This window comes from Rosa chinensis, chromosome 2 (assembly GCF_002994745.2).
Source record: "Rosa chinensis cultivar Old Blush chromosome 2, RchiOBHm-V2, whole genome shotgun sequence".
In the NCBI taxonomy this organism is placed as follows: domain Eukaryota; kingdom Viridiplantae; phylum Streptophyta; class Magnoliopsida; order Rosales; family Rosaceae; genus Rosa; species Rosa chinensis.
In genome coordinates this window covers 63145934-63215487 of record NC_037089.1, presented here as the reverse complement: position 1 = coordinate 63215487, position 69554 = coordinate 63145934, and the positions used below count along the sequence as shown (strand labels likewise).

The 69554-nt window shown below is 40.2% G+C and overlaps 2 protein-coding genes and 1 long non-coding RNA gene across 3 annotated transcripts; all 3 read right to left on the bottom strand.

Annotated features, from left to right (window-relative positions):
• Nucleotides 1–32877: 32877 nt before the first annotated feature.
• Nucleotides 32878–34765, bottom strand: LOC112188839 (UPF0481 protein At3g47200). The gene has a single exon (XM_024328062.2). It carries the CDS (start codon nt 34678–34680, stop codon nt 32995–32997), a length of 1686 nt encoding a protein of 561 aa, XP_024183830.1. The 5' UTR covers nt 34681–34765; the 3' UTR covers nt 32878–32994.
• Nucleotides 34766–35655: 890 nt separating this feature from the next.
• Nucleotides 35656–36853, bottom strand: LOC121051498. The gene is made up of 3 exons (XR_005805896.1): nt 36550–36853; nt 36179–36227; nt 35656–36066 (listed from the first exon to the last, which is right to left on the bottom strand). It is a non-coding gene; the product is annotated as an uncharacterized LOC121051498 (long non-coding RNA).
• A 25127-nt stretch (nt 36854–61980) lies between these two features.
• On the bottom strand, nt 61981–62679 carry LOC112184737. Its single transcript, XM_024322980.1, has one exon. It carries the CDS (start codon nt 62677–62679, stop codon nt 61981–61983), a length of 699 nt encoding a protein of 232 aa, XP_024178748.1.
• Between the last annotated feature and the right edge of the window lie 6875 nt (nt 62680–69554).

Sequence of the window (69554 nt, the reverse complement as noted above, 5' to 3'; positions counted from 1 at the left end):
ACCTCTTCCAATTCGTGGATTTGATTGCATGCCCCTTTTCACCTAAGGTAATCTTGAATCCTTGGGATTGTTGAATTGGGTAATTAAATTTTTTTTGTTGAATGGCTTATGCATGCAGATGGGTTATGGGTCATTGGGATGTCTTGTGGTGGCTTGAATCAATTTTTCGTTGCTATGATTGCTGCTTGTTTATTCCCAGTCTTCCTCTAACCTGACCTTGGATTGACCTCGCTTAAGTTCCTTTAATTTTTTCAATTTGATCATATCAACCTGATAAGCTGCGATTTTGTTTCATGTGTAGTGATGCAACGCTGCAGAAGACTTCATGATTGACTTAAAATAGCAATTTATCTTTCCCCCTTTTTTTTTGGTTACGCTTGGTTGCATAGTGTCCCTCTATCTTCATTACATGACCTTTACCCGAATCACCGCAGCTGAACATCTCGTAGGAAGATTTGTGGTCTGCCTACGTTACGAACTCTCTTATTTTCTTTCTTGGATTTAGTTTCCTCAGGATCACCGCAACTAACTTTCTCTGTAAATACACGTGTAAGTATATTGTGCCTGTGGAGCACGTATTATAAAGGGGTGTGAGGTTTTAGCTTGAGCGTTTATGTGTGTCAACTATTGCTTAAGATTGCTAGATAAGTGCATGTACGCTTGGAGTTTTCTTGAAACCACAGTTCCTCTGTCGTTCATCTCTCCCTGTTTTTGTCTAGTCACATCAGTCGACCAAACCCTCCTCTTTTTTGTGTTGCTTGCGTATATATGTATGTGCGCGTCATGCATGTGTCTGAGGTTGATACCATGGAGGGGAAAAGGTAGTTGCGGCTTTACCTTGGGATAGGCATGTGTGTGCTTGGGGCTGATCAAGAATAGCACCTCATTGTCTATTCATTTTGTATTTTCTTTCTTTTCGTGCATGGCCTGACTTATTAGGATACATCCATTTTGAGTAAGGCACGAATATGTCACATCTTGGCTTGGCTTGTGCATTGCTTGACTGCCATGGCCCCTTTTTTTTGTGTTGTATTTCAATTTGTTTTCTGCTTTGGATGTTCCTGTTCTGTTTTTCATTGGGGGGAACAGTTGCATGCAACGGCACGCGGGGCAGTGTTTGCTTGGTTGTTATAATTTCCTTGAAAGCGATGCACCGATGATGAATTTACCACCATATATTACAGTGATGTGACATATTTTGGCATGGTGTTTCATTGTTAATGTATGATTACGCTTGGCATTCTGCATGCTTGTTGGTGTCAGATAGGGGTTACCATGTATTAGAAAACCAATCGCCATTGCTCAGAGGTGTTACATTTTTGTTTTGCAGGAGGGCTTTGTTTTGTTTGCAATGGCTCAAGCGTCTGAGTCTTCTCAGCCTATTGAACTTCGTGACCACCACTTCTCTCTAGAGGATGGTTTCATTCCTACTTCCACCGCGGGGGGTTATGAAAGTAGCTCAGATGAGGCATCTCATGAATTTTCTGGGCACTTTGTTTCTCCCAAGTTCATATCCAGGTTACTTGTTGAGAGGGGAGAGTACCCTGCAATGCCTATATGTTTCTGATATCCTGCGAGGACCACTGCGGGTTAGCCGAACTGGGTCAGCTTAGAGGTACAACAGGAAGAGTTTGAAGAGGCCCTTGTTAGAGCTGGAGTGAAGATTTCACTGTTTATTTCTGGCTTTTGTGAGGTTTACAAAGATGACATTTGCCTTCGCCATGTGGTGAGAAGATAGAGGTTTATTCAGACTGGTGGGACTAGGTTGTGTCTGAAAGCCAATAGTGAGAACAAGAGACTACTCTGCAGTAACATTGTCTTGGGTGTCATGTCTAGACTTAACCTTCCCTATACTGAGGTATATTCGAATGGCATGAAGTGTGTGGTTGGTCATCTCAAGGGTGGCAAAGATGGAGGTGATTCCGAAGTAGAGTTGCCAGCTGCTAGAATGGAGAAGGGTGGCAAGAGCGTAACAAAGGGTAAAGTCAGGGCTTCCGAGGGTAGAGGAGAAAGTAAAAGGAAAGTTTGTCGCTTCAAACCTAAGGTGGCAAAGGATCACATCCCTCCGCCAGTAATCAAGAGTGCCTTTGGTGTCAAAGTGATACTGCCATCGAGTTTGGCTGGTGAAAAAGGGAAGAAGAGGAAAGCTGCTTCTACCTTGAGACCGCGTGGGGTTACTACGAGAAAGGTTACAGATGATGCATCACCTGCTGTCCTCAACCGAAGCTCTCACGTTGCTAACATGACTTTTTCTAAACCTAAACCGTCGTCTAAGGGCGCTACTCATGTTGATCTTAGTGACGTGCCAAGTGACGACATCGAAGGTAGCCCCCTTAGTGATAATGTCAGTATGCATGAGGAGAATGAATCTGATACTTATGAGGGAGACACATGCGATGACAGTAGTTAGGTATCCTTTTCTGGCACGATCTTCTTCTTCTTATTTTTTGGCTGCATGTCGTGCGATTTACTTGGTGTTTTCCTTTCCTAATAGGCGGAATCCCTTAGAGATGAGGATGATCAGGTGAGTTTATATGCTTGGGAATTATGTGTAATTTTGTGTGAGGATACTTGCTTCTTTGCATGTTACATGTTCGCTACATGACCTTGGTATTTGCTCTTGGTATGGTGTCTATGCTTGAATAATAACTTGTTGCTTTTCAGGGTAATCCAAACGTAGCTTTAATGGAAGAGGATAGCTGGGATGATAAATAAGTATGCAACCAAACTTAGGCCTCTGTACTCTTGCATGAGTTATTATTTTTTGTTTGTGTAGAGGTTGAGTTGTTGCCTCGCTGGGAGCTCATGCTGCTATCTCAATAGAGAATCACGAGCATAATGTTAGTGGGATACGTGACCAAGGCTTTCTGCATGTTTTCTCTTCTTCTTCTTCTCTTTTTTTTTTTTTGGTAAACATTTCCCTTGCATGTGACTTGTTAGGTGGCTGGTGCTGGTGCTCTAATGAAGGAATCTGTTGTAAATGTCGATCCTTGTGTAGATATTCGTAACAAGCAGGCGCACAAAGTCGTGAGTTGGTATAGCATTATTTGGTGTTGACTGCAGTGAGTTTAGTATTGCATTTTTTTTTTTTGACATTCTGCTTGTATGTGATTTGTTAGGACATCGGTATAAATGATTTGGTGAAAGAATCTGCTGTCGACGATAGTCTTTGCAAGGATGACCATAATGAGCGGATACGTAGTGTTCTAAATTGTTATTGCACTACTTGGCACTGACTGCGGTGCCTTTTGGATACAACTTTAGCCCCGATGATTATGTGGAGTATGGGAAGAGATAGACAGCGGAGTATGGGAAGAGATAAACAGAGTCCACATAATCAAGTTTTGCTGCGCGTTTCTTATGAATCTTTCACTCTTTTTTTTTGTAGGGTGGATCATTTTTGTTGACAGTTGGAGGGACATCATTTGAGCCCCATCTCCCTGAGACAGCACTGGGGGATGAAGGCGTTACTGCTGCAATCTTAGTCAGTATAGGGGTTCCGCTGTGCGTTGCCTCTGCTTGTTCTCTTGCTCCTAGCTCAGATAAATCAGAAAGGGTGTCAAAATCTGATTTGGAGATGCGGTTTAGGAAGTTTATTGCTTATTTTGACAATGAGGATCTCTTGAGTATCACTATTGATGATATTGCACGCCCATTGAGCGGTATCTGATCTTCATTTAAGGGTGGGAAAGTTCCTTCAGTTCGTGGTTCCACTCACTAAGTTTGCTTAAAGGTATGGTGAAGGCAGCTTCTCTAGCTTGTTTTGGAAGGAAAGAGCGCCCGTCAGAAACAAAAATTGATTGAGGAGTTTGGTTATGTATTGCATAGCATGGAGATTGAGGAGCAATTCGAACAGAAGATCAGACTATGCTTTGGTGTTTTCAAATCAATCCCTTGCTTGAGATTCATTGTTCGACTAAAACTTCTGGGTAGCCTCTGTAATTACACTTGCTTGTATCCATCGATTGCATTGAATAATTAGGATTCGTTTTGTTAATTGCATATGGCATGACTCATGAGGTGGTCTCAATATCTCTCCATGAGCTGGTTTGTGACTAGTTGCTTGACTTCGTTCTACTCATGACTTGATTGCAAGAACTATGCTATTTGCAATAACACTAGTTCCAGCTACAGTGACTTGTAGACTTGTGAATTCTATGGGTGCATAAATGAATTCTTTGAGTATGAAAAAGCTTTTTGCTTGATATCTAGCATATAGATCTTTGCCTGACTAATTTACTGCATAGACATTTTGTTTAAGAGCAATTTTGTAATTTTGTTGTGGGTGGCAGTTGAAGACAAAACACAGCAAGTGTAGGGTAATATTTGAGTAAGGTTCTGAGATTGAGCTCTTAAATTCTGGAGTTTGGACATGGATTTAGTAAAGTTTAAGCTGGGTTCTGATGATAAATATGTATGTGTTCACACCGCAGTAAACATAGTAAAAAGCCTTGGTTCAAGGAAAGGTTTAAATGTCAATTTTGGGTTTGAGTTGATATGGTATGCTGTTGAAAAATACTGTGTCTAAAGGATTGAATTTGTGGATCTCATATTTTGTTACTTGAAGTTGTGACTTCTCCATGGTAGAGGACATAATTAAGTCATTGAAAATGGCAAATGCCATGCATGAACTGGACTATTGGTAAGTGTACTAGCATGACTACAAGGATAAGACTCTAGTATAATATAGAATTTGTGTATGTTTGGTGCAGTAGTAAAATTTTGGGTATAATACTAATTATTATGGTTTGATAAGACTTGCAATAATGATCTTGGTTTGGCATCAGGCCTTGTTTGGTATAGAGTTGAGTGTTGTGATCAATGTTAAGGTTTAGGTTCTGGAGTAGAATGGTTACTGCAGTGGAAGTTTTGGCTATGGTAGAAAGCTTTCTATCGTGGTAATGAAAATCTTAGACATGACTGGGAGCTGCTAGGAGAAAGAATAATCAAGAATACAAATCATAGTATTAAGACTAGCATTGGTTCTTTGGCTTGAGGAAAGACTTGGAATACAAATATCATCTTGACATTAGGATCAGTTAGCCATGGTGGAAAATATTGACCATGGCATATCCATGAGTCTGGCTAATACAATAGCTTGAGAGTGATATCAGCTTGTTGATATTATGTCTACCACACAAAAGAGGGGCATTAATTCTGAGGTGTTGGTTTGAAAGAGATATGGAACTACAATATACGGTGATCTCATGAATATATTGGGGACTAAAACTTCACAGTAACCCTGAACAAGATCGCCATTAGTTAGCCCCCAAGTGTCATAGCATATTATTTTGAGATACTGATTATTTTCGACTGTGATGGTGATCAATACTGTCTTTTGCTTGGAGTTGGCTTGATCGAGTATTGATTCCTTGCTCTAATGGTCTTAGCTTGATTGAGTATTGCTTGCTGCTTGATTGAGTACTTTTCGACTGAGTATTCTCTGCATGCTTTAATCGTTTCCTTAGAAATGTTTTTAGTATGTGAAATCAGCATAGTCTGGCCGATAAGCTTTGGGAAGGAGCATGAATGGTTTGACTAGTTCTTTATCCTATGCATTTTTTTTTCTTTTTCCTATTCAGTATACTACGGCATCAGTACGAGAACCTTTCCCTTATGAACTCCTTTTCTTTTTGTTTCACATCTTGAAGAATAACAAAGTGAGGGGGGGTTTCATTTTGCTTGATTAGAAATACAAATTAATTTGGCATGAAGCATGTATTATATATGATTGGCTTTATTGGATCCATACTATGCATCTGCTTGGTACTAAAATATGTGGATAATGAAGCGCTTTCATCAAAGAGCTGGTATTTTGCTACAATACTAGTGGAATGAAAAATATGGTTTGAAAACGAATTGCAGTGTAGAGTGAATATTAGAAAACAAAAATATCTGTAGCAGTAAGACAAACTTGAAACATGGATTTATCCTGACATAAAGTGATGTGGCTATGGCAGGTGAGGCTTTGGCATATTGAAGCTTTTGGCTGGCAAAGAAGGAATGGATTTTAGCATGTGAAATTTGGTTGGAGATCTTCTGAAGCCAAGAACATCACTAAAGAGATGGAGGAGTAAAAATCAAGGATCTAAACCAGCCTTCAGTAGAGTTGCTTACACTCTAAGATCTAAAAACTCAAGGATGTAAATAATAAATTAGGAACTTAGGATAAAGAAAAAAAAAGGCATGTATCTATAGACCACAAGCATGTTTGCTTATCTATATATATTGAGTATAACATATTAACAAGAGGCCTTGTTAATTGCATAAACATGATCAAGCATGGCTTCAGATCGCCTTGATTTTGAAAATGAAAGACCACTTGCTGCAGTGCCTGGCCACCAATATAAATTCCTGTTTCCAGCTTTCATAGTTGAATTCTCAAGTCTTCAACTGAATATGTACTTGTACAGAGTATAACATATTAACAGGGGAGCCTCTCACTACTAGAAATCTGTTCATAGACATCGCATGTTTTAAATCGGTCAGACTTGCCCACGATGTAAAAAAGTAATCTAACATCGTTTTACGAAAATACCAATTTAAATGTATATCATTAACATCGGTTCTTAAAATGACCGGTGTTAAAAGTTTTGTTTGAAAATTTGCGGGAACCTATTTTTGCAAAAAGCGCTAAGTCTTTAAGTGAAATGAGGAAGCGGGGACTAAAACTCAAAATTTTCACACTTAGAAAAAAAATTGCGCCCAACCCCAAAACTGAAACACAAACCCTAAGCTCCATTCTCAACCCAGACTCGAGCTCCTCTTCCTCCTCCTCACCATCACAATCATCCCTCCTCCATTCTCAGGCGGAATCTGAAGCGCCGAGATCCCGACCTCGATCTAAAATTGAAGTAACAGCTCTGAATCCTAAGCTCGGCCTCGATCTGAGATTAGCAGAGTTGAAGAAATTAAAGAGGAATGGTTCTTTCCTCTCAAGCCCCACCGAAGTCAGGGTTGGAGCCCTAAACCCGAACACAGCAACCCAGCTGCACTCAACTGCGCCGTTTCTGACTCTCTCCATGACTCCGTGTCTCCGTCTCCGCCGTTTCTGACTCTCCGTCTCCCATCTCCGAGTCTCTGTCTCCGAGCTCCAGGTATCTCTCTCTCCCAGTCTCCCTCTCCGTCTTCTTCTGCTCCTCTTCCTCTTCTTCTTCTCTTCTTATCTTCTTCTTCTTAATCTGATTGAATCATGAATCACCCATTTGAAATTGAAATTGAATGGTTACCTTGAGTTTGAACGTACTGCTGATTTTGTTATGCTTTTGAGATTGGACAGTCTGGAGGTTGAAATGTTTTTCTTGGCGATTTGGTGATTGAGGATTTGGCAAGCATGGCAGAAGTACATTGATATTGTTAGTGAGCTATATCGATCCTACTTGGACTGATGGTTTGACTGTGGTGAGTGGTCTCGCTAGTCCTTGTTGTTTTCGATGTTTCTCTGTATTAGTACAGTGGTGTAGTTACTTACTTTCTGTTTGGTTTTCTTGTCGGATTGTTTGTTTTGTATTGCTAGAAGAGCAAAGGTGGAGATGGTAGCTCGATTGGTAATGATTCAAAAAGATCAATGGGACCGGTTTTCAGCACTTTTGTTTATGAGGAGGGATCTGAAAATGATTTGTAAGCTTCTTCACTACTGCTAACTATGGGAGGTTTGATATATTAGGAGTTCATTGTTATATCTACATGGTTTTTTATGCTTTAAGTTCTGCTGAATTGTCATAATCATGTTCAGCATTTTTTGTATGCTTGAGTTAGCTTTTTTGTTGTTTAATTTATCAGCTCAGTTTGCGAACTAGAAGTGGAGATTACTTGTATCTTGGAATAGTGATTGTGGTGGTCTTGTGTCTTGTCTGTGAAAACTATAAGTTGCACAATTGGAAGGCCGATAGAGTACTTGGTACTAATTATGTGAAGTTTTATACACAATCTGATCTTGCTCTTTGTGTATAATATCTTGTAGAACTAAGAGTTCTAGTTATCTGGTGTCTAAGTGTTTAGTTATATAAATTTTGTCTTTCATAGTGCTTCAAGTCATCTGAAGTCAATGAGCCAATCTTTGTCATATTTTATAATTCCTTGGCATGGGCTAATACTGTTTTGTCAAAAGAAAAAATAAAATAAAATCAAGGTCATGCTAAGGTGAAGTTGTTTACCTTGCAGCAAGATGGATGCTATACATGCCTTTGCCAGAGAAGGAGAAGTGGATAACTTGCTTAAATGCATTGATAGTGGTGTTTAAGTTGATGCAAAGGGTTTGTTTCTTCCTATCCATCTTGTTTTTAGCTTCATTCAAATTCTTCTCAACATTATCATCCTTCCTGATTCCACAAATATTGTTATACTACAAAGTCATATGTTCTCTGTTTCTGGGTTGTGAGAGAGTAAGGGAGCTTATGAACAAGGAGCTCGTTTCCTTGTTAAGCTAGAAATGAAGCTTAATGTCCATGTTTAGTTGCCTAAAACCTTTGAGTAGCACTAGATACGTACTGCAGAATTCTGAGCAATGTTAGCTTTGAGAAGTTAATTCCTTTATTTAACTAATCTTAATCATGGTTTTCGGACCTAAAGTTATGCCTTGTCAAAAGTTTAACTATGCCTACGAAAATCTGCTATTATTTTAATTTACAAGCTCATTTACATGTTTGCCAATTTGGGTTTTTCACATATGGATTTAATACATCTTATTTCTATTTGTGACACATTCAAGGATTTCATTCAAAGGGCTACTTGTTGGACTGAAATGGATTTCTATTATGGAAAAGCTGATTTGTAAAACATTCTTGCCCCAAGTGTTTTGAGTCAAAATTGTAAAACAAAGTTTCTTATCTTCTCTTAAAGGGTCATAGCAATTGGTTTACTGTTTTACTCTTTCTTTGAATATATAACTATAACCACTAGAAAAGTAGACTCTTCAATGATCATTTTGAGCTTGGTTTCTCGAAAAACGGAGTTCAAATGAGATACTTGTGCTATTTTGAAGTTACTGCACTGTTTCAGGATTTCTGCATAATCCAGCTTTTCTGTAATTTCAGATTCTTGTTTGACCCTCCATTTGAACTTCGATTAGCATGAAACTTTGCAAAATAATAGCTTTGCATGTCTACTTCAAATCTGGAAAGTTTTGCTTGAAATCAATGAAGGACAAATTGTTGGTGAAATTTTCTTGCTTGTTACCAGTTTTCTGAAATTTTCTCAAACTTGCAGCTTATTGTTGCAAACAATTGATTTGAGAACCTTTACACTTATTTTTCTGTCCTCGATCTTGAATCTAAAGACTCAAGAAATCCTATGCACTCAACAGCAATCTTGTCATTTTAGAATATATTACTAAATTGGAAAATTATCATGACAATGCTCTCATATGCATTATTGCAGTTCATGCCACACTGTTCAAAGATGCAGTTGTTTTCCGTGTAGTGAATTACGAGCTTGTCTTCCCAACAGAGGTATAAATTCCATTTCTCATTCATAATATCAGTAGTCTTGTTGATGTATGATATATGTGTTGCTGAGGCCTTTATATATGTTACATTGATGTGAAATAGCCTTGTTGAGGTGTGATTGATATGTTTATATTGATCCTGGGTTTTGATGCCTTGCTGGAACTTTTTAGTTGTTGATATTCATTCTTGTAGCATCATATGAAGCTAGCGAAGTATAAGCAGAATTATGTATGCACTGTCATCTTTTGTAGGCAACTCATGTGTCTTAATTTCTAGCATTAGTGGCAACTCCTTGTAGTGTTTGTTAATTTAGTTCAATTGGGACTATATTTCATGTGTTCCTCTTTTATTTCATTCATTTATTAACATATAGCTCTGAAATATATCTGAAAGAATCAGAGAGTACATAGCTGTCAAATGAGAAATTACGTTATTGTATTTTGGAGTTTTTTTAGTGGAAAATGTAGAACTATTTTCAACTTACTGTCATCTCTATATGTGCAGCTTTACATTGAAGGCCTTGGTTATGGAAATCTGTTAGAAGAAGAAGCAATTAGCCTTTTGAATATGGTGAAAATAATTTTTTCTGGACAACCACTTCCTACCAAACTGATGCTTAAGAACAATTGTATTTGTCTTACTCCTGATGCTAACCTCATTAGAGATGTCAGTGTGAAGTATAAGACTAAAACAAACTCTGTGATTCAGGTAATAAAAACGGATTTGTTTCTTTTTTGTGTATCCATATATAACTGTACATTCTTTGCCTTATATGTGGATTTCTTTTCTTTTTTATGTCACATTGTAGCTATATTTTCAAATTGAGCGGGCAGTGGGATTGAGTCCACCAGATTAAGAGCATTAATAGATCTTAATTTGATGAAATTATAGACGAACCATTTTACGATCAACTAAGGTAATTTTTTAGAGCTGAAAGTGTTACTTAAACATTGACATGCTAGAAACCTGAATTTGATAATGTAGTCTTTTAGGGGGTGGATGATGTATATTGAGATTTATACTCTTAAAATTGTTGATGTATTTCTGGATATAGGACGAAGGAGCAGCTGGGATATGTTGTTCAGTGTGATTGGGAGGTGATATTTGGTGTTTTTGGCTTTTATTTCATAGTTCAGTCGTCGGAGTACAACCCAATCTACTTGCAGCGGAGAGTTGACAACTTTATCAATGGTCTGGAAGACATTTTGGTAAGCATTCGAGGTTCCTTTCATATACTGCTAGTGAGTAGTGCCTTAATAGCTAGATAGCAACAATAATAAGATAATGATAGGCTTAATACTAGTTAAGCTTTTTTGATCAAAATTTTTGAATCAACATTTCATAAGCATTGTAATTCTTATGCTCTACTAATTCTTCTTCTTCTTTTTTTAACCAAGATGATAATCCTATGGTCTTGCAAATTGAGTATCCACAATGCAAGATATACAAGTCATTTCTAGTTTTAAAACGGATTCAATCAAGTGAACGAAAAAGTGAGTAGGCCTCATGGCTTTCCTTCTGCTGCCCGAAAGATGGATACTCGAAATGACCTACTTGCTGCAAGTGACCCAATTTCACTTCATTGTGCATTTTGTTTATGAATGGTGATTGAATGGAACTTGTGTATTTGTGTTGCTATATTGTGAATGTTTTGTCAATATGTTCGACTGGTTGTTATAATCAATAGTTAGGAGTTGCAGAAATTGGGTTCTGATGGATGAAAGTTTTTGTTTTGAATTATGTGATTGTGAGTTGAATATCTGGTTTGCTGTTTGAGTTTCTGTTTCTTGGGATTTCTTTTGGTACTTGGAAGGAATGAGAGAGTTAAGGAGCGAGGAATATGTGCAGGGTTTTAGTTTTAATTTTGTACTATTGTATCTTCATAGCAGCTGTGACTCTATTTTGCGGTAATTTCTATCTGTAAAGTAGAAGCCTTTATTATGGTCATGGATTCTTAATACCTGTTGTCAATGACCGTAGTGTATTGGCCAGTTTAGGGACCATTCTTGCTGCGAGATTGAGTTCCTGTATCATTTAAATTACTGGAGATGTACTTGAGTTATATTTTGGCAATAGCAATATCACTATGCAAGGTCTCGGGTTCAATCGTAGTACATTAATAGGTGACGAGATTTTTTAATGTCCCCTTTCTGTGACTTCTCATGTTAAGCAGATATTGTAAAAGAATGTGGAGCATCCAAAGCTTGCTGCATTCATCAAGGAACATACTTGGGTGATGGAGTCCGGAGAATATCTTACTTTTCCTCAAAACCAGTCTGAGGTAAAGGGTGGGGTTCTTCACTATCTTGAGTCCATTGAAGAGGCGAGTTTCCTCATCATGTCAATTGAAACTTGAGTTGTGCTTTGGTGATATTGAAGTATTGGTTCCTTGTTGTAGGATACCATTGGTTTGCAATCTTTTGCTGCTGGTGGAAAGTTATTGCAGTTAATATTTTGATTTCTACATGGTTCAACAGGACTTTTGGCTACTAACATGATTTTGAGTAAGGCTAGTTTTTGCTTTGAAGGAAAGTTTGGTGTATGTAGAACTGATGTAGTTGGTTGCTAATATGTTTATGGGCTAGCCTTTGTAGGTTTTGGGGTTTTATTTTGTGAATTATATAGAACCATGAATGAAGATGAGAAAATTAATGGAAAGCCCCAATTTTTGGATGATGAGAAATGTATTTCTAGATCTTTTCCCACCACCACCAGTCACATGATTATTTGCACATCATTTTTATATGTATGAACTTATGTATATAAATGGGAAACAAAACACTAATGTCAAAGAAAATGATGTCAATTCAGAGATTACAAATCAGTACCTAAAACTGGACTGATGTCTCATGATTATGAACATATCGAAATGTCACCCAAAAATTGATGTACACAAAACCAATGCACATCGATATCTAAACACTAAACCGTTATCTACTGTTAACGTATAAATCAGTTGTTATAAAGTAAACCGATTTACCATGAAATACAGGACATCGGTTTTGAAAAATAGAAATGATGTCTACAAAACTACTAGACATCGTTTCAACTAACGAAAAACGATGTTCCTAGTAACATAAAACATCATTCTTAATAGATTAACTGATGTTGCCTAAAGGTACATACATCGTTCTCAGGAGAATAAGGCGGTAAGATGCACGTAAAAATGGACACGAACAAACAAAATTTTTTGGAGACTGATGTCTACGAGAGTATTAAACATCATTTCTGAAATTGTAATCGATTTAAATGTTCACTTAGGTATTGTTTGAGATATACTTTATTAAGCATAAAATGTGAAAATATGAAGAATTAGACATACCTAACATACAAAAATATGATGATTATAACGATTATACATCAATTTGTTTTTTAGAATCGATGTTGGATATTGTCTGGGACATCGGTTAAAAACGCGCTTATACTGATGTCTATATCTTTCTCTACACCCACTAAGACATCGGTCAAAAATTAGTTTAACATCGGTTCTGGGCCGATGTCTATGAACAAAATTCTTGTAGTGTCTGCTAATTGCATCCAACAACAGCTGTGAATAACAAAAGCATACTTGAATTGAAGAACTGCTTGATGAATCATTTTTCTGAATCACAACCTAGTCCCCAGCAGAGTCGCCAAAATGTGAGGGTTCTTTTGAATTAAGCAAGACTAGGCCAAAATTAACTCAATAACTTGATGTTAATGAGAGAATCTTGTGCATGATTCAGATATTGAGTGAGGCTTGACAGCGTGAGGACGGTGTGGGAGCTAGAAACACACTGCGGTGAAAGAATTTGGGGATTTTTTAATTTAGGTTTCTGGAAGATGAGTTTGAAGGGAGGTTTTTGGGAGGATAATGGCTAAGAGCTGGGTTCTGTGCTTAAAGGTTTGGAAGCTTGAAGAGTTGGAGACTTTTGGTTGTTGCTAAGCTTTCTGGGCTATTGCTTGATGATCATTTCAGTTCCAAATCTCTCCTTTTATAGGCTCAATTGGAGGGGTGTTATGGTGGCTCAGGGCCTTTGGTTTTCTGGGTAAAATGCTTCTCTTTTAGCTCATACAGGATTTCTGCCTTAAAGTCTGGGAAATCAGAGCTTACTTGAGAAATAGAGTTTTGGGACAAGGAGAAGATCATTGTAGCCATGGGTGGAGGTTGCAGCAGAGACAGCTACAGTGGCACAAAACCTGGAACGAGGTTGACAGGGAGGCTTGGGAGGTGTGAGCTTATCGTTTAAGGGGGAAGGAGATGTCCATCCACCGGTCGGGAAATTTCCTTCTTGCCAACTAATAGGGAAGATCGATGTTTCTCCTGGATCTTTGGGTCGACTGGTATATTAGGAGCTGCGGGGAACAGGAAAAGAAGATAGAAGAAAGACGGTGAAAGCTGGGCTATCCTATTTCTTTTGGGTTTGGGCTTTTCTTCGGGCTTTGGGTTTTGAGGAAAAAAGGTTGACCTAAATTCTACATTCACCAATTCGCTATTGATTTAAATTACCGGGCTTGGATCTCGAGCCCAAGATCGAGACCACCGACAATGCTAAATCAATAGACGAGCGTAGTGTGTTTCCGTAACCTTCCACACCACACCCACTTCTGCAAGCCCCAAAAATGCATGGATGTGGCTTGGGTCCACATATAGGGTGCGTTTGCTTGGCGGGTTAAAATTGAGAGGCGGGTTAAAATTGAGAGACGGGTATAAAATTCTATAATCTTACATAATTTTATACAAATTGCGTGTTTATACTAAAATATGTCACGACGACATATTTATTTGACTTGTGATTTTTCGAGTACCAACAGTATGAATTGGGAAAATGTTTAAACTTACTTTAGATTTGCCAGTTCCATTTCCCTCTTGCTTCCACCCAGTTCAAATACCAAAACTTTCGAGCTAGTGTAACAAGTAGTTTGTAACTTTGTTCTGGTTTTTTCAGATGGTAGGTGTTTCTTAGTAGAATTTGGTTCTCTTTATTATGAACTCAACAAATTTACGGTTTTGGAATAATGAATTTCATTCTGATGTTTGGCATAAGCTAGCACTTGGGGAATGAGATGTGTATGAATTGGGAAAATGTGTAAACTTACTCTAGATTTGCCAGTTCGATTTCCCTCTTGCCTCCACCCAATTCAAATACCAAAATTCAAGCTTGTGTAACAACCCAAAGCCTCACCTGAAAGTGCTAGCTGAACTAGCTTTTGGATTTCTTGGCCATGCTCAACTACTCTAGATGTTCTCAGTACATCAACAATCCTGGATCAGGTATCAAGACTCTCCCTTTTTTAAAAGCATGCAATCAGAATATAATGTTGATGTACTGGGAAACCATTTACCTACAATCTCACCACATATTGCAAGTCACATTTGGGGAGTGGCGTTGTTATGCTCATCGGCAGTGCGCTGCCATTGAAACCATGCATAGGCCCTTTAGCCTCACATAACTATTGAGCTAGTTTGCAGTCTCTTACCATTATAAGTTTATAACAACCAATTCTTTGTCTGGTCGTCCCAACGAATTAGTTGAAGTTAACTTTTGGATTCCTAAGTTTTTCCGTAACACCCTAGATATCCCCATGTGTCACATAACCCATTTTACATCCCTACTGTGATTAGCAGCATGTTGTGTTCTACTCTAGCCTGAAAATTGCTAACAGTCAAAGCTAGATCTTACAATCAGATTGTATAGATTTCTCACCTAATGTCGTTTTTGAATGTAGGTCTTTCTTATTCAATTATATATGTACCTAACTATAAGTCAAAGTCTTCTTAGTTATAAATAGGGAAAAATTCACCAACAGTGTCTGGACACTTAGGGGACTTTCAGAATGACATCTGAACTTACAAAGTTATCAATATGATACCTGGACTCATTTTTTCTTATCAACGTCGTACCTACGACCAATTTCCATTATGGAACCGTTAAATTTTGCACGTGCATCGCACGTGACTGACTAAAAGACTGATTAACCCTCAATTTTTTTTTACCTTTTCTTTCTTTCTTTTTCTTTTCTTTTCTTTTCTTTCTTTCTTTCTTCTTCTTCTTCTTCTTCTTCTTCTTCTTCTTCTTCTTCTTCTTTTTCAATTTCTTCTTCTCCTGATTTGAATCATCAAGATTCAAAATCATTTTGCTCGTCCGATTCCCACCGCTGATCACCGATCAAACACCGTCGTTGCTTCTCAATCCACCTTCATGCACCGCAGATATTTCTGGTTTCCCCCACTTCAAATCCTACAACAAATTGAAATTGTGCACTGAGGCTTCGCCGCTCACTCCGAGTTCATCCCCGCCGCCGCCGCCGCCGACGACTTAGGCACCACCACTCTCGTTCTCTCCTCCGACCCAGGGGCGGATCCAGGAATTCAACCTTGGTGGGGCTTGAATTTCTTAACAAATGAAAAAAAAAAAAAAAAAAAAAAGGCTATGCACATCAGCAACATCCATGAACTCCATTCAAGTTTACACACAAATTCAACAAACCCAACCCAGAAATCAAATTCACGTTTACACACACACACAAATTCAACAAATTCACATATACATAATTTCAGATACCAAAAAAGAACCCAGTACCCTGAATCCCTGAAATCAAAAAGGGTTTAGCTAATTAGCTTCATCAATTTCAATTTGGGTTTTATGAATTGGTTATCAGAATACCTATTTACCATCGGTGATTAGGTATTTCGGTGGACTCACTGATCAAGCCATCAAGGGCCAGAGGATGAGGAGAATAAGAGAAAAAATTTGGAGTAGTAGTCGGTGGATTCACTGATCAAGCCATCAACGCATCGAGGGCCAAAGACGGAGAGGAGAAGAAGAAGAAAAGAAGAAACCGAGGATGTAGAGGGTTAGGTTGCCCATTGCTGAAGAGGGCCATGAGGAAGAAAGAGGGTTTCGCCGGAGATTGAGAAAGAAAATGGGCTCGATGGGCGCGACAGTGGTGCTGGTTGAACTGATCGACCGGTGTGGTCTGGTGTTGGTTGCGGTGGTGTTGGCAAGGAGAGAATGAGAGAATAAAGAAACCCAAAAAGAAGAAGAAGAAAGAAAGAAAAGAAAAGGAAAAAAAAATTAAGGGTAAATCAGTCTTTTTGTCTTCATTAAGTAACTCACGTGCAAAATTTAACAGCTCCGTGAAGGAAATTGGTCATAGGTACGACGTTGATACGAAAAAATGAGTCCAAGTATCACATTGATAACTTTGTAAGTTCAGGTATCATTTTGAAAGTCCCTTAAGTGTCCAGACACTATTAGTGAATTTTTCCCTTATAAATAAACCGAGATAACTACTGAAAAGAAATAAGTTCAGGTTAATCATCAATATAGGCTGCCCGTCTGATTAGGTAAACTGATCGAGAAGTCGTCGTAACATTGATTTTATAGTCTTTAGGACTTGATAAATTAATCCCACTAGCTTCTTTAATGAGTTATTATGCTATATCAAAGTCTATGTTCAGAGTCTGTATGCTTGCTTAATAAAATCAGAGTAATGATACTTGCATTTGATCACAGAGGATAAAAATAATAATACTTACACAGAGCCTAATACATAATTGATTTTTCAAAAGGCTAGACTCCCCAACATTATCCTTCTTTGTGTTAGAAAGTTCTAATTCTGAACTTGTGAGTTGCGACCAAAAATATGTTTTACATTTCAGAAACTCAATTGTCCGTCCGGCCAGTTTCTCAAGTCAATTGACATGTCTAAGAGTATCATTTTTTGAAATAGCTCTCTATATTTTTAGTATCCTCTTCAATTAATCAGACTAGCTCGGTAGGAGTGAGCTCTAAAGTCTGTCACTGGTGAGCCATTTCTTGAAATCTTGAAGTTGGGAGAGAATTACTAGCCATGTTAGTTACAAGTAAGTTGACCAATCATCTTTGCTTTCTTTTCAATTTTTGGCATTTTTTCCTACAGTTCATAAGCACAATGAAGGACCAAGCAAACTTAGTAATCTGAATAATACATTATTCTTTTGCTTGCCTTGTATTGTGAAGTTCTCTCTTTTTGTTTTGTTTTCCTTGATGAAACATGTAATAACATTTATACGTTTCAGTTCTTAGCAGTCTCGCTTTTGCTAAGCAGAGGAATCTAGTCGAGATTTTTCCAGAAAGTCTGAGAGTATTATGGAGCTTGTGGGAAATCCGCGTTACGGTGCTAGTGAGCCTCATCCTACAAGGCATTCTCTTACTGTTAGGCAACAGGAGAAAGCATTCAACCAGAAACTGGCTAAGGCTTATTCTCTAGTTTGCCTACTTGTCCGCAGACTGGGTTGCAACACTCTCACTCAGCCTACTTCCCAGCAATTCGATAGACCATGATGCGAATTCAAAAGACCTAGACTACATCATCATAGCATTTTGGGCTCCATTTCTTCTTCTTCACCTCGGTGGGCCAGACACCATTACCGCGTCATCTTTGGAAGACAATGAGTTGTGGTCGAGGTACTTCCTTGTGCTACTAGTCCAGGTTGCAGTCGCTTTCTACATCTACCTTAGAGCCTGGGGTGGTTACGCCAGATACCTTAGGCATTATCAAATTTGGAGAAAGTACATGGGTTCTGAGGTCTGCAAGTAGTGACAATTTTAGAGAGTCTAGCTATGCTCCCTCCTCCTGATCCAGGCCCCAACTACGCCAGATACATGAATGAGTTCCGCTCTAAGGAATCTGAAGGCTTCAAGGTTGAGTTAGGGAGAGTGATTGAAACTCCTAAAGTCGGTTATTATTCCCATACAGCTCCAAGAAACATTTTTCCGAATGCAGCCAATCTGCAAGATGCCCATCTTTTCTTCAATATCTTCCAAGCGCTGTTTGCTGATCTCATACTCGATCAACATCCATGATATCGTTAACAGCCGATCCTTGTTCCAGAACAGATCCTACGGTGAAGCTTTGAAAGTGATTGAAATTGAGCTCGGATTCTGGTATGATGTGTTTTATACAAAAGCTGTCCTGGTTTATTCTGTCAGGGGTGCCATTTTTCGTGCTGTCAGTTCTGTTTGCATCACTTTTGTTTCTGTCGAAGGCTCATTGATAAGAAAGCTTACTCTAAAGAAAATGTAATCCTCACTTATGTGTTGTTGGCTGGAGCTATCATCCTAAAGATCTATGCTGTATATTTGTTATTCCTCTCAAATTGGACTATGCTATGGCTAAGTAAGAAAAGGAGATTGAGCAGGGAAATTGTTTTATCCGGTAATTAAACCTGTTTCTTCAGCTGAAAACAAGATCGAGGTGGTCTAATTGTTAGGAATTTGACCTAAAATTCCTCTTGCGGAGGCAGACAAGTACAAAACAATATAGATAAACGATCGAGCTAGAAAACAAACACGAACTTATTAACAAGGTTCAGCAAAGAACTTTGTCTACGTTCCCGGGCTGCTTGAGTTTCACTATAGAAGAAGAAGAATACATGAACAAGAACACAAAAATCTCTCACAAGAAGTTATCACCAACTCTTAAGACCTCACTTGCTCTCCTTGTTTAATGCTTCAAAGACTTGATCTACAACTACAACCTATGCCCTTATTTATAGATATCTAACTAGACCCTATAAGACATTGGAAACATATTCCCAATAAACATAGAAACCATTACCAAGTAGGATTATGTAAGCAGGTAGGAAACAATCAAAACTCCTCTTTGATCAAGGATTAACAAATCCTTATCCTATGTGGAATCGAATCCACACACCCAACAATCTTCCACTTGGAGCCGATTACGCTAGTAGCTAACATTCTTCAATACTCTTCAATCATAGCCAACACAAAAGCCATCATCACAGCCAACATCTCCTTCTTCAAACTTGGAGACCAACTGAAGCCAAGCACAGCTTCAGTTTACTTATTGACACAGACTTAGTCAACATATCAACAGGATTCTCACTTCCTTGAATCTTCAACAATTGCAGCACTTTAGTCTCCACGAGTTCTTGTATCTAGTGATACTTCATAGGAATGTGTTTAGTCCTTGAATGAAAAGTAGGGTTCTTTGCCAAGTGAATTGCACTTTGACTATCACTGTGCAATGCACAATTCTCTTGCTTTTTACCCAATTCCTCCAACAGACCCTTTAGCCACACCATCTCCTTACCAGCCTCTGAGACTGCTACATACTCGGACTCCGTTGTAGACAGGGCCACTTGCCCTTGCAAATTTGAGACCCAAGATACGGCAGCACCACCCACAGTATACACATAACCAGTAGTACTCCAACAAGTATCATGATCTCCTGCCAAGTCTGCATCAACATATCCTTGGAGTTCAGCACTACCTCTCTTGAAACAAAGAGACATATCAGTAGTACCCCGAAGATACCTCATGATCCACTTCACAACCTCCCAATGTTGCTTTCCTGGATTACTCGTGCACCTACTCATAACTCCAACTGCATGAGCAATATCGGGTCTAGTACACACCATAGCATACATTAAGCATCCAACTGCTGATGCATAAGGTACATTCTTCATATATTCTTTCTCTTTTTCGCTCTTGGGTGATTGTTCCTTGGACAATTTAAAGTGAGCCGCCAACGGTGTTCCTACAGCCTTCGATTCATCCATATTGAATCGCTTAAGCACCTTCTCAACATACTCCGCTTGTGAAAGCTTCAGAGTACCAGCCACTTTATCACGGATAATCTTTATACCTAAGATTTTCTTCGCCTCACCCAAATCCTTCATTGCGAACTGGTTTGACATCTCTCTCTTCAACTTCTCAATCTCATTGAAGTCTTCCCCAGCTATCAACATATCATCCACATACAGTAAAAGAATGATGTAAGATTTGTCAAACCTCTTGAAGTAACAACAGTGATCGGATTGACATCTTGTGTAGCCACTCCCACACATGAAAGCATCAAACTTTTTATACCACTGTCTTGGGGCTTGTTTCAAGCCATAAAGGGTCTTTTGTAGTTTGCATACCGAGTCCTCCTTACCAGGTGCTATAAAACCTTGTGGTTGCTACATGTATATGACCTCCTTCAAATCACCATGAAGAAAAGCAATTTTGACGTCTAGCTGCTCCAAATACAGACCTTCAGCTTCCACTAAACCAAGCACCACCCGGATTGTGGTATGTTTGACAACCGGCGAAAAGATCTCATCAAAATCAATTCCCTCCCTTTGCTGAAAACCTTTCACAACCAACCTTGCCTTGTAACGTTTGCTCCTATCAACTTCTTGCTTAATTTTGTAAATCCACTTACTATGCAATGCTTTCTTACCTGTTGGTAACTTAGCTAACTCCCAAGTATTGTTGGACTTAAGAGAGTCCATCTCATCTTGCATGGCACCCTTCCACTTAGTAGAATCTTTATGTTGCATTAGCTCATCATAACTCACGGGTTCACCACAGTCAGTTAACAGCAAATAGTTAGCACAAGGTGAGTATCTATCAGCTGGTATTCCTTTAGTACTTCTTGACGATACTCTTGGCACAAAAAGAGGTGTCACTGACTCATCACTAGGAACTTGTTCTTCAGGTTATGCGACCTCATGAGCTTCTTGTTGTTGTCGTTCCTCCCCATGATTTCCCTTAGACACATCTTCATTGGACAATTCTTCCAACCTTGCAAACTGCCAATCTTTTCTTACAGGACTTTTAGGCTCTGCTGCTTGCCTATTCTTGTACATCACCTCTTAATTAAAGATGACATTCCTGCTCCTTACAACTTTCTTATTCTGCATATCCCAAAACCTATAGCCAAGCTCGTCACCGCCATAGCCTATGAATATGCACTTTTGAGACTTGGGATCCAACTTGCTTCTCGCACCGGACTCAATGTGAACATATGCCACGCAACCAAACACTCTTAAATGCGATAGGCCTATCTCTTTTCCCCTTCATTTTTCCTTAGGTAGGAGATGATTCAATGGTATTGATGGTCTACGGTTAATTAAATAAGCAGTAGTATTAACCGCATCAGCCCAAAACATGTCTGCCAATCCTGTGTGTATCCTCATACTCCTTGCGCACTCATTCAGAGTCCTATTCATGCATTTAGCCACTCCATTCTGCTATAGAGTTCCGGGAATTGTCTTTTCCATCCTAATCCCATTCTTTGCACAATACTCTTTGAAATCATTACCACAGTATTCACCTCCATTATCCAACCTCAAACATTTGATCTTCGACCCGGTCTCATTCTCTACGATTGCCTTCCACTTCTTGAAAGTATCAAATACTTCCCATTTATTTTTCAAGAAATAAACCCATACTTTCTTTGTGGAGTCATCAATATAAGTCACATAGTACTTTGAGCCACCTAACGAAAGCTCCGGTGCAGGTCCCCACACGTCAGTATGAACCAACTCTAGTTTTGTATCTTTTGGTGCCTTGCCACCCTTTGAGAAACTAACAACCTTTTGCTTCCCAAATATGCAGTCTTCACAAAGCCCAATCTTCACTAAGTCCACACCATGTAGTTTACCCTTCGACTGAAGTACACCCATACCTTTCTCACTGATGTGCCCAAGTCTACGATGCCATAAGTATACATCTTCATTTTTCTCAACGATCGTAGTACCTTCATTGTTCTCAACAATAGCAACAATATTCAAGATCATATAAAGTGTTCCTGTCTTGATTCCACGATCTAACACCATAGCTCCTTTACACACCTTCCACGTACCTTTCTCAAAGGTAGTGCGACATCCTTCATCATCCAACTGACCCACAGAGATCAAATTCCTCTTTAACCGCGGTATGTGTCTAACATTGGTCAAGGTCCATGTTCCACCATTTGTCAAAAAAATCTTCACATCACCCCTTCCCATAATCTCCAAGGCTCCACCATCAGCAAGAAACAATTTGCCAAAATTACAACGTCGGTAATTCACCATGAGCTCTTGTTGTGAAGTTGAGTGAAATGACGCTCCAGAGTCTACAATCCATGACTCCAATGGTGCTTCAGTAACGCTTAGTACAAGTGCATCCGAATCACACTCAGTTGTGTTTGCCATCTTCATTGTCTCCTTCCACTGGTTACAATCTCTCTTGACATGTCCAGATTTCCCACAATGCCAACACCCATCGGACCACTTTCCTGACTTGGACACGCTTCGGCCTTTTCCAGGAGCCCTAGACTTGGACCTTCCACAATTGTTGTTTGAGTTCTTGTTGAACGTTCTACCTCTATTTTCTATAGAGAGCGCAGAACTTGAAGAATCTTCAAGGTTATTTTGTCTTCGCTTCTCTTCATTCAGAAGAATGTCACGCACATCATTAAACTTCAGCTTCTTCGTAGTCCCAGCTCCACTACAAATTGAGTTCACAGTCACATCCCAATCCGAAGGCATGGAAGTCAACAACACCAAAGCTTTGATGTGTTCGTCGAATTTAACATCCACCGATGCTAGTTGCTCGATAATATCACTAAATATCCCAACTTGCTGGAGAACAGATATACCCTTACCCATTTTCAAAGTGAACAGCTGCCTCATCAAGTACAACTGTTGAACGGCATTTGGCTTCTCATACATGTTGGACAAACTATCCATCATCCCCTTCAACGTAGTCTCCTTGATAACAAATCGCAGTACATCATTCGAAAGCAATAGTCGAATGGCTCCAAGGGCCATCCTATCCATCTCGACAAATTCTTCCTCCTTCATATCTTTTGGGAGCTTGCCCTCTAAAGTCCTAGCAAGTTTCTTCATATTCAAGTAGTCCTCAATTTGTGACCTCCATAGGCTAAAGTCATTACCGTCGAACTTATTGACCCTCTTCTCAACGTCTTCTATGCTCATTGTTTCCACTCTAGAGCCTAAGCTCTTGTACATACCTCCAATAATATGAAGTATTTACTACATCACCAAGCATAAGTAACACCTACTTTGGGACATCCACAAGACATGGCAAGGCCCAACCGAGACATGCATCGTGTAGCCCTATGTTCAAGCTACGCCACGGTATCCGGAAGTCGCAAATCCGTCGCCGGGAAGCCACCTTTCCGGCCTTGCCAAGTTGCCCTCACAAATAGGCTTTCTACATGTTAAATAGACTAGAATAGTAACTTTGCTTGTCCCACATCGAAGAACAAGTAAATGAGAAGCATTCCTTCATCTATAAAAGGAATGCCTCCTCCCAGAATTCATGGACTCCATGACAACACACTTTGTAATCATGTTAGGCCGCAAGGCTCGACACACACTAGTATAAACATTCAAGTGGACGTAGTCTCCCGCTCATGCGGAGGCGAACCACTATACATCTCGTGTCAACTCTTTCTCTCTCTCTATCTCTCTCTCTTTGATGCTAACTAGAGATCCCGCTCAATCTCTAACGTTAACATTGGCGCCGTCTGTGGGAAGCCAACACAATGGCTTCGTCATGTACCATGAACTTCGGTAAACATCAAGTTAGAGCTTGGTCAACGCCCGGCGGAGTCGGTCAACGCCCGGCTGGGTCGGTCAACGCCCAACATGGCTGGTCAACGCCCGTAGGCAAAGTCAACGCCCATCAAGGCTTGGTCAACTTTTGGTCAACGCTGACCAAGGTTAGTCAACGCCAGCCACCAAAAAAAAAAAAAAAATCTTGGTGTGCCTATTTACTGTGGACACCCAGAAATTCACTACGGGCACCCAACTCTTCGTCACCATCAGCTCTCTGTCAGCAACCTTCATCACCGCCGAGCTCCACAATATCAGAAGGTCTTGCACCGCCAACCTTCATCATCGGCACTTCGTCAAGGACTCAAGAGACCATCTTCTGCTAGCAGAACAGCGGCTTCACCGGAGAAATTTCCGCTGGGCAAACTCCGCCGAGCTTATCCTCTGAGTTTCACCGCTTGGGGTAGACACCGCCAGGCCTGGAAACTCCGCCAAGTCCGGCAGCAGCTTCCGCCAGGAAATCCTCCGCTAAGCATAGCTAGCGGCATATTCTTCCGCTACTCTCCGACTGCAGCAGCTTTCTCCCGCTAAGCTCCATTAGCGGCAACAAATCGCTGGAACCAGCAGCAGCCTCCCTAGCACTCCCGCTAGCAACCTCCGCCGGAAAATCTTCCGCCACATTGCACAACCCAGCGGTAACCCACCGCCAGACTGCTCCGCCGGACTTCTTAGCTGGACGGGTTCTCCTCAGCTAGACGAGCTTCTTCCAGCGAACTTCGACCTCCGCTGAGCCCAGCGGCCAATCCCCGCCATCCCAGCGCAGGCCATGTCTTCTGCTAGCTTCCATCGGCGGAAACGCCAGCTGCCATCAGCGGCAAAATTCCTCCGCTAAACTCCTTCAGCGGCACCACACCGCCGACCATCCATCAGCGCCCCACCAGCCAAGAGCACCGCTCCACCGCACTTCTCCGCTGGCCAAGGCTCCGCCGAGCTTCACCACCGGCCATGCTCTGGTATCCATCGCTGAGATTCTCGCATGGACTTTCCCGTGGAAATTCAACAATGGGCTCCACCGCTAGGCGGTTTCCACCAAGATTTACTGCTGAGAATCATCGCCGGCCATCTCCCGCTAGCAAGTCCCAAAGGCAAAACTTTGGAGGCAAACTTCAGCATCAACAACTTTCTTCGCCAACCACCTCCGCTTGCCAAATACTCTGCTCCGCTCCGCCGGTAGGATGCTTCGCGCCGCTAACCGGCGAAGACCTCAGATGAGCTTTCACCGCTGAGTTTCTCCTCAGCTGGGCATCAGCACAGACCTCCGCTTCGCCGAACTTCTCTTCCGCTGAGATACTCCACCGCTGAGCTCTCCACCGCTGGCTGAGGCCCGCTCCGTCGAACTTCTCATCTCCTCTGGCCGAGCTCCACTCCACTGCGCGAACTTCTGCTACCCATGCCAAGTGCAAACAGATGTGGACAAAGGTCCCAGCAGCCAACCAAGATGATGCTTGACAAGTAAAACTCGAAACTTGACTCAACCTCCATCGACGCATCAGAGTTGGCCGCTTGACTCCTGTCAGCCCATTAGCTCTCAGCTGATTAAACTCTATGACAACACTCCAGCCACCCAGATGAGTTTCTTTAAATCATTCTCTGGTTGACTATAATATACACACACTGCACTATTCTCTCGCTTGTCCTTACATGCCTATAATTACACGGCAGTTACAAGCCCACGATAGCATGCAACTATAGAGACGTGTGCGTGTTTTCGTTGTGATCAATTAAGCATGGTCATGCGTGCAGATTGCCATACTTTCACCTTATGCTTGTGTCGGCCACATGCAAAGCTTGTTAATTGGATATTCATAATTATGCTACATGTGTCTATGTAGTATGATAGCATGCTGGTGCTTTGACTAAATTCCTTATCTCCAAGATTATATGCATGGTTGACTTCAACTATATGCCCCCGGATCCGGCTATACATCTTGGCACATGGCCTCTTCAATAGAAATATTAGTTTGGCTACCTTCATGTCCAATTAAAAATTATATTGAGTTTACATGCTCCATCTCTACTTGATCACAGACTGTGAGGCAAGATTTGAGTTTACCTGCTTAAATTGCCGCCATGTATCCAATCATCACTTATGCTATATGATTATTTCATTTTGCATATAAACGATGTGTTGTATAGAAATAATGAGAGCTCGCATGTTCCCCGCAAATTGGACATTCAAAATAAGCATATATACATATATATGCCTATTATAATTGACAAAGCATATATTATATATTCATTGCTTGCAAGGCTGGGGGCTTAATGCATTCCACACGTGATGAGCCTTGCATGAACACGCCATGCATGTGAGATCAGCAGCTTGTGATGCATCGCTGTACATGCATATTATCATAAACCCATCTGTTAGAACATGCTAGTTCCATGAGACCATGACAAACAAATATTCAATTATCTTCACACTGTTCAGCTTTGCTGGTAGGACTCATGCTTGCATTGGGTTTTGGGCAACCACATGGCTATTAAATAAACTTGTTATCTGCACATTTGATTTTGGATAATTAAAAAGCTGACAAGGGCTCATGCTTTGGACCAGATACTTTATGGCCACCGACTTATATACACATATATATAGGCTAATGCGTCCATGTATCAAAGTGGGTTTTATCACTAGTACATATACAGATTATTCGTGTTGATTTTTCAAATCCTTATACTAATCATCTATTTTGATTCAAGGAAATTTAACTATTCCTATCGAGCTCATCACCGCAACTACGAGTTGACGGACATTATCGGAGTACTTTATCCGCCACAGGCAATTGACCGTCATGCTCGGCCAACTTCGCTAGCCTCCAAATCGGCATAAGATAAGTCACTATATCTTATCTCTTACGCTCTTTCAATTTGAGCTACCGCCATGCCAATACCATACTTTTACTAATTCTAAGCATGCTTATAGAATATCACACTTGATATGCTTTTACATGCTTCCGTAAACTTTTGAGCATGCCAACAACATTTCGTAGATTTGGCAACACTTTCTAGACCTCACATGCTAGATATGCCATGCTTCACATACCGATCTCAATGATCCTTTAGCATATCTACAAAAAATGCAAAAATGATATTACCATCCACATTACAAGTAAATGCTATACACATATGCCATGCTTCTATTTTAATTGCAAAATTAAATAAGTATGGGAAACTCAAACAAAATTTTATTACTTGCTCTATGTGTTTATCATTTTTCAACCAACCGTCAAGCGGTAAGGCTGCGCCTCATAATGACAATGACCGCTACGCGGCATTGCAGTCAAGTTTCTCATTTGAGAAAACAGTAAGGGACTAGTTAACACAGCTTACGGCAGCCATTGATCCGGCAGTTAACCCCGACGCTTGGGTACCAAAGATTGGGCTCGCTACCCAACACCCTCTGCTCCGCGCAGCTCCCCTCATCAAACAAATTTCCGACCATCCGGAGGTCTATAGCCAGGAGTGGGGGACTCCTCGCAGGGCCTAGCAGGGGCCCACCCGAAAGGGCAAAAGCGTTCGCTCCAACCAATTCTAGATGGACGACGCACTCGCACTAATTATGCTTGATATACGGCACAAAGCTACGCTTTGGTATCAACCCGCAAGACCACCCTCCTTGACTGGGGACTTCGGGGACTTGCACATACAGCCCAGCATAATTAGCAACGGCCACGCTCATGCCCCAGGGCATCACCATCGAGCTACCCGTTAATGCCTCATGGCAACGACAGGCTTCCGCGCACGTGCCCCAGCGGCCCCGCCAGGCTTCCGCGTCCGCTCATGTGCCTCAGCAGCCCCCACCCACGAGCTTCCCGCTCATGCCTTCCCGGCAACCTACGAGCTTCCCGCTCATGCCTTCCCGGCACCCCGAGCTTCCCCTCATGCCTTCCCGGCAACCCTTGAGCTTCCCGCTCATGCCTTCTCGGCAACCCCCGAGCTTCCCGCTCATGCCTTCCCGGCACCCACGAGCTTCCCGCTCATGCCTTCCCGGCAACCCTTGAGCTTCCGCTCACGAGCTTCCCGCTCATGCCTTCCCGGCAACCCCCGAGCTTCCCGCTCATGCCTTCCCGGCACCCACGAGCTTCCCGCTCATGCCTTCCCGGCAACCCTTGAGCTTCCGCTCACGAGCTTCCCGCTCATGCCTTCCCGGCAACCTACGAGCTTCCCGCTCATGCCTTCCCGGCACCCCGAGCTTCCGCTCATGCCTTCCCGGCAACCCCTGAGCTTCCCGCTCATGCCTTCCCGGCAACCCCGAGCTTCCCGCTCATGCCTTCCCGGCACCCCGAGCTTCCCGCTCATGCCTTCCCGGCAACCTACGAGCTTCCCGCTCATGCCTTCCCGGCACCCCGAGCTTCCCGCTCATGCCTTCCCGGCACCCCAAGCTTCCCACTCATGCCTTCCCGGCAACCCTTGAGCTTCCGCTCACGAGCTTCCCGCTCATGCCTTCCCGGCACCCCGAGCTACCCGCTCATGCCTTCCCGGCAATCCCGAGTTTCCCGCTCACGAGCTTTTCGCTCATGCCTTCCCAGCAATCCTCGAGCTTTACGCTCATGTCTACTCGACAAACCACACGTTAATGGAACATTGAATTTTTTCTACCATTTGTCGTTTACCGACCACGACAAATCAAATTCTTTTCGCGTTCCATTAATACGAGAGACAACCAAACAAACACAACCGTACTCGCGATCATCGTTCATGAGTTACAAATGCATACCTCCGCGGCGCTCATGCAACTTGCATCTCGCGAGCATAACCCCGACAAAATCGACCTCGTTCGTCTCCTTGTGCGCGTCACGCATTTATCATATGCAATTCATTTTCTCACACGACCATACGCGCACTATTACGCTCATATATGCCAACGCATATCAATGCAACTCACATTTGTTGCCCAATGCAACGAGCATTCTACATATGCCGGTTTTTTGTCTTTGTTGTGCAGGTTTACGAGTCCCTTCTTGCTTGCGGAGTTCGGGGACTTGTAGGGGCTCCGTACCGCCCGGTTACTTATGCTTGATGACTTTATGATTTGAACTCCCCAACCAAGAAGCTACTCTTACTCGGGGACTTCGGGGACTTGTACATACCTCCAATAATATGGAGTATTTACTACATCACCAAGCATAAGTAACACCTACTTTGGGACATCCACAAGACATGGCAAGGCCCAACCGAGACATGCATCGTGTAGCCCTATGTTCAAGCTACGCCACGGTATCCGGAAGTCGCAAATCCGTCGCCGGGAAGCCACCTTTCCGGCCTTGCCAAGTTGCCCTCACAAATAGGCTTTCTACATGTTAAATAGACTAGAATAGTAACTTTGCTTGTCCCACATCGAAGAACAAGTAAATGAGAAGCATTCCTTCATCTATAAAAGGAATGCCTCCTCCCAGAATTCATGGACTCCATGACAACACACTTTGTAATCATGTTAGGCCGCAAGGCTCGACACACACTAGTATAAACATTCAAGTGGACGTAGTCTCCCGCTCATGCGGAGGCGAACCACTATACATCTCGTGTCAACTCTTTCTCTCTCTCTATCTCTCTCTCTTTGATGCTAACTAGAGATCCCGCTCAATCTCTAACGTTAACAGCTCTGATACCACTTTGTTAGGAATTTGACCTAAAATTCCTCTTACGGAAGCAGACAAGCAAAACAATATAGATAAACGATCGAGAAAACAAACACGAACTTATTAACGAGGTTCAGCAAAGAACTTTGCCTACGTCCCCGAGCTGCTTGGGTTTCACTATAGAAGAAGAAGAATACACGAACAAGAATACAAAAATCTCTTACAAGAAGTTATCACCAACTCTCAAGACCTCACTTGCTCTCTCTGTTTAATGCTTCAAAGACTTGATCTACAACTACAACATTTGCCCTTATTTATAGATATCTAACTAGACCCTATAAGACATTGGAAACCTATTCCCAATAGACAGAGAAACCATTACCAAGTAGGATTATGTAAGCAGGTAGGAAACAATCAAAACTCCTCTTTGATCAAGGATTAACAAATCCTTGTCCTATGTGGAATCGGATCTACACACCCAACACTAATGTGATATCGCAACAGAACTCAATACGTTTTTGCTTTGAAGATACACCTGTGAAGTGCACTATTCTGCAGAAGGTCCAGATATACAAGAAACTGAAGATATATAAGAACTTGAAAAAGCACCTTTACATCGATTCAAAGGATGTTTATCAGGAGTTGAAAGAATTGATATTTGATCAGCTTCTAAAGAAATCAAGGACTGCCCCAGAACTCGAGGATTGCAAGAAATTATGTACTCATAGGGGTGCCTGGATTCTTGATAGTGAGAAATGCCATGATAAATAACTTGGCTGGAGCATTGAAGAAGAATTTGATCAAAGCCTTCTTCTTTGGGATATTGCAACAGACCTCTGTTATTACTCTGATATGAAGAGAACCCCAAACTTTGTCGAGGATCACAGTTGTAAAGATAGCAAGTCTATATCGGAATATATGCTGTATCTTCTGGTTATGTGCCCCTCCATTCTCTACCCAATGGCATCGGACAAATCAGGTTCCAAGACACATGTGTCGAGGCCATTAAATTCTTTGAAGAAAGAAAATGCAAAGGAGAACAAAAATGTAACCAAAAAAAGAAAATGCAGAGACAAAAAGGCTAGCAAAGCATTACTTGAGATGAGCACTGAAATACCTCATGCTGAAATTAAAGGAGATAGAAGCAAGCCTGTGCTATTTGATGCCTGCAGGCTAGCGAAGACATTGCAATTGCTGGAAACTGAAGAAAAATGGGAGAATAAACAGAAGTGGAAGTTGATAAGTCATGTGTAGGTGGAAATGCTATCTTATGTTGTAAGTCATTGTCCATGGAATCAACATGCACGGCAACTCAGGCGGGGTGGAGAGTTGCTCACTCATGTGTGGCTTCTTATGGCACATCAATTGGTATAACTTAACAGTTTCAAATTTAAAAGGATCATACTAGAGCTAAATGGATTGTGCAGTGAAATTCATATGCATACAGGATTTTGTGAAAGAAGGCCAGACAGACATCTTGATACTCGTCTAGGTATATACTTCTGTTGTATGATGCTATGCTTTTTTAATTTTTGTACTTTGGAGTATCTCAAAGATGTCCTAGTCCAAAATAAAGTACTCAATTCACTCAAGAAATGGACAACTCTTGTGTTTGAATATGATCTTCTTCTTTTTTTGTTACAAAAAGTTCATGTAAGAGGGAGGTTTCCTGACACTATCAGGGCATGGCAAACTTACAACCTTAATCCAATAGGACTTACGAAACTGGTCAGTATCCCAGCCCAGCCCATTGGTATGGAATTATGCAGGACATTTTCTAGATTACCCACCAACAAATGATAGTCGGCAATGAGACTCGAACTTGGATGGAGGTTTCAACATAAGACCGTCCTTACCAACTGAACCAACATTTATTAGCGTTTGAATATGATCTTTTAAGTTCTTAATAACATCCTTTTTGCTTATTTCACATTAAAGTAAACTGGTTCTCTTCTATATCAAATGATTCGGTCTCCAAAAGTGCTTCCAGCAGAGAAGTTCAATTGTGCAACAGCGCTTTCTAGAGAAGCATCGTCATACGAACCCAATATACAGGTGCTTTGGATCGGAGATATTGAATTAGAAGCTTTATCCCCCACAAGACTGACATAACTTCTTTTGTCGTGATTTAGGAGACCAATCCAAAAAACTAAATAGTGAAAAGGCAGAAATATCACTTTGGTCATCGAACTATGGCTCGCTCGACACTTTGGTCATCCAACTTTTAAAAATTTCATTTTGGTCATCGAACTATATCATCACATATCACTTTGGTCATTCTATCTGTTTTCTCTGTTAACTCCAAGCGTATTTTGGAGATTTAAAGGTTTACTCGCCATTTTTATAACTTAATCCAACTTTTCCCGCCTAAACATAAAACTTTAACCAATTTTGCCAACTTTTCCCTCCTTTTATAATTCCTCAATTTATTAAATCAATATTTTTCTTCTTATTATATTCCCTCACTTTGAATCATTCTCTGACTCGATTATTTTTCTTTGTTGCATGCTTTGATTATTGATGATGAATGCATGAATAAAAGGAAGGAAAAGTTGGCAAAATTGGATGGAGTTTTATGCTTAGGCGGGGAAAATTAGATTAAGTTATAAAAATGGCGGGTAAAACATTTCATCTCCAAAATTCCCCTGGAGTTAACAGAGAAAACGGAGAAAACTGACGGAATGACCAAAATGATATACGGTGATATAGTTCGATGACCAAAATGAAGTTTTTAAAAGTTGGATGACCAAAGTGTCGAGCGAGCCATAGTTCGATGACTAAAGTGATATTTCTCCCTAGTGAAAATGATGGAGATAAGGTAGATTGCTACACTATGATCTGCAATTAAATTTAATATATTAAGTAAACGACTCCAAAGTCAAAATAATATTAAAGTTCACACGTTTGAAAGTATGTCACTCAGATCAATTAATTAAGTTGTCGGACATTTATACCATATTCAGTTCATACATTTAAAACTTAAAAGTATGTCACTTAAGTTGATTGTAGGACATTTACACCATATTATAGAATTCCCACTATAACCAGATCTGTCTTTTCAGTAAATACAACGTTGAAAAATTATAGGGTATGGAAGAATTTACAAGAATATTGTAATATAATATCTTCCGCACTAATGCATTAGAATTTTTGATTCCTTCCACACCTAACTTTGAGGTTACTCGCGCGTGAGTCATGCCATGGAACTTTAATCAAATGGAAGAACAAATACATTGGGTAGAGCCCCACATCATTTATTCTTGCGGTATACGCCGTATACTCAGATTTTTGAAAACGTTTCTATTACATCTTGCAAAGTTCTCAAACTGGACAATATTATATTATTAGAGCATTTCCATCCGCGGATTAAATGAGAATATTGAAGGTCAAGAATAAATCTCTTTAAAAGATCAATTCAATATGCATTTTGCAAATAAAGATCTCATAATAATAGAATTAATAACAACATAAAATTGGATGAGAAAGAAAGAAATTTGGGATTGAACACACACGAAACAAACTCGAGTTTGGATTCATTAGAGCTAGTAGCTAGCTACATTCCTCATAGTGATGAAATGATGAAGCTAAGTTATTAAAATTCGATTCCTATGTCAACTAGTATACACAGTACTTCATCATTAGGATCAAGGGCGTTATTCTCAGTACTGCCACTGACAGGGCATTTCCAAATGACCCACCTAGATATATGATGCCAAAGCAAAGACTCTTTCAGAAAGTCTCCAAATGTGGTGTGTTTGTGCAAGTCTTCTCTGGCAGTGGCGACTGTGCAGCCGGTCTGAATGAGTGCTAGGTAAAGAGCTAAGCATGCTGCAAGAGTAGAGATGCCCACCAACCAGCTACTAAAATGGTGGTGTACCAAGAAGCCTCTTATTTTTCCATACTTGGAACTATAGTACTCATTGACATCTCTAACCACCTTGTACAAGTAGGACTTGGAAACATCCGGACCAACCTCCTTGCAAAGGTTGTTGACGAGTTTTGCCACCCTCCTGTTGCTGCCTAGAGAGTGGTGCAGGACTCCGTGGTAGTGCAGGAGCCCTACATCCTTGGCCGAGTTGATGAGGCTGTCGAGGAAAAACAAATAGGTTGTAACATCTTGGTGGCAGTTGCGGTCACATTTTTCGAATGCAACCATGTTTCGAAACAATGTGCCTCTGTGATCATCAATGTGTATTCGAGGGATTGTGAGTACCTTCCCCCAACTCCAAGCGACGCGGCCGAAAGTGATGTCTAGTGGCCCTCGAGTGGGATCTGTTCTGAACTTGACTCCGGCCTCCTTGAGCTCTTGTACTGATAGAATCTGCTTGGTTTGCTTGCCTCGCCGCGGCGCTTGAAGTACTGTACAGGTGGAGCAGTCCGGACTGATTTTACTGTGGAAAAGATCAAGAAAGTGCTTGCTGCTGCTGCAAATTGCAATTGGTTTCTCATGACAAGTAGTGCTTGCTTCGGTCAGAACATCATGTCCTCGCAGTAGCGGCTCAAAGAAGCGAAGGGCTAGTGCTTCCAATTCCCAAATTGCAATTGGTTTCTCATGACAAGTAGTGCTTGCTTTGGTCAGCTGAAATAATTTGCGCAAGACAAAGAGGGGAAGCTGATTTTCGAGCTTGATCAAATCCCGGCGCAGAGTTGGAAGCATCCACCTTTGAATGATGGAGGGTGTGTGCTCAAAATCGGACTGCAATGAGTCCCTGAGCAACCCTATAATGAAGCAACCATCAATCAGCATCATCTTTACAAACGCCTTGCTGCTAAGCTTGGATTGTTCCGAGTAGCAGCTCCTAGCCGCCACCTCCAATTCCTCCATTGCCTTCTTCGCATCATCTACCGCCTTCTTCTTCAGCGACACTACTTCATCATCCAACCGATCATGGTAGTTTGGTTGAAAGAGGCGCCGAAAGTATGTGTGCTTAAGCTTCTCCATTTCTTGTAGGCTTTCAACTCCGTGATGGTAAGGACCGATGGACACAATGTTGGGCTCGTAAGCCTTCCTGTTCACCTGACTCATGGTGCTAGGAACCTTGTAAATGCAGGTCATAGAGTTAGTACTACTCTCCCTCCCTTGATCTACAGGATTAAGAATACCCTCCAGCTCTTCTGTCAATGATGAGCTGCCACCACGAACTTGATGGAAACCTCTTGCATCAAATGTAGGAAAAGTAGTACAAGCCAAACTTTCTTGAAATCTCCTTCTGCAATTGCTGGTTATCTTCTGCAAGATTAACCATCTGCTTGCAATTATAAGGTTTCCCTTCCCCATTTGAATGTGGGATTGAAGAAACTTATCTTCAATTTTCCCAGAATAGTACTGATGGTACTCTCATCGATCTAAGTTTACAAGTCTATAAAACTAGTCAAGTCCACGCTTAGTTTACCTGAAGTCTTTCTGTATAATATTCAAGTAGGTAGGTGAAGGACCAACTCGGAACCTTCATAATTATTACAATATGGACTCGTACAGCCTAAAAATAATTTTTCTGTTCTCTACCGTGCGTACCTACAAGTGTGCAGATTAATTGCGTGATCACGTGTATGACACGTGGTTACAATTTGTAAAAGATTAATCCGGTCTCTCCATACGTGCGGAACTGTAGGAAAAAAAAAAATAGCTGACGCTTTTTCCAACTTCACCGTTTGACCAAAAAAAACTCCACCGTTTTTACGTTTTATTGTCTCAATTTTTCTCCTAGTTCTTGTATTTTTTTTTTACATTAAAGCATCTTTCTTTATCTTTTTGGTTATTGAGATGGGTTTTGAAAAATTTGCCAAGGTTGAAGAGGATGAAGGGTTTCTAGGTTATATTCCAGTAATTATTTTGTTTCATGTAAATCATCACTACAATAATTGGGTAGTTAAATCAATTCTTCACACAATCCATGGATTTCATCTACCAATTCAGGTTAAACACTCAAATTCCTATTGTTTGGGTGAGATAGACTTATTGTCATATCTCAGTCACTTAGGTCTTCTCCAACCCATGGGGGAAAATGGCTAAGAGCGTCACCAATGAGATTGTTATTTGGCTTTGGTCAAATTTGAATTTGACATATGACATGGCAAATTTGATGTAGAAACATTTTGACTATTTTTAGCTCCAATGGAGATGTTAAATTTGAATATTACTTTAATATATAAAATTCTATTTATGTTGTTTTTCCTTTTTTTTTTTTTTGTCTTGTAATCAAAGATCATACAATGAATGGTTTCATTGTAAACTAGTGTAATCATAATAAACACCAAAACGTCATAAACAAATGTGAAATGTCAGAACACTTAATTGGTGGTTTCAAATAATGCTTTTGGTACAATGTCAGAACACTATGTCCTAAAAGCTTGAGCTGTGCGAATGGACAGCAAGCAAAAGCTAGAAATAGGCTCAGGTGCAGCCATTCACAAGTTTTAAATTTCACTTGAAATCATAGTCCATTGCTTTGAATAAGCATTAATTTCCCAAAACAACTCATGATAACCATCATCAACAAGAACACAACATTGAAGTGTTAGCTGGGAGTGCAAAAGAAAGCATACCAATTACATTAGTATCTATATTACGCACAACACTTACTTGAAAAACTTTGTACATACAAGCTTTAGTACTAGCTGAGAGACCCACAAAAACTACATAACACGGCTTCATCCTTAGCTCCTGGAAAATCCAAAACAAGAGGGATTATGAAGAAGATATCCGACAGATTAAACTTGTACCAAATTAAGACCACTGCCTAATTTATCCCAGATAAAAAAAAAAAAAAACATACCAAGGGTGTCATAATGTGGAACATATGTAATGGCATGGCTGTTACCGGCCTGTAAAAATAAAAACAAAAAAACACAAGGATAAGGCTATAAAGTTGCAATCTTTCTAATAAGATTCAGTCCCCAAAATCATATTCAATTGTTCAATACTTCAAACAGTCACAAAAACTGGCTTCCAACAGTCAACATAGCACATATATCAGTTCTGCAATATATGCACATATATGCAATATATTCTAGTGTCTTCACTACCATTATTATACATGAATGGGCTAGTCTTCCTAATCAAACATATATCAGTTCTGCAAATGCATTATTCATACTATCAACTAATCAACTATGGTCTAAATAGCCATTCACAATATCTACTTACTGATATTAGCCAAGTGACGTTGCCCAGCGTCTTCTTCTTCCCATCTCTTGTAGAGCAGTAATCTACAGATTCAACAATTCTTCGCATGATGATAAACTGGCAAGATCCCAAAATTCCTCATTTGCAGCATCTGAAGATGAATCTGAAACATTTTGATCCATGTGCCTAATATTCAAGAAGAAAAAAGAAACTTGAAGAGAGGAAGCTCGAAGTTTTGGGTGAGAGGAGAGGAAGCTTGAAGTTTTGGGTGAGAGCAGAGGAAGAAAGACGCGAAAGGGAAAGAGATTGAGAGAGAGAAAGAGCGAGAGCGAGAGTGAGAGCGAGAGAGAGAAACAATAAAAAATAAAAGACCGAAAGGGGAGAATCTGTCAAATTTGACAGAGGATGCTCTTATGTCAAATACATGTGTAATAGACAGATGGGTTGGAACATAATTTGGTTGGTCAAAAATAAACGTTAGCTGTCCATCTGGCAAAAGACCCATCTGTTGGAGATGGTTTAAAAGGCCAAAATATAACCCAAATGGTGTCCAACCCATGAGAGGGATGGTTAAATGGCCAAATTTGAGGGGCAAAGGGCAACCCAAAGAGGCAAAAATAGCCATTTGGTTAGCCTTTTAGCCCTATAAAGAAATGGATCAGAAAGCTACAATTGCTCACGTTTAAGATCAGCTTGACCAATGCATGACGTCAACAACGTCATCTAGCCGTTGGGTTTTTTTTTTTATTTTTTATTTTTATTTTTTTTTATTTTTACATATTGTTTTTTAAAAAAATTACACTATAAATACATATCACCTCAACCTTATTTTTCACATCATCCTTCTACTACCATGTGCCATATTTTCAATATTTATTGTATTCATGACCTATGCCACATATATGAAATCATAATAGAAACTACAAAATTGCTTGTGAAGCAACACATGGAATTTGAAAAGTACAATCGGAAAAATATTTTTTATCATAAAAATGATTTCAATTACTATAAGTACGAATCTGATAAAAAATAAGAACATATTATATATATATATATATATATATTTTATCCAGAGCAGAGCTCCGCTTGGAAATTTAGGTGTGAAGTTCGAGTTTTGGATAACTTTTTTGTTGCATATCTACATCTTGACCGTTCAGTTTTCAGGCACTAGTGTATAGATCATCTCTGCAAATTTTCAGCCAAATTGATGATCGTTAAGATATCTAACTCACTTAAACCAATGGACGGACTGAATCTGTCAACCTGAACCGTACTAGCTTTAAAGCAGTTATTAATGCCTTAACGATCAACAATTTGGCTGAAAATTTGCAGAGATGATCTATACAGTAATACCTAAAACCTAAACGGTCGAGATGTGGATATGCGACCTAAAAGTGACCGAAAATTTGAACTTCATAAGTTAATTTCAAAGCGGAGCTCCGCTCTGGATAGGATCGGTATATATATATATATATATATATATATATATATATATATAGTGACCGAAAACTTGAACTTCACAAGTTAATTTCAAAGCGGAGCTCGGCTCTGGATAGGATCTATATATATATATATATATATATATATATATATATATATATATAACACATTCAAATGTTTAAAATATATTTTAGGGCTATAATTTTGTGATATCCATCAATTTACTTGATTTGTTTTGTGACCTTGTTGTTTGCAGACCTTATTTATTTTGGTATAGTGAAATAGTTTGTTGTTGAATCATATTATATTTTTATGAGACTTTATTTATTTATTTATTTTGTATAGTTTGTTTTAAGGTTAATTAGTTATTTTAGTAAAAATGAAAATAGGAATTTCAAACTAGCTGTTACAAAGAGGTTGTGTTTACTTAGAAGTCTGAAACTTATAAGATATTTTCTAATAAGTTAACTGAACCTATGATTTTTGAGAGAGAAGAAAAGTCTTGTAGATGTGTTTAAGCTAGAAAAAAAAATAGAGAAAAACGTTCGCGTGCAAGGATAGAGAAAGGAGAAAATGGGTTAGGCTGCGCTGACCACATTATCAAGTCTGAGATCAAGTGTTTTTATTTTAATTTCGATCAGGTACTTTTACTTAAACGATTATGGTTCATTCATTACTGGAAATTAGACTTATCAAGGATTATTTTGGCATTGATTTCACAAAAAAACATCAAGAATCGAATTTATGGTGATTTTTCAAAGCTGACATAGAGGAAACAGGTTTTCTGCTAACAGAAGTTAGGAACGTGTTACAGTCATTGTTTGAAGAGCCAAATGCTTTGTTTTAGCTATCATTTTTTCTGAAACGTTTCTCTTTGTGTCTTCTTTTTGGAGTAAAAGTTTAATAAATTTATCATTCTTATTTATTTTTATAAAATTCATTTACTATCGGAACCTAGCTGTTTAGGTGGAAAGGCTTATTTTGGGTTCTGTTTTGAAGACAGCTTTTGGGGTTTAGGAAAAACTGATTTTGCTCCCAAATTTTTATTATATGATAAATATTGAGCCTTAAATAGACTTGTAAATTTCAATGAGTTTCAGTTCATATTGAATCCCGTGAAATTTTTGGAAGAGTCATTGTTGGTGAAGGTTATGTTTCCTGGTAGCAACAGATGTCTGTTTTGGAAAATTATTTGGACAAGTTTTTAGTATTCTTGTGACTTGATATTTTTACATTAGATACTTGAGCATGTCTAGTTTAATACTATAAATTTTCAAGGGATTTGATTAACGACTGTAGTAAGTGAGATTTTTCCTTAGGACACAGGCCCTGCCAGATTGCTTTTACGTACCGCAGGTTATAAGGTTCTAGTTCGTATCTCATTTTGAGTTTTTGTTTGCTTTAGGCCTAGAAACCGCAATTTAGGATGTTGTACCAGTTGATTGTATAGCTTGGTTAGTTGAGGTAAGTAACTATTGTTTGCTCTGGAACCATGATAAATATATTATTGATGATACGTTACTATATTATATATTATACGCTTATGATTTTGAGTGCACTATTTTTTTTGCCGTTATGAGTGCTTTGGCTTCTACTAGTATATATGCATCATGCGAAATCTGATAAGTTTTGAAAGCGATTTCTGCTAGTTACTCTCTTAGCATATCAATACCAGTAGGCTTTCTGGGGAGAAATCTGTTTTGTAAGTGAAAACTATGCACTGTTTTGTCTTTGCAGGTTCTGCATTGTCTGTTATATGGCCCACATGGTGGGTTCGTCATCGACGGGTGACATTTGTCTCCCACCTCTAATAAATTTGGGTCTCACTAGTATGGTGTGTCTAGAGGGACCTAGAAAGTTCTGTTTGATTTGTTTTGAGTGCACTCCATGTACTATGCATTTTACTATATAGTATATAAGTGTGGAATGTCTTCCTATTTGTTATACGTGATGTGTTATAGTTACTTATTAAGTTTATATCTCATTAGTAATTTGTTATGGTTCCAGGTAATGAAGAAGAATTGAATGCTTAGAAGACCTGATGGCAGCTAGTGGTTGTGTCGTCCTCTAGAATAAAAGTTTTAGTTTCTTGTTTAGATTGTTCTAAACTTTAGAGTTGAGCTTCGGTTACTTTTTTTAATTTAATATTTTATTTTCAAATTAACTAAAGTGTATTTTGAAGCTTTTCTTTATATCATTTTGACTTAAGAGAAGTATAGTTTTCACCTCCAATTTTTAGGGCGTGACAAATTCAGCCTTGACGGGTAGGATACGGTTGATGTCACATCGATGAATAGTAGAGAATTTAGGGCTATTTTTAGCCCTTTCGGTTGGGGATGGCCTTAGGTATGTCTATTAATTGTTTGCCCAAAGAAACCTTAGTTTTCCACGGCCAATGACACATCACTTTTTTGAGTTGAATAGATTGGATTAAAGTTCTATTCTTTTGTTCTTAACCCTCATTGGTATTAGGGCATTTGTAAAGAATGTTGCCGCTTGTATTTCCATAAGCAAAAACAAATGATAAATTGGTATATACAAAAAAGTGTAAGAATGTTTGCGCAGAGTGTAAAATTTGGTTTTGGGTTGACCAAAGAAGAGATGTGTCTTCCGCTATATTCTCTTGCATGTATGTTTATTGATTGTCTTCACAGAGCCGGACCTAACATGAGGTTCGTGAGTCGGCTGCCTTAGGCCCACTGTCTCGTCGGGCTTAATTTTTTTTTTTCTTGAGAGTATTTAGAAAAATTATTGAGTAAATAAAATGTAAGTATTTTACTAAACAATAAGATTACATTAGTTGGCAAGTTGCATTTCTTTCGTTTATATTACTCTTAGCTTAGGTTTGAATCTTCTTTCTATTGTATATTTATTTTTTAGGAAAAAAATGTAAACAGTACTTGACCTTTGGCCCATTAGTAACTTTAGTACCTGACAAAAAAAAAATATCACTTTGGTACCTAAAGTTCAGACCCCGACCCAACATTAGTACCTAAAACACTGTTGGCTGTTACGGCGTTAGCCAAGTAGCAAAATTTGAGGGGTATTCTCGTCCCTTCACTCAATCTCTTCTTCCTCTCGCTTTCTTCATCTTCTTCTTCCTCCCAACTGGGAATCCCTAGCCCATTGAGATAGCAAAAACCAATAGAAACCCTAGCCCATTGAGATAGCAAGGATTCTATATATCTTGAGAAAGATTCCAGCCTACCACCACGGCCTAAGACCTCCTCAGCACCACCTCCGGAACCACCACACCAAGAGAATAGCTAGTTTCCATGGTTGCTGCAGCCAAGTAATTCCCATCACCACCGTCAAACGAGAAACCCAGCATCATGGAATCCTTAGGCCATGCTCGATCACAGCCAACTGGCCTCAAACACTACTCAAACGTCACAATCCAGGGCAGCTTCAGACTCCAACCGCCGCCAATCGCTCCACCCAAGAGCACACCTCCACAGAGTCATTTCTGGTCAAACAAGTACTAGATCACCCCCACCTTCGCCGACAGGAGCTTGAAAAAGGAAATTAGGTAGATTTCGACGAAGAAACCCACCTTCACCACCATAGTTTGGACCCCACAAGGAGGCAAAGCCATCTTTCAAATCATAGGTACTCGACCTCCGCCAGCAGGGAAGGGAGGTGGAGGAAAAAAATCCCTTTCGAGAGGCGGAACAAGGTTTTGTTAGGGTTACTCATCTTTAAAAAATTAATACAAAGTACCAAAATGACACAAAATGATCTCATATACCCCAGTACCAGATTTTATTCTCACTAACTAAATTTAAAGTAAAATAACTATTTTGCCCTCAACCTAATTAATAAACTACATAATTTTCACTCTCTCCATCGATCTCTCTTGAGTCTCTTCTGTCTCTCTCCACCGTCTTCAATTTCTTCCTCCTTCTCATTCGCATCTTCGACCACAACAACAATAGTAGCTGGGAGGGACAAGTCTTTGGGCTCTTTCTTCTTCATCTTCTTCTTAAGAGAAACCTCATCTTCTTCTTCTTCTTCTTCTTCTTCTTCTTCCCACTCCCACCGTCGCTTGAAAACCTAAAGAGAACCTCCTTCACTTGATGCCCCCAGTCGCTCTCCCACGGCAGCACTAGAGACTGAGAAACAGAAGAACAGGCGTTGAGAGTCGCATCGTCCAAGACGGCGTCGGTTGGCGGATCCGGAGTTGATGATCAAGTCATAATCTCAGCAGCAGCTTGAGGAGGTAGTTTTTGGCGAGGAATCCGGTGGAGGCGGCTAATGCTCCGGTAAAGAGAGTCGGCCACATTGTGATTCGGTGAACTGAGTCAGTGAGTTACTTACTAGGAACTAAGAGAGAGAGAGGGAGAGAGAGAGAGAGAGATCAACATGGAGGCTCTACAAATGTGAGTTGGTTTTTGGGTTAGGTAATGGCTACACGTGGTTCTCGGTTTCAAGGTTTGGGTAGTTGGGAATATTTATTGGGTTTTCTCATTTTGGAATCTTTTGGGGCTTATCTTTCTGTTTCAGTCACCACTCGATTCAAATTTTTAATGTGACGGTGAATCAAAGAAATGGTGGTATTGTGGGACTTTTGACTCTTTGGTCTTAGTTTAGTAAAGAGTCAAATTTAAGCCAGCAATATTATATGGTAACTTATACTCAAGTTAATCACTTATTAGATTGTGTTCCACAAATTATATATATATATATATATATATTTTCTGTCTGAGATCGAACACGTCTTCACTCTCTCTCTCTCTGGATAAAATAGGGGCAGAAAACCAAAAAAAAATAAAAAATCTATTGTGGGAAAATAGAGATCTGTTAAATGTATATTAGGGGGCAATAGACATCTATTGGGGAGCAATAAATATTTTGAATTGATATAATCTCCTCGTTTTTTTCTTACTCAAAGTTTTATTTGTCTAATTTTAAAGAGATTAGTTCTCATTCCGGCCACTAAAAGTTCTATTAGGGGACAATATAGGTTTATTCAGGGGGCAGTAAATCTCTGCGGTCCCATATGAGATATTTGACAACCTCTTTGAAGACTTCCGGGGAGGTTTCATAAACCTCTATTGCCCCCAATAAAGGTCTATTTGGGGGTAATAAACATTTTAGGCAACCTATGAGATCTCCGACGACCTCTTTAATTAGGGACCACCGACGAGGTTTTCAGAGAAGCCCGGTGTGGTGGCAGCCTGTAACCAGAATTTGGCAACCAGTGGTCGAAATCTGGCTGTCGGTGATGAGACTCTCGCGAAGTCTCCTATGGCTTCTCTCTCTCTCTCTATGAAACAAAGGGGTAAAGGTAAAATAGTCTAAAAAAAAACATAATTGGTTATTAGGAAAGACTTTATTAGAATCTTTATAGATAAGGGAGAATTAAAAAAAATAAAAAAATTATAAAAAAAAACTTAATGAGGTAAGTGAGATAAATGAACCTAAAATTAGGGTAAATTGACAAAATCTATTTTAGATAGATAAGAGAACGTGATGATGATTATTGCTAATTTTTTTGAATATCCAACATTATTATTGTTTTTTTTTTAGGTGAAAAGGTCATCTATTTATGAAGTTCAGCAAGCAGTACAATAACGGCTTGCCCATAGAGCTGTCAGAAAAATCCATTACACAGAGTACACCAAACAAGCAGACCTAAAACCCAAGCATACCTCAAAGTACACCCCTACCACACCTACCTTTTTTGAATAAGCACAGAAACAAGAAACTAAATAACTCCGAAATTAATAAACTACCAACGAAGCTATTCGCATCTTGTCGATCTTTTCCACTTATGCAGAAATCAAAACAGTCTCCCCATCCTCAGTTGAGGTAATCACCTCCTCACCATGATTCAGACTCTTTGTAGCTAGAGTAGAAGCCACCTCCTGCTCTTCCATCTCAATCCCCACACTCTTTCCCACCTCAAGTATCTCCACCATTGAAGTCATCACCTCTTCAATGGTTTCAGCATGCTCCTGAGAAGGCAGAGCACCAGTCCCCATATCCTTAGCTTCAAGTATTTTGAGGAAGCGTTTCCTCCCTTTAACCTTCACACGTGAAGTCTTCAGGACCTCAGGACTGTCGACCACCTTTGCCTTATTTTTGGATCCTTTTGGCCGTCCAGATTTCTTTTTCTTCTGAGGAGAGATTATCAACCTATCATCGTTCTGAGGAAGACAGAGAGAGAGAGAGAGCCCATCCCATCCATTTCCAGAGCAGGTGGGGCAAGCAACTTCTTCCCTGAACGCACCAGAGGGACATTAGCAGATAGTTTTATGTCATTGATACCCGGCGCATCACCATCTATACCAGGAACCATGAACCCATCTTTTTTGCAAGCCTGAATAAAACGATCCCCAAGAGAACCACTTGCCACAGTGCTCACCAAAGGATGATTTGGGCCTAAAGCAGGAGCCGAATTAACAAGTTTCTTCAACAGACCGAATGCTTGTAGTCCAAAATTGAGATGAGCAAAGAAGAATGCATCTTGGCTTTTGTGTTGAGAGGCTCTATCTGCAGTCCCAGCTGGAAAGAGACTGTTACCCGATAAAGCCCTATTCCCAAAAAAACCAACCCTAGGTTCAGAAACCCTAGCCTCACCCACGATGGTACCCAATTCATCCACTGCCGCCCTAGGATTAGCAGCTAACAGAGATAAGCCCGCCATTGCATTCACCAGAGGAGAAGCCAACATAGCCTCCCTTTCCTTGGCAAACATACGGTCACATCCATCAGTGGGATGTTCAAACCTCCCACAATCCCTACAAAGACCTCGAACCCTCTCATAAGTAATCGACAGTTTCACTTCGACTGCTGCATAGAAAGAGAAGCTTCTGAAAACCCTAAACCGCCGCCTGGTGTCAATGATCAAACGAACTCGTTGTTCTTTATCTTTGCGGTTCAGGGCTAGTTTATCAATACGTAACACCCTTCCAATAGCAGACCTAACCATCAAGAGTGCAAGTTTTTTGCGCAACCCTAGAGGCAAACCCTTAATTGTGATCCAAAGCTCCATAGAATGGATCGGAATGGCCTCAACATCATACGGTGCCAGCATCAGCATTATATTACTGTAAAACCAGGGACCCCTATGCAGGTATCGATTTCAGTCAACCTCACGATCAAACTGGAACACAAAGCGATCCCCAACCGCACGGATTGACAGGCCATCTCGCATTGTCCATATCGTAGGCATGGTGCCAAGAAAACCAGCAATATTCGGCCTCCTGGTAAGCAGCCGTCCCACCATGTAATGATAGGGATCTTGCAACGTCTCTTCCCCGGCCAAGCCAAGGTCAATGTGTGCATATTCAGGTAGAGTAAAAGCCACGACAAGGCTAATAATGGGATCCGACATGGTAGAGGGAAACAGGTGTACTCGAACAGAATCGACGAGAAAACCCTAGCTTAGACGAGAGCGGCTAGGTCAGTAGAAACATCCAACATTATTATGGCACGTTTACTTACTTGGAATGGAAAATAATCATGAATCGGAGACAAGTGGAATGGGAGAAGAAAGGAATCGGTATTGATTCCGGAGGAATGATTCCTAAACCCATCTCCCCCCTTCGTAATCGAATTCCTGATTATTCAGGAATCGATTCCTGATAAATAGGTGGGACCTACACCAATTCCGATTCATTCATGTGTTAGTAAACACATGAATTCTTTTACCTGGAATCATTCCAATTCCTTTATATGTTAGTAAACACAGGGGTGTTTTTATTCCGTAATCATTCCATTCAATTCCAAGTAAGTAAACGTGCCCTTATTGTTATCCAAGTCCGTTCCAAATTCTCTCAAAAAAAAAAAACAAAAAAAAAAAATCCGTTCCAACTCATTTTACGTGTTGCGGGAAGAAAATTTAGGGAGAGATTTTGGGGCAGAAGGCGGGATCCACTCGAGTATCTAAGGAAGCAAAGAAGACCTGACAAGCAGATCCGTATCCATTAAACAACGCACAGATAGAGACAATATCTATTCCAAGGACAATTAAGATACCCCTTCCTTCCTTCACAGCCCCAGAGACATTACAACATCGATCATCGCTGCTACTGTACGACCCCTAAAACCCTACACTGCCCTTTACTTAGAGGCACCAGTGCCCCACTAGTACCAGTACTAGTATGATTTTTGATTTCTGAGAGGGCTTCAATTAGGGTTAGAATTAGCAGCTATCAGAGATGACTTTATCTTTAGATTTTTTTTTTCAATTTCTTTTTTTAATAAAGACTTTATCTTAGTTGTGTAGAGACTAGAGATCGGTGTAGGACTAGTCGAATTCTAGGGCTCTGTTTTGCATGCTCGTCTGGGGTGTTTCTGTTCAAGTCTGCGGCAAGTATAGTATTAGACTATTAGCTTTACCAGCTGCTATAGGTATCACTATTGCTTGCTCTGTGCTTTAATTGGGAATAGGATTGTGGATCTTGCAAGAGAAGCCTAGGTAGATGTACTGCACGCATTGCTTGCACCCATTCATTGTTTTGATTTTGGCCTTTGATGTAACCCAATCAATCGTCAATTGTCAAAGTACCTAACCAATAAATAATAGAGTAAAGAGGAAAATGTCATAAACAATACTTCAATTTATAGTCATTTGACACTTTATTACTTTATATTTACAAACTATCATTTTAATACCTCAATTTATTTATATCGATCAAATTTCATACATGCCGTTGGTAATGATGTTAATTGAGCTTGTCACGTGCCTTTTTGTAAGGACATATTTGTCCTTCTCCAAAAATTCATCTGTTTCTTCTCCCTCGTCTTCCCCTTCGTCTTCTTTGTTCATCAAGTCTATCCCTCTCCAAGTCTCAATTCTTAACCTCATGAGCCCAGTACTTCTCTTTCCCCATTTTCAGTTGTTTTTCTTTCTCGACCACTTCGAGCAATAGATGCAACTATTTATTTGTTTTGTTAAAGATATGCCAATCAAGAAATATAGAATCAACGACCAAATACAAATTCCAATCAACTCTCCCCCATGATCGAATTTGATATGTATTTGGTGATAGTTGATATTTTGATTTCAAGTGCCAATTAACTCCAAACCACTAATACTTCTTTGTTTATGATGGAGCTTCAGATCTGGCATTTGATTGATATTTGATTTGATTTTTAGACCTGGATCTGAACTTGAATGTTGCTTTATGAATATAATTGAATTTAAATCACAAAAATCTGGCAGTCAACAGAACCCAAACTAGGCCGCAGAGGCATCATGAACCTTGTGCTTCACTATCTAGATTGAGGAGTCAAGCACTTGTCTCTTTGATTTTCGGAGGGGAAAAGATGTGGTTTGGGTTTTGGTGAAGATGCGAAGCAATATTAATGAACAACTATAACTCGTATGAGCAAGATATCAATCACTGCCCATATTATGAAATGAGTTTGATCAATAATAAGAGCAAGCGAATCAACAACAAAGTAATTGCAAGGCCATGAATCTAGGGAGGGAGGGACTGCCCCAACAGGGTCTACATCTGAAATGGGATGCTCATGCAATTAATATTAATTTACAATTGCCATAGTCAGCTCAATATAATGATGTATATAGTTAGGCATCAAACAGAATGGACCTGGGAAACTTCTTTTCGTTTTTGGTTAAATTAGAGTGCAGAGACTCTTATTCTTGAATGAAATTCATAAAAAACCATTCCTCAAAAAGAACAAAATAATATATATGAAGAGACGAAAACACCCATACAAAATAGCCACCTGACACTTAGATTAACGTCGTAACTTCAAGTATGAAAGTTGATCAATATAAACAAGTTGACGTACAGAAGTGATAGTTTGTAAACTTGAGGTACTAAAGTGTCGAATGACTATAAATTGAGGTACTGTTTGTAACTTTTTCCCTAGAGTAAAAGTAAAAATCACAAGAACATAAATCAAAGATTCAAATAATAGGAAGTCAAATAGATATCTGTAAATAATATCAACAATTACATATTTGTTGTAAATATTAATGTGACTATTCATGTAATAGCAATTAGTGTTGCGTGATATACGCCAATTAAGATTGATTGGTGATTAACAGAATATAATTAGCGATTGATTGATTGTAATCAGATAAGTAATTGATGTAATAGTTAAATAGTTACCTTTTGTAAACCTAAGGTACTCCTATATAAACCTCACTGTGAGATGAATATAATTACTTCATTCTTCACACTCTCTATTCTCTGCGTCATTTCTCTCTTCTCTCAAACTCTCTCAAATTTTTTATGTTTTACAACACGTTATCAGCGCAATAAGCTCTAGGATTCAGATTGCGAGTTGCGGAGAAGAGGTGGTTCATCATTCAATCAAGAGAAGAGGAATTCAACTCCTGAGTTATTGGACTGGCTGAGAAGACAACATTCTCAGTTCTGCACATATAAACTGAAGATTCGTCTGAAGTATTTTTTTTTTTTCCAAAATCTAATTTTATATTCATGCTTATTGAGCCTATTGATTGAATATGAACAATCACCATGATGCATGAACCCCCAAATTTACTTTATTAATTTATTTGGTTGGTACATATATATCTGTCATATATATTTGTTCATGTTTTTTGGATTTGATTGACATATATCATGACACATTGACATGTATGATTCCTATTTAATATTACTACAATGTCAGAAGCATTTACCAAATTTATTACCTATACGAAATGCCATAAGCATTAATGAGATTTGAACTCATTTCCTTAGGTACATAACCGCTGTATTAATTTATGGATTAAATTCAGTTTACCCCCTGAGGTTTGGGGGTAATTTCATGTTAGTCCCTGTCCTCTCAATTTAATCAGTTTACCTCTCGAGCTTTTCAATTCTCCTCATGAACCGTGTCCATTCCGTCCAATTTGGATGTTAAGTTTGAAAAAAAAACCACTTTAAGGGCTAAAATTGTCATTTCAAGGAAAAAAAATCATGACAAAAAAAAATTCTTGTTCTTTTTTTTTTCTGTCTTTTTTTTTTCCTCTCTCATTGAAGAAGAAGAAGATTTTTTTTTAAAATTGACATTTCAAGGAAAAAGGACACCATGACAAAAAAAAAAATCTTCTTCTTCTTCTTCAATGAGAGAGAATTAAAAAAAAAAAACCATGACAAAAAAAAATTCTTCTTCTTCAATGAGAGAGAAATTAAAAAAAAAAAAAAAAAATTTTTCTTGGTGTTTTTTCCCTTGAAATGACAATAAAAAAAATATTATTCTTCTTCTTCTTCTTTAATTAGAGAGAATTAAAAAAAATAAAAAATTCTTCTTCTTCTTCAATGAGAGAGAAATAAAAAAAAATTTGTCATGGTTTTTTTTTTCCATGAAATGACAATTTTAGCCCTTAAAGTGGGCTTTTTTGTCAAACGACAGAATGGACACGGTTGAGGAAAATTGAAAAGCTCGAGGGGTAAACTGATTAAATTGAGAGGACATAGACTAACATGAAATTACCCCCAAACCTCAGGGAGGTAAACTGAATTTAATCCTTAATTTATTTACGTTATGATTTAATAACATATATTGAATTTGATTATGTTATAATTGTGAATATTAAATGAGGCTGAGTCAGAATCTCAAAATCAAGTCCAAAGTCACAACAACAAACCCGAGCCAGAAGCTCAGGCCCAAGCTACATGGCTAGAACAGAAGTTCGCCACGTATTGCCATAACAAAGGTTATGAATCTTCTCAAAGTAGACTCATCCATTTGGATGCGATGTCTAGGTAAGGTTCAGATGGGGCTGTGTACTTAAGTGAGTCTCGCTCCACCTAAACCTTATATTTCCTTACCTGGTCATATTCAATTGGAGTTATCGAAAGGATTGAGTAATAATTTTTCACTCTTTGGCAGACCAACCTGAGCCCAGCAGGTCCACTCTCTCTCTGCGAGACCTAGCAGCCCAGCAGGCCTCACACACCATTTGACTTACGCATGAAAACCCAGGTCACAAGCCTGCAGACTAAGCCCGATAGGCTTCACTATTAAGCCCACTCATTCTTTGGTCCAGCAGAATCAAAGTAAAAGGAAAAATGATTTCATGTTGTAAATAGATTCATCATATCTAATATGTGTAATTAATTGCCAGAAACATTTATTCACATAATTGTGTGATAATTAATCTGTTATATTACTAGCATGCAATTAATATCTCATCAATTGATTTATGATTTCCATTTATCCAATTTGTGAGATATTATTACAATTTGCTTTATTCAATATTTTTATGTTACTTGTCTAAATTTTCGCACTTGAATATATGTGTAGAAAATGCAGGTACCTAATGAATTAGAAGTTCTAAATACCAGTAGTTCATACATAAATCGAACTTGTAGTTTTGATAATGCCATTTAAGAAACTTGAAGTTTCTTTCATAAATTCACCACACATGATAAAACCAGTAGATTTTACATGTTTAATCTGATCTGTCATACCATGTTGTAAGAACTCGAAGTTCCCATTTGTTGCTCATGGATTTTTCCAAAAAAGCACTTACCGCGATTATTTGTTCTTTAATATCAAATTTTCGCAATTGAAAGTTTCTAGAAGAATTTATCTAAAGTTGGCATGCTTTCTTCCCTGAAGCAAGACATGATTAGCAAGATATTGAACAAGCCCATCTGCCCTAAACAATACAAGGAGAGGCACTTTACTAATTCTCAGAATTGATCACTATCTTGTTGCTCACTGAAATGAACAACAACCTCCTGTTGAGGAATTAATAATCAAGCCAAGCCCATCGGTACCTAAGCAACACTTTTGCTTGAAGCAAATGATATTACTCATCGCAAACCTAATCGCGAAAGGAGAAATTGTGACCGTGGAAGGGACAAAAAGTTTGATTTTTCGAGACAAGGAAAGAGAGGTGGGCCAATATAACCGGCCTAAAACATGGCCCCATGTTATAGTGTCACTGCCCAACAAGGCAAAGTGGAAAGGAACACTGGTTCGGCCCACCGCCACCAAAATCAGCATCATCTTTGTGATCGTTGTGGAGGAATTGATTGTTGGTCCCGCACTAGCTGTGCGCTAGCCGAAGCAGTAGATGAGTATTATGCCGGTCGCGGAACTCGAAATACCAACTTTATTGAAGAGTCATTTTCTATCGATTCCACAGTAGAGATCATGGATTTTCAGGCAGTTACTGAACATACCGAGGATTAGGACTCGAAGACATGGGTATAATTGGCCTCTTTTGTTGTTAACGTTAGTGATCCGTGGGATCTCTAGTTAGCTTTAGAGAGAGAGAGAGAGAGAGAGAGTGACACGAGATGTATAGTGGTTCGTCTCCCGCCTTAGCGGGAAACTACGTCCACTTGAATGTTACACTAGTGTGTTGAGCCTTGCGGCCCAAGGGGATTACAAGAGATGTAATGGGATTGGATCGTGTTTAAGTGGGAGGAGGCATTCCTTTTATAGGTGAAGGAAGCCCTTTCCTTTACATGGTTTTCGATGTGGGACAAGCAACAACTATTTCTAGTCTAGAAAGCCTATTTGTGATGGCATGTTGGCAAGGCCGGAAAGGTGGCTTCCCGGCGACGGATTTGCGACTTCCGGATACCGTAGCGTAGCTTGAACATAGGGCTACAAGATGCAAGTAGCGGTTGGATCCCATAAGGGTGTTGTTTATGCTTGGTGAGGTAGCAAACTAGCCTTGCTAGTAGAGGTATCTACAAGTCCCCGAAGTCCCCGAGTAAGAGGAGCTTCTTGGTTGGGGAGTTATAATCATGAAGTCATCAAGCATAAACAATGTCCGAGAGGCGCCTAGCCCCTACAAGTCCCCGAGCTCCGTAAGCAAGAAGGGACTCCTTTAACCTACATAATGAGACAAAAACGCGCATATGTAGAATGCTTGTTGTATTGGTTACCGTTCGTATTAATGGAATGCGAAAAGAATTCGATTTGTAGCGAATAACAAATGGTAGAAGAATTCAATATTCCATTAATGTGTATGAACATGTAAAATATTGGTAGTTGTATATGTGGATCTTATGGCCATATAACACGCACAATAGATAGTGGCAAGTGTAATGGGTGTCCAAAGTAATTTTGTGGGAGTAGTCCCGGTGACATAAAATGAAGCGTTTGTGAACTTGTGGCTTAAGTAAAACATGTTGGACATGATCGAGCAAGTTGGGTTGTTCGAGCAAGTTGGGTGTAGTTGAGTGTGTAGGCGCTATGCGAGCATGCGAGGCGTGGCCCAAGCGCAAGTCGTGGCCATACTCGATACCCAAGCGAGTCGTGGCCATACTCGATACCCAAGCGAGTCGTAACCCGAGCAAGTCATTTATCCGAGCATGTTTAATTAAGTCGTAAGTGTCACAAGCTTCTAGATGAGTGTTACATATTTATTTAATTGAGTTGCAATTAAGTAGTAGCATGGCATATCTAGCATGTAAGGCCTAGAAAGTGTTGCCAAATTTATGAAATGTTGTAGGCATGCTTAAAAGTTATGGAAGCATGTAAAGATATATCAAGTGTGATATATTGTAATCATGCTTAGAAGTAGTAAAAGCATGGTATTGGCATGGCATGAGCTCAAAATTGAAAGAGCATGTAGTGAGATAAAGTTACTTATCTTATGCCGATTTGGAGCGAGTCGGAGTTGGCCGAGCATGACTGTCCATTGCTCCGGCGAAGTTCCTTAGTAGAAGGGTGATGATTTCGCTAATTTGGGGAAATGATTTGTGATTATGCCTCCCTAATATAAAATAAAGTAGATGATTAACATATAATTTGTACACATGTTTGAATCACGTTGCATCACAAATATGTATGGTACTACTTGACATGAAAGACCTGAATTTCATGAGCATGTACAGATGCAAGTTTGCATCATGTTTGAATTTGAGTGAAGCAGCAAGATGAAAATTGATCTAATGTGTGATCATGGCATACTGAGCTTAGATAAGAGCATGGGTATATAGCACATATTTGTTACACGTGTGATTGTTTAACCGCTAGCTTATAAATAAGGAAGGATGCATGTGCAGAAGCGTAATTTCAATGGCTTGACACATTTGAACATGCTGATAAGTTAGTTCTACTGTGGTGGAGTTGATTGAGAGCATGCATGGTCAATCAATATGCTTGTACATAGAAGGTACGTGTATGCAGGCATGCATATATTAACAATGATGTGATATTATAAACTTGGGAGCATATGAATGAAAACTAAGCATGCTTTTTTTAGAGGCATCATGTGTCGTAGGTACACCGCCTAGATTTTTTAATATGCAGCGGAGCATGTGCAAGTCAATTATGTGGCTGTGTGTTACTTGGGTACTGGCGGTCAAGTAGAACATGTGTAGCGTTACAGAACGACGACAAGTACACTGCTGTGGTCATGTAGCTAATGAGCTCCTGTACAGATAATTTATTATTTGACCATTTTGCAAAGCCATGGATACGTGGCGTGCATATAGAGACTACTTATGCAGATAAAGGACGAAGGAAGATAACTTAGCTTTATTGGTTGCTCGACCACCACAGAAACCCACAGTTCGACTGCATATTTGAAGGTAGAGTCTGCCGCAGTACATATATCTTTCGGCATGTGACAGATAAGATCGAACGATCGTTGAAACCTCCTTGGGTGAGGCCGGTGCTGATCAAAGAAGATGGTGGTGGGTGTCCAAATCAGATTTGGACTGGGTGTCCACCAGTTTTCTGCTTGCCGCTGGCGTTCGGCCTTACCGCCGACGATGACCACGTTAAGTTATGCAGGTGAGGAATTGCAGAGGGGTGTTGGAGGGTATTGGCCGCTAGGCCTTGGTCAGCGGAGTTTTGTCCGCGGTGGTTGACCGGCGTAGATGATCTTCCGCAATGTAAGTTTCTCCCTTTCTCCGTACTTTGCAAACTGGTGGTAGAGATGGAAAGAAGAAACAACCAGCGGTGGTGCTGATTTGTCGGAGCTTCTGGTCAGCGGTAGCTTCGTCGGAGCTTTGGCGGAGATGCTGGTTAGCGGAGACCACCCAGCGGAGGAGAAGTTTAGCGGTGGAGAAGCTCGGCGGAGCAAAGCTCATTGACGTCAACAACTAGCGGAGCTCGTTGATGGAGCTTTGGTCAGCGGTAGTCGACGTTCAGCGGAAACACGGAGCTCGGCGGAGACTCGCTCAGCGGAAACCCGGAGCTCAACGGAAGCTTTGCCGGTGGAGGCACTGCTCAGCCGAGGAAGAAGGCCGGCGGAGAAGCTGTCCAGAGGAGGACGTCGAGCAGTAGTGGAGGTTTGTGTAGCTGACTTGGTATTCAGCAGTTGACGCTCAGCGGGGAATTGATGCTCGACGGAGACTTGGTGCGCAGAGGAGACGCAGCGGACATCCTGTGCTTGGTGAAGACTTTTCAGCAGTGAAGCTCAGCGGTGCGGCTAGGCAGAGTGGAGCACTTGGCCAGCGGTGCATGGAAAGCGGAGCTGCTAGCGGCAGTTGCTTACCTACTCAGCGGAGGTTTGAATCTCAGAAGCCTGCTTTGCCGCTGACTGGAACTTAGTGTCTCCGCTGACGGAGATGAGCGGAAAAGTGCCGCTGACTGGAGCTCTTCCGCTGACGCCGACTGAAGATCAGGAGCTGACTGAAGTCTGGCTCTTCCGCTGACGGATACGAGCGGAACAAGTGCCGCTGAGTGGCGGTACCGCTGGCAGAAATTTGGCGGTGAATTGAGGATGGTCAGCGGAGCTCGTTGCCGTTGACGGCTATTGGTGGTGTGTAGCGTTGGAGCTTGCTAGCGAAGGTGGAACTTTGGGCAGCGGAGGGTGGCTAGCAGGTTGGCGGAGCCTTTGCCTAGTGGAGGTGTAGCTTTAGTCAGCGGAAGTTGTGGACAAGCGGAGCTCAGCTAGCGGAGGAGAGCTGAGCGGTGGCTCCTGGAGGACTGGGTTGTCGTTGTTCGAGCGGAGATGGTGCCAGCAGAGGAGCAAGCGCAGAAGCTCAGCGGAGCGGAGGTGATGATTGAAGATGGAATGGTGTCCAGAGAAGATCTCTGGGTGTCCAGAGCAATTTGGCACCTGCAAATTTTTTTTTTTTTTTTTTGTGTAGGTCAGCGTTGACCAGTGTTGACCAGCCCCAATCTGATGTTGAACGAGCGTTGAAACCTTGCAAGCACTGGGAACAAATTTATGTTTGAAATTTTTTTTTTTTGGTTGCCGCCAAGGATGGATAGCGGCAGATGTAAGGCTTGATTGAGAATACAAGGTAAGGAAGGTTGAGTCCTTCTAGCGCCAATGTAAACGTTAGTGATCCGTGGGATCTCTAGTTAGCTTTAGAGAGAGAGAGAGAGAGAGAGAGAGAGAGAGAGAGAGAGAGAGTGACATGAGATGTATAGTGGTTCGTCACCCGCCTTAGCGGGAAACTACGTCCACTTGAATGTTACACTAGTGTGTTGAGCCTTGCGGCCCAAGGGGATTACAAGAGATGTAATGGGATTGGATCGTGTTTAAGTGGGAGGAGGCATTCCTTTTATAGGTGAAGGAAGCCCTTTCCTTTACATGGTTTTCGATGTGGGACAAGCAACAACTATTTCTAGTCTAGAAAGCCTATTTGTGATGGCATGTTGGCAAGGCCGGAAAGGTGGCTTCCCGGCGACGGATTTGCGACTTCCGAATACCGTAGCGTAGCTTGAACATAGGGCTACAAGATGCAAGTAACGGTTGGATCCCATGAGGGTGTTGTTTATGCTTGGTGAGGTAGCAAACTAACCTTGCTAGTAGAGGTATCTACATGTGCCATATCTATTTCATCTTAATGAATGAAACATCTTCGGATTTTGGTGATTTATGTTTTCATTTATTTTGGATTATGGAAATATGGTTCTGTTCAAATATATTTAATTCAATAAACTTATTTATGCATGTGATCCATTGAATTAAATAAATGAATAGGCATATTCTATGGGGAAGTTTGTTGTCTAGTTAAAAGTGTTATTACGCACACCATACTCCCAGATCGGAGATATTTTTTGAACTTATGTCTATTCATACCTCTGTGACAACTGTATCAGGACAATCCAACCTGATAGAGGGTTGTGGCAAAATCCACTGTATGTTATCCAATGGTACTGAACCTACCATTAATGAGGCCTTATAATCTCCACGTTCCAGAATAATGTTATTAAGTATTAAGGATATTCGAACCAACGGTTATCACGTTGAAACCACTGAGAAAAATAAGTGTAATATCTTTGCATAACCTCCAATTGTGTGGCCAGAAGCGTACAATGGAGAAATTGAAATCTGTTAGCTAGAAGCTAACTAATTCAAGCAACTACTTATTATGGCATGACTGTTTGGGACACCCAGGTCAAAGTATGATGCACCGTATCCTCAACTCATCGTTGGTGCATCCCCTTCTGAATAAAGGTCTTATATATAATGACATACTATGCCATACTAGTTAAGAATATTCAATACGAGACCATCATATGCAAAGACTAGTCCATACACCACCACTTTTCTGCACAGAATGCAAGGAAATTTGTGGACATATCCAACCACCATGTGGACCAGTTAAATATTAATGGTTTTCGTTGATGTATCGACAAAGTGATCACATGTTACACTACTGTCCAAAAGAAAATGCTGCTTTTGCTAAACTCTCGCCCATATCATGAAATTGAGGGCTCACCACTCGGATTATCCCATAAAGTCCATAAGACTTGATAATGCCAGAGAGTTTACATCGAAGTCTTTCGATGATTATTGCATATCCTTTGGGATTGATGCTGAACATTTAGTTCCCTATGTTAACACCCAAGATGGTCTCACAAATAAAATCTTGGTAATGTGCACCAAGCTTCTAATTTCTGCATGGGGCTATGCAATCTTGCATGCAGCTATGTTGGTCCCGTTGAGGCCCACTGCTACCAACCTTACTCCGCGTTATAGCTGGTGACTGGGTACGAACCTAATGTTTCGCATTTACGCGCATTTGGGTATGCAGTCCAAGTGCCAATTGTGCCGTCACAACGTACAAAATTGAGTCCTCAACAAAGGATGAGCATGTATGTTGATTATGAATCACATCCATTATGTACTCTTTAGAGCCCTTGACAGGCAATCTCTTTACCGCTAGATTTACGGATTGTCACTTTGATGAGACAGTCTTCCCGCCATTAGGGGGAGATAAGAACATGACCGTTCCCGATGAACGACGTGAATTAACATGGAATGTCCCACAATGTCTCATCTTGATCCCCAAACCGCACAAAAACAGTGAAGTGCAGACAATTCTAGATCTATAGAGTATAGAATACAATATGCCAGACACTTTCTCTGTTCTAGCTAAAGTGACGAGATCATATATACCTACTGCAAATATGCCTGCAAGGATAGACGTCCTTGTAGGATGTGTCATCCCAGATGGACAAGGTACGACCATGGCAGCTAACCAGTCATATGTCCCTGCCCAGAAGCAAGGTAAACCATTACGTTCGAAGGATTCTTATCCCCAGAAGAGGGTAAACTTGGCACAAACGAATCCTCTTGACATCGCAATCTCAAACCGATTCATCTCATGAGATAAATCCGGATTATGGGTACGTCCTAGAAGAGAACATGTTGGGGGACTCTCCAACATTTGAACCCACTCCCGAGAATAGAGAAATCTCGGTAAATTTAGTAGGATTTGGAATCGGATTGAGATTATCATCAATGATATATTAGTATTTGCGGTGGCCACCAAAATTATAATAAGCGATGACCTTGAACCCTGCTTTGTTGATCAATATCAACAAAAAGACGACTGGCCAAAAAGGAAACAAGCAATCCAGGTCAAATTAGATTCCTTGACAAAGAGAAAGGTGTTTGAGCCTGTTGTTCCTATACACCTCCCCATATTAAACCCGTAGAATTTAAATGGGTATTTGTAAGGAAGCGTAATGAGGAAAATGAGAATGTGATACACAAGGCTCATCTAATGGCGCAAAGATTTTCTCAACGCCCTGTGATTGATTATGAAGAGTCGTATTCTCCCGTAATGGACGTCATAATGTTCCGCTACCTTATCAGTTTGGTAGTTTCCGAAAAACTCAGCTTATGAATATGGTCACAGCTTATCTCTATGGGGATCATGATACAGAGATATACATAAAAGTTCCTAAAGGACTTAATATATCCGATGCAAATAGTTCTAGACCACGGAACACGCTCTCCATTGGTTTTGAGGCGTTCATTTTATGGATTGAAACAATCTAGACGGAGGTGGTATAACCGTCTAAGTGAATATTTGATCGGGATGGGATATGTGAATAATAAACTATGCCCATGCGTGTTTATTAAGGAAACAAGTTCCGGGTTTGCAATTGTACGGTCTATGTCAAAGACATGAATTTGATTGATATTCCTGAAGAAATCAAGGAAACCGCAAAGCACCTGAAGTCAGAATTTGAGATGAAAGACCTTGGGAGAACAAATCATTGTCTCGTTCTGGAGCCCAAGCACAGTGCAGATGAAATTTTGGTCCATCAACCAAATTACATCAAGAAGATGTTAAGACGCTTTAATGAGGATAAAATCAAGCACACTCATGGTCATCAGAAGTCTAGAGAGAACCGTATCATCCTGTAGATGATAATGAAGAGATATTGGTGCCAGAAATCCCATATCTTAGTGCAATAGGCGTATTATTGTACTTGGCTCAATGCTGTAGATAGGACATCTCATTCAATGTGAACGTATTAGCTAGATATAGCTCTGCACCAACACGCCGCCACTGGAATGACATAAAAGACATTTTCCGCTACCTTAGAGGTATGACGGATATGAGCTTATTCTATCCCTACGCATCAAGGAATGGATCAAACCCCCTTGATCCTCGGAATGATGCTCGCCTTGTTGGATATGCTGATATAGACTATCAATCAGACCCGCACAAGGCACGTTCCCAAACTGGTTATGTCTTTACCATTAGGAATACTGCAATTTCTTGGAGGTCTACAAAATAAACTTGTTGCTACCTTTTCGAATCATGATGAGAGACTAGCTCTTCAAGAAACAGTATGTGAATGTACATGGCTAAGAGCCATTACAAAGCATGTTCGAAGAACATGTGGACTGCATTCCACCACAGATGAACCAACCATTATCTACGACGATAATGCTGCTTACATAGAGCAAATAAATATGAGTTTCATCAAAGGAGACAGCACTAAACATATTGCACCGAAGTTTTTCTTCAATCAACAACAATAGGAGCATCAGAAGATTGAAGTCAAGCAGATTCGATCAGAAGACAATCGTGCATACCTCTTCACTAAGTCACTACCAAAGTCTACATTCCAGAAGCATGTACAAGGTATTGGTCTACGTAAATTATCTGAATTACCTAATATGTAATTTTCAGGGGGAGTATCTTGAAGCATACACACTTGACCATCGTGTACTCTTTTTGTCCTTCGTCCAGGGTTATTTTGTCCCACTGGGTTTTGCTACCTGGCAAGGTTTTGACGAGGCACATCTTTGGCATGGTCACCCCCACTTACTGCATCCTGAAGATGCTTTGATTTGACATATATGCAGTTTGCTCATCTTTTCCCTTCAACCACTGGTTTCTCCCACTGGGTTGACCGGGCAAGGTTTTTGTGTAGCAACTCCATTGCATCCCTCTCGTAGACATACTGCCTACCTATGGTGTTGATAAGAAGTTTTCACCTGTCTCTGAAGTTGTGATACTGCTACACAAGTGCGTTGTGCTCTTTTTCTTCTTTGACCAATGTTGTTTTTTTTTTCCTCACATGGTTTTTATTACTTGGTAAGGTTTTTGATGAGACAACTTAGAAGCGCATAACAGGGGCAACACTATTGACATGGAATATCCAAGGGGGAGTGTTGTCAATATTAATGTGGCTATTCATGTAATAGCAATTAGTGTTGCGTGATATATGCCAATTAAGATTGATTGGTGATTAACAGAATATAATTAGTGATTGATTTATTGTAATCAGATGAGTAATTGATGTAATTAATCGTTAAATAGTTACCTTTTGTAAACCTAAGGTAATCCTATATAAACCTCATTGTGAGATGAATAGAATTACTTCATTCTTCACACTCTCTATTCTCTGCGTCATTTCTCTCTTCTCTCAAACTCTCTCAAATTTTTTCTATTTTACAACACGACTTTTAAGAATATGAGATTATTAACTTTGACTATACATAATGTCGGAGTTAAGATAAATCCACCTAAATATTTACAACCCTACCTATAGTTTAAATTCTCTACAATATCAACTACCAAATCTAATTGGCAAAGAAGAAAAGTAAGCCAAAGTTCTCGAATATTGTCGCACAAAATGATATTTCATACCAAAGATTTTATATGATTGCCACCGCTACGATAATTCATTGTGATCCACATTGATATTCTTTATCTTCACACCTTCAATATTTTTGTTATCGGGAGTCTATTCAATGCACCGCCAGTGTCCTGGCACTTGCAGCGTGCCTGTCACGTGAGTGTTAAAAAGTTAGGCACCATTTAATTCTAAGGGGTTAGTCAAGACACAGGTCAGCAATCATAAGACCAAAACATGGTAAAATCTGGTAAAAAAGAAATTTTACCACACCGCCTTGGGAAACATTGGTGTTTCCGGTTTATGGCCGGAGAAGACTGAGAACAGAGAAAGTTGTTGAGGTATTGGATCGAAAAAATCGTCGACATCGTTCATATTCAAGGCCTGCAAAAATGTCGGCAACCCAGCTTCGATCAAGTCCAAAAGCTTTGAAATTTTTTCATCTTGGTCCGTAATTATTGTTTCTAATTAGTTTTGGAATTAGACCACAAGAGCCTTGCAAAGGCAATTAAGCAAGTCGGCCTGGTTTTTTCGACAGTGGATCACCCTTTCATCTCTGGTAGTTTGAAGGTAACGATTAATCAAACAAATGATTGAATTACAATTTTTGTTTGTATCCATCTAATTTATCTTTCATAATACAGCAGCATTCATATGAGATAAAGTGGATTAGGGATCTATGTTGTCGTATTTTGAGCTTCAATATATATATTCTTTTGGTCAATAATGAAGTGATTCATTAAGCCACTGGGGTGAGAAAGAAACTAGAAACGAAGCAAAGAAGCTACAGATGAAGCAAAGAAAAAAAACCCAGAAAGACACATTACAAAACAGAGACAAGACATGACTCAATTTAGGCCTCATCATTTAGCCCTTCGACTCTAAACCCGCCCTTCCCGTAGGGCCGAAGCCCGACCCAACCCTTACATTAGGGCGGGCCGGCCCTACCCTTTCTCAAATAGGGTAGGGTAAGGGTCATGCAAATGAAGCCCAGCTCTACCCTACGGCCCAGCCCTAAAAGCCCTACCCAGCCCAACCCTAAAATTTATATATTATTTTTATTATTTTCTATTACATAGGCTTTTTTTTTTTTAACTATTATTTTCCTTGTTACACAACAATTAATATTGATAGATTTAGAGAGAGTTAATTGAATATAACCACCTTAACTAAATTAATAAATGTTAGAATTTAATTTCTATATATATAATATATATATATATATTTGTGTGTGTGTGTGTCTATATATATATATATATATATGTATTAAATACGATCAATAAAAAACAATGAGTCTTGTATTACCTGTATAATCATTGAGCCACATTTTGAGGAAAAAATACAATGTATTTTTTTTTGTTATACAAAATAAGGTCCTTTTCGGCCCTATTCGGAAGGTCGGCCCTAGCAAATAGGGTTTTTCGGGCGGGTAAGGGTTAGCATATTTATGCCCCGGGCCTAAATTTTGTTTGACTTTGACTAAGCTCGGCCCGGCCTGACCCTAAGCCCTAAAATTTAGGGTAGGGCCGGCCCATGATGACCCCTAAATCAATTAGAGCTACTGGGGGGGGGGCCTGGGAGACCATCATTCCTTAACACAGATAGAAGGGAGGTTGGAGGCCTATTGGCCCAGTCTTGGAAGCACAACCTCAGCTTTGCCGCTGCATCTGCAACACGATTAGCTTCGCGGGGGATCCAGAACCACTTGATCCCGTCAAAAAGAGTCTTCAAATGTGTCACCCTGTTAAGGATTGGGACAATTCTTTAATTTGGGGTGATATCCGAGTTGTCCATAGCACAGATAACTTCTTTACAATCACTTTCAAGAATGATTTTTCTACACTTCATGAACGCAGCCAGCTGGAGACCTCTTACAATTGCATCAGCTTCCACTTCTACTGCAGAATTGTGATTTCCATGTAAACTCGCTCCAGCAAGTGAGTGACCACTATGATTCCTGATAATGATTCCCATTCCATTATTACCATTCACCTCATCCCAAGCACCATCCACATTAATTTTGACAAAGGGTGGCGGAGGGGGCTGCCAGAATTGAAGGGAAGCAGAAGTATAGAGGCTCTGACCGGGATTTTCCCTTGAAGTCAAAGCTACAGACCACTCACCAAAGCTATTTTGAATCTTTCTAATTGTCAACATGGGATTCGAGGTCTGATGGCGCATCACTACATCACTTCTGTGTTTCCAGATTTCCCATAAGTGGAAATAAACATTCTGGAGCAAGAGACCAAGATCATTTGATAAAAGGGTTGACTTCTGATCAATTTCAAGAACCCAGGCCTCAAGGGTAGTAATCCTCTGTTTATCAAGAGTGTATCCAATTGAGCTGCCGAACCAAAACTGCACTGGTCCAGGGACAAAGAAGCAAGAAGTGTTCGGTCGTCTTAGGGAACTCCCCACAAATAGAGTACAGAGAAGCAGGGATGATCTTCCTTCTGAAGACATTCCAATTTGTGGGAAGGGCTTGTGAAACCGCTCTCCAAAGGAAGTTGGAGATTTTCGGGATGCAATTAGAGTTCCAAATGAGCTTCCAAATTCTTTTATTCACCTGAGAAGAAGAAGAGGGCTTGCAATTTGTCTCAAAATTAACAGAAGAAGACAACCTGTGGTATCCACTTTGTATTGAGTAAGAGCCATTTTTTGTATGGGGCCAGATCAAAGAATGCTCATCATTGCTATTCCTAATTAGAATAGCCTTTATAGCTCTTATATCATATGTCTCCAAAAATGGTTCCAAGTGCTCAATGTTCTAGCTTCTATTATCATCAACGATTTCTGAAACAAGGAGGGGAGTAAATCTATTGGAGGTGAGAATTGGCTTGATTAGACCACCATTGCCATTAGGAACCCATCTATGTTTCCAAACATCAATCCTTCTACTATTTCCAACTTGCCAAAAAGCATTAGCAGTGATTGTATCTCTACTGGCCAGTAAGCTATTCCAAATCCACGAGGCTCTGGAACCTCTCTTTGCTTTCAAAAAGGATGGGTTATCAAAGTATCAAGCTTTCAAAACTCTACACCACAGGGAATTTGGATGCTTGACCAATCTGCAGCACTATTTTGCCAAGAAGGCTATGTTATAGACATGGAGATCTTTAAAACCAAGACCCCCCCCCTCCAATTTGCTGCTACAGAGGCTATTCCATGCTTTCCAATGAATTTTACCTTTGGAATCATTTGTCCCCCACCAGAAATTGGCAATGTCTGAGTTGATCGCCTAGCAGAGAGTAATAGGGAGAAGAAAGACGAACATAAGGTAGGCTGGGACAGCCATTGCCACAGCCTTAATCAAGATTTCCCTTCCTGCTTGTGAGAGGACATTAGCCTTCCATCCATCTATTTTCTGTGAAATTCTTTCTCGGATATAGGCCAAGGTTTTTTTCTTTTAATTACCCCAGCAAGTTGGTAGACCAAGATAAATGCCAGGTTCATCTGAGATTGGGATTTGTAGGACAGCTGCAATTTCAGCTTTGGACTCCCCAGGGGTGTTAGCCGAGAAAAAAAAGGATGACTTGCCGAAGTTGACTGTTTGACCGGAAGAAGAACAGTAGCTGTCATCCTAGAATACAACAGTTTGAACTTGTTACTTTCAAGAAAAACAAAGAATCATCTGCAAAGAATAAATGGGAGAGGCCCGAGCAATTTTTACTAAGCTTCAGACCTTGTAGATGGCTTGTAGAAATGGCAGCAGAGACATTTCTCGATAGAACCTCTCCAATTAGAAGAAAAAGATAAAGGGACAGAGGGTCCCCCTACCTTAGGCCTCTAGTGGGATTAAAGGTTTTGCCTTGCTTTCCATTCAGCATAAGACAAAAGGAGATAGAGGTAACCACTATCATAACTAACCTCACCCATCTTTGGTCAAAACCAAAATTTTGAAGCACAGCTTCTAAGAAGTCCCATTCAATGCGGTCGTAGGCTTTATTCTCCAGTTTCAAAGCAAGCTCGTGGTCGGTTTTTGAGCTCTTGAGCTTTAAATAGTGGTATGCCTCATGAGCAAGAATGAGGTTATCTTGGATTTGGCTACCGGGAACAAAGGCATTTTGATGTTCAGAGATGATCAGAGGGAGGATAGGTTTCAGTCGATTGGCCAGCAACTTCGAAAGGATTTTCATTGAGTTGTTGCAAAGGCTAATTGGCCGAAATTGGCCAACAAACTCGGGGTGACGGACTTTTGGGATCAGAGTAATATTTGTGCAATTTAAGAGGTCAAGAGTAGAGTTACCATCGTAGCTACCATCAAAGAAGCAAGAGGTAGCCTGATTAACGATTAACAGTATCACACACAGTACCCCAGTAATTGCAATAGAAAGGACCTGGAAATCCATCAGGACCCGGGGCTTTGAAATTACCAAGTTGCTTTGTAGCCTGACGGATTTCCTCAATGGAGAAAGGCTGGGTGAGGTTAGAATTTTTCTCACTGGTGATCTGACTCTCCACATTATCAAGAACATTCCCCCAAGCTCTGAGACCAAAGGAGGTGTATAAGTCCCTAAAGAAAGTGGTAAAAGCTTCCATGATCTGATAATCTCCATTAATCCAGACATCATCACCAACACACAGACTATTAACTCTGTTTCTCTACCGTCTGTGAAGTGTAGTAAGGTGGAAAAATTTTGTGTTTCTATCCCCTTCCATGAGCCAGTTAATTCTCGACCTTTGCTTCCAACAACACTCCTCAAGTTTCCAGGCTGCCTCAAGTTCAGTGAGCAACTCTTTCTCCCTTGCTTTTGAATCTGTTGACACAGCACCCTCTTGAAAGCAGCCGATATCCCAATTCAAGGAATCAATAACCGCCTTATTGTTTGGAAATTTCTTTTTGCTCCACTTGGACAGGTTCCTTTTGCAGGCCTTTAGGTTAGAGTCCTAAAGTTTGAAGGGGTCAGAGGAGGTCCATTCTTCCAACATGTGTTGACGATTTCTTCACACTCCGGATCATCTGCCCAAGAAGCTTCAAAACGAAAAATCTTGGGGCTTTTCTTTACACGTGGGTGCAAATAAACTACCAGAGGGCAGTGATTAGAGCCCACTCTTGGTTCATGGATAACCATTGAGTCCGGCTATGTGCATAACCACTTAGCATTGCCAATTGCCCTGTCAATTCTCTTGCAGATGAGAACATCTGTGTTATCCCTCCTATTTTCCTATGTAAACACCGGGCCAGAAAAATTCAGATCAAACAGGGCATTGCGATCCACAAACTCTTTCAAGAATCTAGTTCTATTCCAAAGTCAGGGCCACCCTCTTTTTCAGCATTGCTAACAATTTCATTAAAGTCCCCTAAGCATAACCAAGGAGTATCAGGAGGGACCGAGATAAAAGACAGAGATGATCAAAAGGGTGCCTTGTCTTCCTGATAGGGTGGCCCGTAAAAGCAAGTAACTCTGATATGAATTTAGACTTAGAAAGTTAATTAGAGTATTAATAAGATTCTTATCTTTAAACAAAACTATTACCTCCACATCTGGTCTCCACCACAAGGCCAAGCCACCTGTAGAGGTGCGAGATGGATTGACAGTGAAGCCCTTGAAATATTTGAGCTGCTTACGTAGTTTGTTAACTCTGAAGCTGGACTGTTTGGTTTCACAAAGAAACACCACGAAAGGAGAATGGGAGTGAATCAGCTCCCCAAGTTTCTGGACTGTCAGGGCACGTCCTAACCCTTGACAGTTCCAGGAGAGAAATTGACTCATTGACTCCTTGTGGCTGTAGGCCAGCCACCACCGCCCTGGAGGGGGGAGGGATCCTCCAGATCATTAACCTATCCGGGAGTTTCATTACCAATTTCTGACGAGTCATCCAAACATTCGACTCTGATTTCTTGAAATTCACCCAGGTTAAGTTCTGTGCTTGGGAAAGGATCAAACCTCGCTTTTTTTCTTTTTTTTTTCCGAAACAAATCTACCACTTCTGGTTACCGAAGGTGAAACCTCTGAGCGACTCGCACGAGCTCCTCTGCCTCTACCATGTGGGCAGCCTCTACCTCTTGAAGATCCAGCTTTGGAAGGGGTAAGGACCGGGATAGTTGGGTCCCAGTTGTCCTCTGAAGTAGAATTGGAGTTGAGTGTTGAAAGAGATCGGGTTTTGGAATGTCTTAGGTTTGTGGTGGAATAGGTTTGAGAGTAAGGTCTTTTGGCTGATAGAGGAATTGGGGGTGATGACTTGAAAGTTGGGTAGGTGGTTGATTGAGTCGGGTGAGGAGGTTTAATTGCTGAAATCTGAATCTCGTCAAGGGAGGTAGGAGAATAAGGGTGGGCTGGGCTTTTTCCTTTACCATTTCCCAGTAATATAGGCCTAATGTGGCTTGGGCTGATTTCAAATCTTCTAGCCTCAGGAAGGTTATCAGCCACTGTGGGTTGTGGCCCATTGGGCCATGGTTTGATACTCATTGATAGAGGGCTGACTCTTCTAGTCCACTCGACATGAGTCTTGGTTGTGGTGACAGCAAGTTTTAACCAGTTAGGGCGGCTAGGAAAAACCTTCAGAGATGAGGCATGGGTCATCAGTGGGGTCGAGAGCAGCTTGTGCTTTGGATAATTGTGTATCATGAGGGGGGGGGGTAAATTGAATTTGAAAATTAGGAGGACCAGCCACAGATGAGTATGGGGAATCTGGGGAAGTACCTGTGACCTTCTTGGTCTTGGGCTTCCTCCGATTAACTCACTCCGGCCGGTCAAGCCAAGAAAGTTGTTTCACCAAGACGAACTTCCTCTTCATCCATGGACCATACCAGATATTCTCTAGTTCACCTTCATCCGGATTAAGGATTTGGACATTTTACAAACATTTAAATGGTGGCCAAGTTTCCCACATTTGTAGCAAAAATCACATAGCCCCTCATAGGCATAATCGACTCTTGTAGAAGTGTATTCATTGAGATCGAGGAAGCCAAAAACCAGTTGGGAGTGGGTTTCTGGAATCCAAGAGGACTTTTACTCTCAGGTAACCCCTAAGAGTAGCATCAACAACGCTTGGGTCTTCCACTTCCAAAACAATTCCAATCTCCGAGCCGATCAACAAAGTATTCTTTGTATTCATTTTCTCCCTTGTGAGCCTGGATATCTGAACCCAATACGAGACCTTGTGGAAAAGAACATAGTGAGTGTTGGCAACCATTTGACCACATTAAATCTCATGTTGTCAACATGCCATGTGTTAGAACTAATCAGTATATATGTACAAGAACAGTATGTATACGAATATGGATATGGAATATAAACAGAATATATAACAGCAGATGATCAATGAAACCAAATAGCATTAATCCGAAATTGAAATATACTAACTTGATCAGATAGAGGCCTACAGTACAGTGACCTAAGACAGAAATTCGCCCCCACTTGTGTTGTAGTTTCGGATGTCTATCTAGAGGATACAACTATATGGTACAAGTTCTTGCACAAGAACTTGACCCTGACGAATTTTACTTTATGCTTCTCTCTGAAACAATTTAGGAGGAAGAAGAAGAAGAGGATTTTCGATGATGAATGACGACCTTGGTTCGTCCATATATAGAAGCCAAAGCGAGCAGTTGCGTCGACAGTTTCATCGTTGTTTGATTTCATCCGACTGCAACTGTTCGATTTTATCTGAAAAATTGAATAAAAATTCAAAAAACTAAAATCAGATTTAGTCAAGAGCCCCAAGGACCATCTTTGACTTTTAAATATATGCTATTCCTATGGGAAACCCAATACGAAAAGCCCACTTCTAGGCTTTGTCATCCATTTACTTGTTTGGAATGATGTGGTCTTATATAGGCCGTAACCCTCAAAATTTTCTTCCATGTGGGACTGTCCCACAAGTTCCAACACCATGGACCACCATCAAGCAGGGTTGTTGCATCCTCAGGTGATGCCTTTATGGAGAAGATGTTGTGGTGGATGTGTGCCACTTTGATTGCACCAAGATTACTCCAGGAGGTTCGGAGTGAACCCTTTATTCCTCCAATGTTTGGTACCACATATGCACTTATTACACCAAGCAGAGAGACCCCATTCTCAATCTCATCAAGAGAGGTGTTTTCCAACCAAGAAGCAAGGTGATTATGCGAAGACATGTTTTGAAATAGGGGAGCAAGGACACAGGAAGCAGGTTTCTTTCCAAAAGGAAGGAGAGGATGAAGAATATAAACTACCACGTGTTGGTAGAGCAGAAAACCTCCACACACGGAGAGGATAAGCTACCACAAGTCAAAGAACATTGGGTAGAGAAAAAGAAAAAAAAGATAGGCAAAACGTGTAGGGTTGGGAGTATGGCAAGTGGTGAGGGGTGCAGATGGAAAGATCTGTTAGAAGCAAAATACATATTGAATCATAATAGAGATGATATGAACCTATACTAGATCAAAACATGTATATAAACTACTGCAGATTACCAGAATGTGTAATTGAACTCGGGATTCAAAACATCCTATCAATCCTGTATTTGCATAAAACAAGAACATAAGAACACTAATTCAGAAACTTACATGATGCACTTGCATTGTCCATGACAGTCTTCTCCTGAATCCACCTTGATTTTCTCTTAGTAATGGGACTAATTTTTTAGAAAGAACACGTGTTTCAGAAAGGACAAGTCTGACATTCATATAGAGGCTTTGCATGACAGTTTCATCCATAAAGAAACTGTCATTTGCTTAACTGTTTTATCAAACCATCAACTACAACAAATTTTGAATTTAAATACAAACTTATCCATAACCAAAATTGAATAATAGCTTGTACACATGTAATTTTAAACTCTGATCAATTTTCTTAATTATATATACACATGTATATCTGCATATGAGTAAAACTTTGTGCAATATCTAGTTCTAAACATAAGCTATATCATTAGCTTACAATCTCCCCTTGAACTTCACATTGTCTTAAGTCATGTCTGAATACTATCACACATCATATATACATAAAATTGATGAACTGGAGAGTGTACTATGAGTTTAAACACTTGAGTTATTTAAATTCAACTGATTAAGAATTCTGTCAATAATGCCTGCTTTAAGGAACCTAAGAACAGTATGGTCATGAATAAAGATAAACACCTGCATTCCAAGATCACCTTGCAACAGACTAATATCACATGAATTTCTGCTACAGCAATAGTATAAACATACTTTGTGTTATAAATGCATTCAATCACAGGCATGCTTAAAGTCCTCCCAAAATTTCTAAATTAATAGAAATAAAGCAAATTATATTCCACTGTAAAATTTTATCACAATCTGCATCATATACATATTGCCATTTAATGAATTGCAAACTGAAAGTTGTACGACTTGATTTTAGCAGATAATTAATTAGATAAAACCTTAATAA

Excerpts from the sequence above, each read along its gene's own strand:
- LOC112188839 (XM_024328062.2), bottom strand. The coding sequence starts at position 34,680 with ATGGGGAAGGGAAACCTTATAATTGCAAGCAGATGGTTAATCTTGCAG.
- LOC112184737 (XM_024322980.1), bottom strand. The coding sequence starts at position 62,679 with ATGTCTTCAGAAGGAAGATCATCCCTGCTTCTCTGTACTCTATTTGTG.